This window comes from Nicotiana tomentosiformis, chromosome 10 (genome assembly GCF_000390325.3).
Source record: "Nicotiana tomentosiformis chromosome 10, ASM39032v3, whole genome shotgun sequence".
NCBI lineage: Eukaryota > Viridiplantae > Streptophyta > Magnoliopsida > Solanales > Solanaceae > Nicotiana > Nicotiana tomentosiformis.
In genome coordinates, this window is record NC_090821.1 from 68,346,341 (window position 1) to 68,418,429 (window position 72,089).

General features: G+C 37.8%; 2 protein-coding genes across 2 annotated transcripts; one reads left to right on the plus strand and one right to left on the minus strand.

Annotated features, from left to right (window-relative positions):
• Positions 1 to 12,699: 12,699 nt before the first annotated feature.
• Positions 12,700 to 14,018, minus strand: LOC104096709 (F-box protein At3g07870-like). The gene is made up of 3 exons (XM_070187079.1): positions 13,785 to 14,018; positions 13,135 to 13,734; positions 12,700 to 13,011 (listed from the first exon to the last, which is right to left on the minus strand). The coding sequence occupies exons 1-3, from the start codon at positions 14,016 to 14,018 to the stop codon at positions 12,700 to 12,702; spliced, it is 1,146 nt and encodes a 381-aa protein (XP_070043180.1).
• A 5,910-nt stretch (positions 14,019 to 19,928) lies between these two features.
• On the plus strand, positions 19,929 to 42,317 carry LOC104092420 (uncharacterized; the record flags this gene model as incomplete). The annotated part of the gene is made up of 31 exons (XM_009598016.4): positions 19,929 to 20,069; positions 21,043 to 21,214; positions 21,433 to 21,548; positions 21,734 to 21,820; positions 21,900 to 22,016; positions 22,097 to 22,160; positions 22,432 to 22,574; positions 27,351 to 27,398; positions 27,487 to 27,555; positions 34,303 to 34,378; positions 35,288 to 35,418; positions 36,384 to 36,443; positions 36,589 to 36,658; positions 36,818 to 36,882; positions 36,977 to 37,038; positions 37,121 to 37,244; positions 37,332 to 37,389; positions 37,530 to 37,642; positions 38,346 to 38,423; positions 38,506 to 38,568; positions 38,694 to 38,789; positions 38,907 to 39,016; positions 39,740 to 39,929; positions 40,378 to 40,492; positions 40,691 to 40,803; positions 40,880 to 40,957; positions 41,283 to 41,348; positions 41,427 to 41,558; positions 41,663 to 41,719; positions 41,809 to 41,889; positions 41,983 to 42,317. Coding segments are annotated over 31 exons (2,946 nt in total), but the record flags the coding sequence as incomplete, so codon positions are not given.
• Positions 42,318 to 72,089: the final 29,772 nt, after the last annotated feature.

Genomic DNA, 72,089 nt, shown 5'->3' on the forward strand with positions numbered 1-72,089 from the left:
CCAACTTAAGAAACCAAGTGTTTTGGTTTCACCCCAAACACTTCCAAATCCCAAACCAACCATCCCCGCAATTCATAAATCATTACAAGAACCTACAGGAAGTTTTATTTTAGGGAACGGGATTCTAAAAGTTAAAATGACCAGTTGGGTCATTACAGTATCAGAGCTCTAGGTTCATAGGTTCTATGAGTCACGAACGAGTCTAGTAGAGTCTTGCGGATCGGTACGGAGACGTCTGTACTTATCTTCGAAAGGCTACAGAATTATTAGGAAATTTCCATTTCATTCATTCATGTCATGCGGAATTTGGTGAATTTGGAATTTGAACCTTTGTATCTCCATTCTCTCATAGATGGTGAGGACACATGCTACTAGGTTAGCTGAGCAAGCATCCGCACATACTGCTTGGGCTGCAAGAGGCCGGGGCCGAGGTAGAGATCGAGGTAGAGGTCGAGGAATGGGCACGTGCTGTGACTAGAGCACCTATCAGAACAACAGTTGAGGAGCCACTAGTAGCTCCAGTTGGGGGACAGGTACCAGAAGCACCTGTTGTTACCCTCGGATTTCAGGAGACCTTAGCACAGTTCCTGAATATGTTTGGTACATTAACTCAGGCGGGATTAATCTCTGTTGCACCAAATATTTTGCAGATTGGGAGAGTAGCTCAGACTCCTACCACACCTCCAGAGCAGCAGGTTCACGTTGGTCAAGTTCCGGGTGTAGTACCGACACAACCTGTTATTCCAGTTCGGCCTGAGGTCAGGCCCAAGGTATTAGAAGAAGAACAAAAGAGACTTGAAAGGTTTACGAAATATGATCCACCAACTTTTAGTGGCACAGCTATAGAGGATGCCCAAGGATTTCTGAAAAATTGTCATTGTATTCTCCGCACCATGGGTATTGTGGAAGTGAGCGGAGTTTCCTTTACTCCATTTTAACTGTCAGGCGCAGCGTACCGACGGTGGCAAATCTATGAAGAAGGTAGACTAGCTGATGCCACACCACCAACTTGGGCTCTATTTTCGGAAATGTTCTTGAAAGAGTTTGTTCCCCAGACTCTCAGAGATATATGGCGCACAGAGTTTTAACGGTTGCGTCAGGGTACTATGATAGTGTCAGAATTTGCTATCAGGTTCAGTGAGTTAGCCCGTCATGCACCTATCTTCGTTCCAACCATCAGAAAATGGGTTCGTAGATTCATTGAGGGGTTCGATTATGATATTAAAATATGCATGGCTAGAGAGTTGCAAGTTGATGCTCCATTTCAACAAGTAGTGGAGATTGCAAGGAAGATTAAGGGTGTTTTAGGCGAGGAAAGAGGTCTAAGGAGGCCAAAAGGTCTCGAAGATCTGGAGGATTCAGTGGGTTTTACTCTTCAGCTAGAACCCATTATAGCGGAGGCTCGAGCAGTCGATCAGCTCAATCCGCACATCATATTACTCGGAGTGCTCTAGTTTATAGTGCACCACCTACACGAGATTCTTACAGTGGTTATTCTAGTTATCCGGCACAGACTCAGTACGAGCAGCCGCGACCTCAGAGGGGTTGTTATGAGTATGGTAATACTAGGCATATCATGAGAGATTGTCCCAGACTTGGGAGGGGTGGATTTCATTAGAACACTCTAGCTACAAGCTTTATTCCAATTGATACTCCACATGCACAATCAGCTAGAGGTGGAGGACAGGCGGGTAGTGGGCGCTTAAGAGGTGGAGGCCCGGCCCGCTGATTTAATCACTATGATTTAGCGGAGGACAAAACACCAGATGGTGTTGTTACATGTATGATCCTGTCACGACCCAAAATCCTAGCCTATCGTGATGACGCCTATCTCAGTACTAGGCAAGCCAATAACATCAATAACCCATGATTTCCTTTAAATTTGAAAAAAAACATAACATTTAATACAATACCAAAACTCTAGCAATTTTCGATACAACACTCCCAAACCCTGGTGTCACTGAGTACATGAGCATCTAATATAAGTACAAGTCTGAAAAATACGGTCTATAATAGACTGAGACCAAATACAGTAAACAAAGAGATAGAGAAGGAGAGACAAGGTCTGCGGAACACGGCAGCTACCTCAAAATCTCCTGAAAATCAACTGCGCAAAATGATCAACACCCGTTATGTTCTTCTGATTTTCCTTATATGCGATCGCTTAAGTTCGTCTACGATCGTGTAGGGTAATTTGGGAAGAGGTGACTTTGTTCTACGTGATCGCGTGAATGGGGTTGCGATCACGTAGGCTTAATTTGGGCAGCTGGAAATTTGTTCTATGCGATCGCGTGGGCACGTCCGCGATCGCATAGGTTGGGCGAGCTGTGTTATGTGAACGCGTGGCTAAGGCCGCATTCGCGAAGAGGAATTGAGGGAGGATCTAGGACACACGCTTAATGCTTCGCGATCGCGTGAGGAGGTTCGCGATCGCGTAGGTTTGTGGGTTCAGTGCTTCGTGATCGCATGGGACTTTATGCGATCGTGTAGAGTTAATTTTGGGCAGTGTTGAAATTGTTCTTCGCGATCGCGTGAGGAAGTTTGCGATCACGTAGAAGAAATCACTGGGCGGAGAGTTTAAGTTCTGAAAATGGGACTTCGTCCCATTTTTCATTTTTAACGATTTGGAGCTCGGATTGAGGTGATTTTGGGGAGATTTTCAGAGAAAACAACGGTGTAAGTGTTCTTAAGTCAATATTGGTTAAATTACCCGAATCCATCACTGTGTTTATCATTTAATTAGTGAATTATGTTGGAAAAGTTTGAAAACCCTCTTTGATAGATTTGAGGATTTGACGGCCGAATTGTTATTGGAATTTAGTGATTTTGGTATGGGTAGACTCGTGGTTGAATGGGCGTTAATATTTCGTAACTTTCGCCGGATTCCGAGACATGGGCCCCATGAACGATTTTTGAATTAATTTCGGATTTTTATTGAAAAATGTAGTATTTACTTATGGAATTGATTCCTATAAATTTTAGTGATTGTATCGAATTATTTTAGCTAGATTCGAGCCAAACACAGTTGGATAATCGTGGAAAAGGCCTTTTAGTGGATTAAATTGGAGCAAGTTGAGGTAAGTCTCTTGTATAATCTTGTGAGGGGGAAATATGTAATTAAATTAATAATTGTTGCTAATTGTGGGGGCTACGTAAGCACGAGGTGACGAGAGTCTGTGTGTAGCAACTATTAATGTTAAAGTCCGGGTAGTTTAGGACTCAAAGAATAAATTACTTGTGTAAATTGTATCCGCTATTTAATTAAATTATTTGGTATATATTGTGAATTGTTAGAGAAATTATTAAAAGGTGAAAATCTCATATGCTTAATTTTCTGTTTAAATTAATTAATTGTTAAAGAAACTGTTCATCCTCTCGAATTGATCTTATAATAAATATACTCTCCTTCCGGAGGTACATAAGAAAATGTCCTCCTTTCTTGTGGAGCGGGCCAAACGCCTCGGCAGGATAGATGCATCTATGGATCGTGTCGCACGTCTCTCGGCAGTGTACACGACACTCTGGATCGGGTCGTACGACCTCGGCAGAAATGGTGCCTAATAATGATAATTATACGATACCTTGGCATTTCAATTGCAATTTGTGAATTTAATTAATAGTTTGGAAATTGTTGCATTTGAAGGAATTTAATTATTTCTGCTAATTAAATAAATTATTGTTAACTCTGTGAATCATGTTGATTTAGATATTCTAGTTTTATTTCAATTATTATTATTGACCTATAGTGAGTGTCAAAGTCGGTCGTCTCGTCTCTACCTCTTCGAGATTAGGCTTGATACTTACTAGGTACACGTTGTTTACGTACTCATGCTACACTTACTGCACTTTTTGTGCAGGATCTGAGACAGACACTAGTAGAGGACCTATCATCGCACACCCATGTTATCCAGAGGCGTAGTGGTGAGACTCGCCTTTTCGGCGGGATGTTAGGAATTTGTATCGGGGAAGCAGTTGTCAGAAATCGCGGTGTGCAGTGGTTCAGGATCGAATCGGTGTTCCTAGTGTTGATGGCTCAAGAAGGATGATCTTTGGAAAGGTGTAAAGCTGGTAGCGATCTATTGGTTCAAGTGCTACAAAGACGGATTTTGAGTAAAGGCAACGACTGGGCAGCGGAGGATGAGGAAGGACATGTGGGAGGTGTCTTGTGGTGGTTAAATTCCTAGAAGGCCAAGTGTGAGAAATAGAAGTCGGGTAGTGGCTTAAAGGAGAGGGTTTGACCACAGTGGGAGAGCGGCAAAGTAACATATGGGTTTTGTGGTAGGATAGCTACACACCTTGGGGAAAGTTTGGAGTAATTTGGTATTCATGGTGGGCAGTGACTAGGTTTACAGGCTTAATTTGGAATATTGGCTAGTATATTGAGGAAGATTGGGTGCGACATGAGGGAGTTGCTTAATAGGAAGCAGGATACAACATGACTTTGGATTGGAATGTATTGTCGCACCTTTAGTTGATGTCAACGGGGAGTGAACGGACTTGTACAGCTGGTGAACAAGCACGAGCTCAAGATGGTTTATTGGTTTCGTGGTAATAGTACTCGGTGCAACATTGTTGGAGGATATCAGCATGGAATTTCCACAGGTTGGATATCTCCTGTGAGCGGGTTAGTAGTTGCGTGGTGTTGATGGAGCTTCTACGAAGAATTTTACTTGTTACTCAGTAAGAGGTCGAATAGATGATTGTGGTTGATGGTCCAGAGTGTTCGGGGAAATCTTAACAAAAGGATTTTTGAGAATTTGGCGGTTAACGGCGCGGGATCATGGTAAATGGGGAGGAGAAATATTTGTGGCCTCGATAGTATGTGATGGAATCTTAAAGCTAAGTGGGAGAGCCCACCGTCTACAATTGGATTGCATGTTTGCCTACTTGTGAGGTCTCTAGTTATTGGTATATTGGTGGGTTATTACGACTTAGGAAAGAAGACATCAATGGTAATTTGAGCAAAGGATGGGAGGAATGTGTGCTATACTTGGGCTTTATCGGTTCATGTTCAGTTTTGAGAAGACTCGGGATTTATGCTTCGTGTAAATGTGAGTTACAAAGAAGGTGATTCAGTAGGGTGCTCCTTCGAGAGGGTGTCCATGTGCTAGCAGAGCCTTGGAGTTTAATCATATTTGGGGACAAGTCAGAGTGGGTGACTCTCAACAACGGTCCTAGCGAATTTACGGGGCCTAAGGATTTCGAGTCTGTAGTATGATTAAGTATCGAGCTTTTACAGCAGATTATGAAAAAGGGTTTGGAGTGTTCTATGTTATTTTCGGTCTATGGTGTAGCAATTGAGGAATGGGAAAGGAAATATCAGAATGGGCTTATCAGTTGAAGATGTGAATGTTTGCACAAGGAGGGTATGAGATGGGGTATGGGTTTTAAGAAAATATGGGCTCGTAAAATGCAGTCACTCGGGGCGAGTGCAGATTGAGCTTGATATAATTGGAATGGAGCTATTATTATTTCTAAAAAGTTTAGAAGCAGACGAATCAGTTAGCAATGGTTAAATTGACATGATGATGGAAATGATCAACTCCTTCAGCGTGTAAAGATATACATGTGATTTGTGGCGGTACGTGCGAGGCTTGACGGCTGCTGTAATTGATTTTTATTGGGAGGCATTCGAGAATTTCGGCATGTTATGTGTAGGTGGATCCCAGAAGAGTTATGGTGGTTTAGACCACTACTTGAGGAGTTTATTTCCTGCGGATATGGGAATTCAGTCGCGTATTGCAATGGTTCTCCTGAATTGAGTTAAGCAAAATGTTGTTATACGATGGAGTGTTTAGTCTATTAGTGGTTCAAGAGTTATGATGGAATTCTTATACTCTCACGTATTGGCATGCTAGGTGCAGTGAACGATATGGGAATTAGGAACTTGAGGATCGAGGTTGCAGTTCGGTGTTGACAAGGATGTCACGAGCTCGGACGAGCAGGGAAGGATTGAGATGTTTAGAACAAACTAGTATTGTCTTCAGCGTCATCTGAGATCGGTGTTAAGTGTAAGAGGCATCGTGTATTGATTTGAGGATCCTTGATTCTCCTTACAACATTAGTATGGCCGGTGGTATGAATGTGCAGATTTGTTATCTGTTGCTGAAGGTCGTGGGAGCGTATTCCACGGGAAAATTGTATAAGTGTGACAAGTAGTCACTTGATTGACTAAATATTTGACAACCAAATATGAAGATTTTGGTACTATCGCTAATGTGAGAATTTATGCCTGAAGGGCGCTCTATTCAGTTGGTTGAGAATTGTGAAAGTTCGTTTCGAATTCAATGGTTGTTCTTACGTGTCATAGGAAAGGGGTCATTGTGGATCCTTGAGAGATTATTTACCCACGCGTGGTATGATCAGAATCGGTTTGAGGTCCGTTGATGGGTCCAAATGTGGATGTGTACTCTACACCAGCCTATGTGTGTTCATTCAGCATAACATTCCTTATGGAAGAATATTCGGGTGTGGGATGTTAATTTCGTCGCCAGCTATTTCAGGTGATACTTTATTGTGACATATGGGCTGTGAGACGACTTGATTATTTTTACAATGTGTTGAGGTCCCACACATCAGTGGTATTATGTGAGTAGGATGGCTCTCGAGATGCAGATCATATATCGCACCTTAGTTGTGCTTGAGTTTTATAGCGTATGACGCTATCCGTCTCCCCATGATTTGCATTATGCACTTGGCATGCTTATGGTTGATATTCAGACATTAATGAGTATAAGCATTACGATTCGATGTGTGTTTTCCTTAGATTATTAAGCGTGGATTGGGTGGCACGCCGAAATAGCGTGATGTTGAGCATAGTTCCTTATATCTACTCCTGTGTGTTTTGTTCGCATTTTCTGAGAAAGATTCATGACATTTTTTTTTCTTTTCTTTTCAGTTATTAAATTAGTTACGCGAGTTGAGTAGTTCTTTCTAGAGTTCATTTTTCCTTATGTATTACATTCGAGTTTGTAGCATGTTGCCGCATTGTTGGCATCATATGAGATCTTGGTCAGGGTTTGAGGTGGCTTATTTCCTATGTAGTTTATACTGGATGAGACGAGACTATTGGACCTGAATAGGTTCAATCAGATTTATATAAGGTATATTAAAGAGTAAATATCGCTACTCAGTTCAGAATGAGGTAATGGTCCTTGTCAAAAGGATAAACTCAATAATTTGTTGACTCGGCAGTTGGTTATAAATTTCTACATATTTCTTCCATCGTGGAAGCATTGCAAGAGTTGGAACCAGATTTATATATGTCATGAGGTACATTATGAGCATCAGATCCGGGGAATGTCGGCTATTATGATCAGAGAATGTTATTATGGTCATGTGAATGTTGCGGTGCATGGTGCGAATTCAGCAAAGGTATGCAGTTATGTTCTGGTACATCGTGTGGTGATTGATATGGTGTTTGTATGTTAGAAGCAGGCTTGACAGAAAATTCTGGATGTTGGAACTGGGCTATAAGGCTTATTTGCCTAAATAAAAAAGAATATCTTCATATTTGATCGAGCTAATGTGCTCAACCGGGTTGTGGTAGCACGGGTAGGTGCACAGGGTATTAAACAGTGATTTCGGACAAACTCCAGCGCGGTTCTTAGCACGTTCGAGTACGAACGTATGTTTAAGTGGGAGAGAATGTAACGACCCGACCAGTCATTTTGAGCCCTAGCGCGTCATTCACCGGTTCGAGGCATTGAATAGCTTCATTTCAGGTGTTATGACTTATACGTGTGGTCGAAATTAAATTTCGGGAAGTTCGGAGTTGATTTGGAAAGAAAATTCTAAATTTGGAAGCTTTAAGTTGGAAGAGTTGACCAAGCTTTGACTTTTGAGTAGACGACCTCAGATTCGGGATTTGAAGGTTCCAACAGGTTCGTATGATAATTTTGGACTTAGGCGTATGTCCGAATCGAGTTTTGGACGACTCGGGAGCGTTTCGAAGCCTATTGTAGAAGTTGGCATTTTGGAAGAATTTTATTAATTTGGGTTGAAGTATATTTCAATGTTATTGATGTCCGTTTGGGATTCCGAGTCTGGGAATAGCTCTGTATAATGATTCTGGTATTGGGAGCACGTCCGGAAGTGGATTCGGAGGTCCGTAGATCATTTTGGAGTCATTTGGCGAAAGTTGGAAATTTGGATAATTTTGAGAAGTTTGACCGGGAGTGGACTTTTTGATATCAGGGTCGGAATCCAATTCCGAAAATTTTCATAGCTCTGTTGTGTCATTTATGACGTGTGTGCAAAATTTGAGGTCAATCGGACTTGATTTGATAAGTTTCGACACCGAATGTAAAAGTTAGAAATTTTAAGTTTCATTAAGCTTGAATTGGAGTATGATTCGTAGTCTTTAGCATTGTTTGAAGTGATTTGAGGTTTCAACTAAGTTCGTATGATATTTTAGGACTTGTTGGTATATTTGGTTGAGGTCCCGAGGAGCTCGGGTGAGTTTCGGACGGCTAACAGATCATTTTTGGCCTTTGGGAGATAGCTGATAGATGCTGGTATTTTCTTTTGATTTTCCTTATACGCGATTGCGTAAGTTTGTTTGCGATCACGTAGGGTAATTTGGGTAGAGGTGACTTTGTTCTATGCGATCGCGTGAATAGGGTTGCGATCGCGTAGGCTTAATTTGGGCAACTGGAAATTTGTTCTATGCGATCACGTGGGCACGTCCGCGATCGCGTAGGTTGGGCGAGTTGTGTTATGCGAACGTGTGGCTAAGACCGTGTTCGCGAAGAGGAACGGAGGGAGGAGCTGGGCCACGCGCTTAATGCTTCGTGATCGCGTGAGGAGGTTCGCGATCGCGTAGGTTTGCGGGGTCAGTGCTTCGCGATAGCGTGGGACTTTCTGCGATCGCGTAGAGTTAATTTTGGGCAGTGTTGAAATTGTTCTTCACGATCGCGTGAGGAAGTTCGCGATCGCGTAGAAGAAATCACTGGGCAGAGAGTTTAAGTTCTGAAAATGGGACTTCGTCCCATTTTTTATTTTTAACGATTTGGAGCTCGGATTGAGGTGATTTTTGGAAGATTTTCAGAGAAAACAACGGGGTAAGTGTTCTTAACTCAATATTGGTTAAATTACCACAATCCATCACTGTTTTTATCATTTAATTAGTGAATTAAGTTGGAAAAGTTTGAAAACCCTCTTGGATAGATTTGAGGGGAAAATTGCTATTGGAATTTAGTAATTTTGGTATGGGTAGACCCGTGGTTGAATGACCGTTAATATTTCGTAACTTTCGCCGGATTCCGAGACGTGGGCCCCACGGATGATTTTTGAATTAATTTTGGATTTTTATTGAAAAATGTAGTATTTTCTTATGGAATTGATTCCTATAAATTTTAGTGATTGTATCAAATTATTTTAGCTAGATTCGAGCCAAACAGAGTTGGATAATCGTGAAAAAGGCCTTCTAGTGGATTAAATTAGAGCAAGTTGAGGTAAGTCTCTTGTCTAATCTTGTGAGGGGGAAATTACCCCATAGGTAATTAAATTAATAATTGTTGCTAATTGTAGGGGCTACGTAAGCACGAGGTGACGAGAGTCCGTGTGTAGCAACTATTAATGCTAAAGTTCGGGTAGTTTAGGACTCAAAACATGAATTACTTGTGTAAATTGTATCCGTTATTTAGTTAAATTATTTGGTATATATTGTGAATTATTAGAGAAATTATTAAAAGGTGAAAATTCCATATGCTTAATTTTCTGTTTAAATTAATTAATTGTTAAAGAAACTGTTCATCCTCTCGAATTGATCTTATAATAAATATACTCTACTTCCAGAGGTACATAAGAAAATTTCATCCTTTCTAGTGGAGTGGGGCGAACGCCTCCGCATGATAGATGCATCTATGGATCGTGCCGCATATCCCTCGGCAGTGTATAAGACACTCTGGATCGGGTCGTACGACCTCGACAGAAATCGTGCCTAATAATGATAATTATACGATACCTTGGCATTTCAATTGCAGTTTGTGAATTTAATTAATAGTTTGGAAATTGTTGCATTTGAAGGAATTTAATTATTTCTGCTGGTTAAATAAATTATTATTAACTCTGTAAATCATGTTGATTTAGATATTCTAGTTTTATTTCAATTATTATTATTGACCCATAGTGAGTGTCAAAGTCGGTCATCTCGTTTTTACCTATTCGAGATTAGGCTTGATGCTTACTGGGTACACGTTGTTTGCGTATTCATGCTACACTTACTGCACTTTTTGTGCAAGATCTGAGACAGGCACTAGTGGAGGACCTATCATCGCACACCTACATTATCTAGAGGCCTAGTGGTAAGTTGCCTTTCTGAGCCGTTCTGCAGCTACCGGTGTCTCTTCTTGTATTTGCATTCTGTCTATTTTATTTTAGACAGTATTTGGAGTTTGTATAATCTACTAGATGCTCATATACTTGTGACTTCAGGTCTTGGCACACACACTAGTAGAATGTTTGGATTTAAATTTTGTTCTTGGTTGTTTTAGTTTACTAAATTCCTGCAAGTAAGAAGAGTTCAATTACTCGGTTAATTTTAAAAGAATTGAATATGAGTTTAAATTACTAGTTGGCTTGCCTAGTTGTAGTGTTGGGCGCTATCACGACCTATATGTGAAATTGGGTCGTGATACTATGTTTGGAGTGTTAGATTAGTTAGTGTTGATGGGTTAGCTTTTAGGAGAAGGAGACTTGTCCCTCGTTGAAAAATAAAGAAAGGAAAGTGTTTATAAACACTTCTTTGTCTTATAAGGTTTAAATATTCTGAAAGATATTTCGGAGGGAAACTAGAATTTGGCCGTATTATTAATAGTTAAGATGGTGCTTATGCTTTCCTGACCCCAAGGGTCTATTGGAAACAATCTATCTATCCTCACAAGGTAGGGGTAAGGTCTGCGTACACACTACCCTCCCCAGACCACACAGTGTGGATAATAGCGGCATGATGTTGTTGTTGTTGTTGTATTAATAGTTAAGATAAGATTGGGCATTTATGGCACTTTAAGTAGTCCGAAATTAATATTTTTAGTCACCTATTATTTTTATAATTTAATAAAAACGTTTTTTTTTTTTAAGTTGCATGTTCACAAGGGTTGAGTTTGTTGATTCTAATGGACACCTAAAGGGTTTATAAATACCCTTTGCCTCTCCAAAACAAAAACACAACACAAAAAGCAACAGATTTCCGTCTTTTCTTACTGTTATCTACAACTCATAGAGCTTGTTCTAAGTGGAAATTCAAGTTAATTGTCGGTACTCGAATTTAATAGGCTTTGTAGAATCCTGGTGGCATAATCGTTGCAGCAACGAAAGTGGGATGCTTAAATTCCTTAAGGACAATGACTATACTATCAAGGACGGATTATTTCGTCCCCATATTCTGCAAAAAAAAATTCTACCATGGAGTCTTAAAAATACTGAAGGGGAACTTTGGCGTAACTAGTAAAGTTGTTGCCATGTGACGAGGAGGTCACGGGTTCAAGCAGTGGAAACAGACTCTTGCAGAAATGCAGGATAAGACCGCATATAATATTTTTTGTGGTCTGACCCTTCCCTAGACCCCGCGCATAACGGGAGATTAGTGCACCGGATATCTTTGGAGTCTTAAAGAAATCTTAACACAACCGATGTGTGGCAGGTTCTCTAAAAACCTACAGAATGCGCTGACAATTTTTTTGAGTGTATCCTCTTGCACTGGTAATCCTGTTTTACAGATCTCAAACTACTTCATTTGCTAAGCATATGTATCAGAAAAGTTCATGATCAGACTTATTATTGTACCATCATTAAGCTAACAGAATGACAGGTAAAGTAAAATGTTATATAGATCCAATAGTGCTCTCTGTGTTTAAGCAGAGTATCATATTTATCAACTTTAGATATCATCAAATATCCAAAACAGATAACAGATTGAAGCTATGAGAGATTGTACCACAGCCTAAACAAGAAAACATGAAATAGCGGAAAATCGTAGTATGCATGATCGCTGAAATCATTAGAGAACTGCGATTAAAAGAGGTTACTCTGTCAATTTGACAAAAGTGAAAATTGAAGGCAGTAAAGACAGCCGTGAAAGCTGAAGTTTGACACAAAAACAAGGAAAGAATAGAATAGGACATAGCTTCAAGCTAAACCAAGAAGATTCGTGCTCAAATAGAACGTTACTATGTAAATAGAAAACTTGCTCATTCGAAGATTACTAGGTAGTGAAAATGGCTAGCTTGACTATAGGCCTGTTGCTCAAGAAAATCACCAACTTAGGACAGAACTACCTAAAAAATCAGGACTTAACTGAAATGTCACTTCTTCCAATTGATGCGCACCCCCTTCACTTTACAAAATTCACGTCTCATTTACCCCAAACAAGGCCATCAAAGTACCCCTTTTCAATGAAAATGCACTTCTTCAAAGTAAATATGCTTGATTGGTAGGCCAACATTTTGCTCCTTCGTAGTTCATTTTATTCACACAAGTGCATAATGAAATGAATAGAAGAAATGCAGCTTCGGAACTTTGCAATGCAAGTAATTCAGGAGTGTTAAAATGGACGACATATGCTTATATAGGCAGAATTGTTCTTCCAGAATACAAAAGCATCCACAAAACAGTAAAAGTTGCCGGGTTTTAAACTAAACTATACCAGAAACTATAAGCAAAACATCATATCCCGAAGAACGTAAGACAAAACAAATACTAAACTATCTCAGTCTTCTTCGGATAAACATTTGAGACTTGAAAGCTGTCCCCCACGATAGTCTTGAGTGAGAAAAAACTTGGAATGTATCTAGTCGCTGCAGAGCCATTACCATAAACGTTGACCTTCCTAAACTTCTTCTCTTTTGGGTTGTAAGATACTAGCTGTGCGGCATATTCGCTTTGCATCAAAATTTCTCCATCTTTCCAAATTATGATTGGTATGAAATTACTCCGAGGGATACCAGGCAGAATAGAATCCATCAAAATGCGATCTTTAATCCAAGATTCAGCTATTCCATACTCTTTCATCTACCATATATCAACATGTGTCATATAACTATTATCAGACAAACACAAACAATTCCCCAATTCTACTAGCCTCAAGCAAAAGGATGGAGTCTCCAAATCAACTGGAACTGGCACGGGCTTCACCTCTTCTGTCGCAATATTGAAGGAGTAAATGCTGGCACTTTTCTTAGTACGTTCATCATCTAGCCAATGAAGAGCACCATTCACATTAGCACTAAGACGAAACGATCCACATAGAGGGTACGGAGCTTTGCCCGCATTTCTCCATTTCTCATCAACTCCAAGAGTATAAACCTCCAATTCAGATACTTTAGGACGACTCCTAACTACTGATCTCAATACTTTATACTGCCTAGAGCCTTCACTAAAGCAGAATGCATAAGCAACATGACGAACTCTTTTCTCATATTTGGGCAATCTAACCTTGAAATACTCACCCAAAAGAGGATTGCTAATGTAAATCGAATGATTTTCATCATACTTATCACCATCCAACATACAAATAAACCAATTACACGAACCAATTTTTTCTAGCGCTGGTTCATACAAACCACCAATGTTCGGTTTTGGTGGAGGGAGGTGAAACTTAGGACTCAACATAACATGCCTATTTCGGGGGAGAGAGTAATAATCATAACCCGCTTTGAGTTCAAGAATTGAAGCTTTAAGGCAATTAACCGAAAACAAAATGCAAGGAAAATAAGTGATCTTGTTTGATACATGCTAACAAATAAAGGGTCAGAAGTTATAAGATTATACCAACGTTTGCAAACGCTCTTAGCGTGGAAAATGGGTTTGATTGGCAATCTTGAGAGAATTTCCACCATAATCGCCGTTGGTAGGTCCATAATTGTGACTTCATAAGCTCTTCTTCTTTTGCAATCACAATCAGACTTGACAAATACATATTTTTTAACGATCTTTTGTTTTTCATTCTTGAAATTTCTTAGCATTGGGTTTGAAACAGTGATAGGGACATCAAAAAGCTTGGTCACATTGGCTTCCATTTTTTCTCTTGCTTTTAGTGAAGAAGTCGCTAATTTTAAGGGCTTTGGCTGTGGGTAATTTTGGCGCGAAAAATGACTGGAAATGGCGGGAGTAATAAACAAAGATTTTCCATATTAATATTTTGGGATAATAGTACTTCCCTCCTTCAATTAGTGGTAAATTCTGATTTGGGTCCTTAGTGATATATGACTAAGCACATTTAACCTTTAATTAATAAATATATATGTTATTGATCGCTTTATATAGGAACACATAGTAATATATTTGGACTATTTTTAGAAGTAGCCATCAAATATGAACAGAACAAGTTTAATATAACATATATGTAAATAAACTCACGTTTGGTCATAGATTTTGACTTCAATTTTTCAAAAAAATAAATAAATATTGTTCGTTTATGAAATATGATCATGTTCAGTGGCGGAGCCACATGCATCCAAGGATATCAACTGACACTCATTCGTTAGAAAATTACAATGTTTAACTCGGTAATTTTTTTAAAAATATGTATATATACTATATAATGACACTCCTTGAATTCTTGGTGAGTTTATTTTTTTATATTTTGACTTCTCTTAACAAAAATCTTGACTCTGCCACTAATCATGTTTTGGGAAAAAAAAATCAAAAATTTCCAAGTTTCCGAAAACTGGTTTAGGACAGTTTTTGGGTGAAATTTTTTCTCCCTCTCACACCACTTCAAAATTTATTCAAATAAAATGCATGTACAAATATAACTTTATCTCACAAGGTAGGGGTAAGGTATGCGTACACACTACCCTCCCATACCCCACGGGGTGAGATAATACTGAGTATGTTATTGTTGTTGTACAAATACAACTTTAACTTTCAAAATTATTTTTCAACACAGCTTCAAAAAAAAAATCAATCAAATATGTCCAAACGCTAGCTAAATGTTTGAACAATAAATAATTATGGTAAATTTGTGAATATCCACAAGCAAAGGGATGAAAAGTCCACATTTCAACTAATTAAATATATTTAGTCAAATATCAAACGGACTAAACTCGAACTTTATCAAGGGTTATTTTAGTAGAAATTGCGTAGTATAGTCACTTTTTAAAGTGGTATTTACTTTTTAGCCAATATTTTTAATGTTGAGCAAAAATAGCCACTATTCTATTTAAATTGATACAAAAAATCTTTTTTACTCTTTCTTCATGAGTGATGTGTAGATATTAAGGACATGGTGTCCTTAACTTCATGAGTGATGTGCAAAATATTAAGGACATTATGTCCTTAACATGTACATTGCACACATTAAGTTAAGGGTACCATGTCTTTAACATTTACAATGCACATATGAAGTTAAGGACATGATGTGTTAAAGCTTAACAACAGAAGTTGCAAATACATATTAATGATATTATGTCCTTAACATTTACAGTGCACACGTGAAGTTAAGGACACCATGTCCTTAATATTTACACTGCACGTATGAAGTTAAGGACATCGTGTCCTTAATATTTACATTGCACATATGAAGTTAAAGGACATGATGTCCTAAAGTTTAATAACAGAAGTTGCAAATACAAGTTAATGATATTATGTCCTTAACATTTACACAGCACATATGAAGTTAAGGACACCGTGTCCTTAATATTTACACATCACTCATGAAGTTAAGGACACTATGTCCTTAACATTTACATTGCACACATGAAGTTAAGGACACCATGTCCTTAACATTTACACTGCACATATGAAGTCAAAGACACTATGTCTTTAACATTTACATTGCACACATGAAGTTAAGGACACTATGTCCTTAACATTTACACTATATATATGAAGTTAAGGATATGATGACCTAAAGTTTAACAACAGAAGTTGCAAATACAAGTTAATGATATTATGTCCTTAACATTTACATTACACACATGAAATTAAGGACACCATATCCTTAACATTTATAGTGCACATATGAAGTTAATGACACGATGTCCTAAAGTTTATCAGCAGAAGGTGCAAATATATGACACTTTGTCCTTAATATTTACACATCACTCATAAAGTTAAGGATACTATGTCCGTAACATTTACAATGAACACATGAAGTTAAGGACACCACGTCCTTAACACTTACACTGTACATAGGAAGTTAGGACATGATGTCACAAAGTTTAACAACAAGAGGTGCAAATACAAGTTAAGGACATTATGTCTTTAACATTTACATTACACACATGAAGTTAAGGACACCATGCCATTAATATTTACACTATACATATGAAGATAAGGATATGATGTCCTAAAGTTTAACAACAGGAGTTGCAAATACAAGTTAATGATATTATGTCCTTAACATTTACATTGCACACGTGAAGTTAAGGACACCATGTCCTTAACATTTACACTACACATATGAAGTTAAGGACATGATGTCCTAAAGTTTAGCAGCAGAAGATGCAAATACAGGACACTTTGTCCTAAATATTTACACAACATTCATGAAGTTAAGGACACCATGTCCTTAATATTTACACAACACCTATGTCTAGCACAAGGGTATTTTTGTCCGCGCGGGTAAAAAATTATTAAGCACTGGCTAAAGAGTAAACACATTTAAAATAATGACTAAAAAGTAAAGACATATTTAATCAGTGGCTATCTGTGCACTTCCCCCGTTATTTTACGTGTCAAAATGAAAGTATCAGACAAGTTTGGGGCGTTTATGTATTTGGCCACTTTCCGTTGTTGTCTATTAAAAATTTCGATCAATTAACCTAAATAGTCGCTTACCAAATTGATTGATTAAAAATAGTGAATGAATATATAATATATATATAATTCAAGTATAAAATAATATAATTATGTATAATAAATATATAGTTTATGTATATCGACTATACTAACGAAAGCAAATAATAAATCCAGCCTACTATTTGCGTAATGATACCTAAAATTTAATAGTGAGAAGCAGCTGGGTTAGGGGAAAAAGCCGCTGGGGCTGGTGAACCCGGTCGGGCAAGAAGTGATACCAGTTGCTGAAATTAAACCGGACAAAACCCTAACGAGACATATAAACACCCCCACATTACAAAAACCCAAATTCCCTCCCATTTGCCCCAAGAAAGTGTGAAGTTGTCTCATTCTTCATTTCCAACACACACACACACAGTGACTGACACCCATATAGCAAAAAACCTTTCAAACAGCAGAGAATTAGGTGTGTTATAAATTCAATGGATCAAGATCAACAATGGCTTATCAACTGTTTAAATGCAACTCTTGACCCAAATCAACAAGTCCGTTCTTTTGCTGAAACTTCTCTTCAACAAGCCACCCTTCAACCTGGTAATTTATCTTTTTTTATTTAACCCCTTCAATTTTACTTTAACTGATTTTAATGTATAATCGATCACAATTTAGTTGGCGTCAGCTATATGATTTTTTTATATTGCTAAAGAGTTAGTGGGATTGGTCGATTTTTGTGTTTGAGTTGCTTGGAAGTTGTGCTTAAAGGTCTGTAATTTATGTAAAGTTTGGATTTTTTTTACCCCCTTCAATTTACTGTAACGGTTATTAATAGAAATTATCACAAGTTAGTTGGCATCAGCTATATGAATTCTTTATATGTTATGTTTATTTGATAAATCGATGTGTGGGGTGCATGCATGCTACTACATTAGCGGGGCATTGTTAGTTTTTGTGTTTGAGTTGCTTGGAAGATGCTTAAGGGTCTCTTATTTATGTGAAGTTTTGATCTTGGAGTAGTTTAAGAGAATGATCACAAAATTTGTTGGGGTCAGCTATATGAATTCTTTAAATTTGTTCTGTTGTGTTTTATTTCAATAAATAGATGTGTTGGGTGCAGCCATGCTAAAAACTTAGCAGGGGTGATTAATTTTTGAGTTTGTGTTGCTTGGAAGATGCTTAAATGTCTCATATGTATGGAAAGTTTTGATTGTGGAGTAGTTTCTGTGAGTTTCTATTTGGAAGTTTTTGGAGAATGTGTCAGTTGGGATGGTGTTAAAGTACAAATTCTTGACTTCAAGTTTAAAAACATACTGGAGGGCAAGGTTTTGGTCTAATGGTAAGAGTGTAATACGTGATGTGTGGATAGGGGACACATCATGGGTTTGAACTGTGTCGCAAACAAAAGCCTGGTATTTAAGCAGAGAAGACTAGAAGGGCAGACCCATTATACACCAACTTTCGAACCATGCGTTACTGGACCTCGGAGGTTTCTTGGTTATCAAAACAGAAAAAGAGTTTAGAAGCTAACTGTTCATGTCAAAGATTTGAGGTACCCTTTTGTGTTTGAGTTGCTACGGAGATGCTTATAGGGCTTTATTCTCTTAAAAAGTTTTGATTTTGCATAATGTGCTGTTTGAATAGTGTTGAAGTGTGAAATACTAAGTTCAAGTAGAAATTAACTGCTGTTCAAAATTAAACCTTGTCTTAGAGATCCTAAAAGGTGAAACTGAAGTCAGAGATGGCTACTTTTGCTATTCGATTGAGTCCGCTTATTGGGTGATTTTGAGATTGGTTAACGATATTTCAATGTCCAGACAGTTGAAATGCACTTGGAAAATCTTTCATGAATTTTCCTTTCTGTCTGAATCTGGAGCAGTACAAGAAGCATACTTTCCCACCTTACAGCAATTTAGTTTGTAACTGAAAATGATACATCAGAGGGATGACACTTTTTGCTTCATGTTAAAGATATGAACTGCGGAATGTAAGTACTTACCGGGAGCCGGCGTCTGGTGCCGGAATGAAGAGGTGCTACCAGTGTTTGAAGGAGAGAAGCTGCTGTGTAGTGTATTTTGAAAGGAGGGGTTCGTGTATGCAGTGTTGGAGATATATTTGGTCTAGGGAGATATACTCCTAATGTTAGTTTGAATGTGATTGACCAATTTAGTGTTAGAGGGCATGGTGCTACTCTCTTTATACAGATTTCTTTATTATCCCCTACTTTCTTTGGTCTAGGGAGATCTCTTTATACAGATTTGTTGGATAATGGAGGTCACAAAGATGGAACTACTTATAGATTTAGGCTCCATGGGCCCCTCGTTTTATAAAGATTTTCTTTCAAAAATTCCTCTGTTATAATTTTTAAAATTAATGCATGTCAAGGTTTGGACATTTGCAATATTACAGTATTTTGCTACTTGCAGACTGTCAAGATACATAGTGGATATGGACATTTAACATGACATATATGGCTTTTGTCGGAATTTAGAAACTTGAAGAAAGATAGGAGCAGTTATAAGTTTCAAATCCCAAGACTGAAATTCAGAGTTTTTTAAAGAAAGAGCAAAAAGAATGTGTTGATGTGCTGGTTATTGCATTGTGAGGAACTTGGTCAAATATCTTGTTTGTACATTATTAATACGTTTTAGTCAAATCTGGCCATTGTTTTATAGTAACCTAGTAACTTTTAATATTATTTTTCTCTTTACAACTTGGACGAGTGAACTTATCTTTCTTGATAGCATATTTTCCAAGTGAGAAAAAAGAGAGGAGAAATCGTCAAAGCACGAAGTATTACTTATCTACGAACATGTATAACAATCCATTAAGTCTTGACTACTGCCAAAGATTACATGTCCAGAACTAAACTTTTGCCATGTGTGTGAATTTTGCTGATCTATAAACGTGGCTGGGTTTAGATATTGAAGGATTCTTCATGAATTTATTTAATTTCTTTGACAATTTTTCTAAAGACGGGAGAAACTTTAATCTTTGTCAATTCTGTCTTCTCTTGAAGGTTTCGGAAGCGCATTGTGTAGAATTGCGGCAAGGAGAGAGCTATCTTTGGGATTACGTCAAATATCCTGTTCTTATTACAGAAATATATATTAGCTTCTTTTCTTTCCTTTCAAGTTGTACCAATGTGATAATCCATGATGGACTAGGCTTATGCATGTCGATTTCGTTGATTGTCTTTTTTGCTTCCTTTTGGCCTTGTAAGCTTAACTTGCTTTTACCTAGCTGCTGTAATTCTAAAGCAGTTTATAAAGAAACACTGGCAGGAAGACGAGGAGGGTTTTGAACATCCTGTTGTTTCAAGTGATGAAAAGGTCTCTCTTCCTGTTTCCCTTGTCCTTGGATTTCTGTTTCATCTGCTAAATGTTTTACAATTTTCTTAACAACATTATCGCCTCTTTGAAATTAAAATTTTAAGACATTTTGCGGATCTTTAATATATGGGATTAACTTAATGTTACTGTTATTAACCTTTTGCTCTTTTGGTTAGTTTGTGCTATTAAATGTAGAACCACTGATTAGTTTGTTCTGGATCATCATGATATATTCTCTAATTTTCTGTAGAGGCAGTTCGGGGTTTAGAATAAGAAGAACAGAGCAGTACAGACAGAGTCTTTTCCGTTAGTTTGCACTGACTACACCCCTTCAGATGCCGTAGATGTTTTTTCATATTTGCACTGACTGCGCCCCCTTCTGATTCTTGTAGGGACCAATAATTGAGAGGCGACTGTAGGCTTTGTAGGTATCTTTCAGGTTAAGACCTTAAAAAATCGCTTTTTCTTCCTTCTTAAAAGGCATGTATATTGTGCAATGCAGTTTTAACCTTTGAGAAAGCTTGGCTTGGGTCTCTACTATTTTTGGTAGAAAGATAAAGATTGAGTGGGGTAACCTTTGCGATCATACCGCTTTCTTTTGTAGAACTTCAGGAACTATGGTAATCAATGTAATAACAACTTATGGTTGGAGTGTGAAAAAATCAAAGTTTAGATCGATATAACAGTAGGATATTTACTCAGTGTCATCTTGTTTATAAAAGTTATCGATTCAAAAAGGAAGAAACCTCTAGCTAGATTGAGAAAGAGATATGGCTCATGCTTGAACCTAAAATGTATTGAAAATATTGATTATTCAGGATCGCAGTAAGTCAAACTTCCTTCCTGCATCACCTACTTTATGAGGATCTAGATCGTATAGTATCTTTGGGATTACATCTCAGGTGTTTAGGGAAGCTCTGTTTTTTCACTTTCTCAGTACAGATCCGTGGTGTAATTCTGTGAGTTTTATCAGGTAGCTATACGTGGCCTGCTGTTGCCGTTGCTCGATGATCCTCATAGAAAGATCTGCACGGCCATTGGTATGTCTGTGGCATCTATTGCCCATTATGATTGGCCAGAAGACTGGCCTGACCTTTTACCGTCACTAATGAAGTGTATCTCTGACCAAACAAACATGAATGCTGGTGAGTCATTTGCTTCACTTTATCATGAAGTTAAGGGATTGTAATCAACTTGTTTTGGTCATCTGAATTGTCATGCAACTTACTGGTTGGCACCCTTTTCTTTGCTGTTTGTAATAACCTTGTTTTAGTCATTTGAATTGTCATGCAACTTACTGGTTGGTACCCTTGTTTTGCTGACTGTTTAAAACTAATTTAGACGTGATGTTCAAATTGTGCAGTTCATGGAGCTTTGAGGTGCTTAGCTCTTGTATCGGCGGATTTGGATGATATGATGGTTCCAAAACTTGTTCCTGTTTTGTTTCCCTGCTTGCACGCAATTGTTTCATCACCTCAGGTTAATTAAGTTTACTGTGGCTTTCCTTTGGCTGTTCTTTGAAGTAGATATCTTAACTTGAATTTGTAGAAGTAGATATCTTTAGTCTCTGACAAATGGTAGTGGTTAGTAATTTCTTTAATTCTTTTGCTTCTCTTGTGTCACCCAGAAAGCACTGCTCTTCAGGTTCCTCTGTTTTTGTGCAGATCTATGAGAAACCTCTGCGCATGAAGGCTCTTTCAATAGTTTATGCTTGTACCTCAATGCTGGGGGCTATGAGCGGTGTGTATAAGGTATTTTCGTTCTGCGAAAAATATTTGAAGCTTATAACATTGAGTTATTATATCATCATTGGTTATCCTTTGTGTTAAGACGGAGACGACTGCAATGATGTCACCTATGCTTCAATCTTGGATCAAACAATTCTCTTCTATACTGGAACATCCAGTGCAATCTGAAGACCCTGATGATTGGAGCATCAGGATGGAGGTTGATTTTTTTTTTTTTTTGTGTGATTCTGTATTTCATACTTTGTGTCATAGATTATAACTTCCCCTCGTTACGTATAGGTTATAAAGTGCTTGAATCAGTTCCTCCAGAACTTCCCAAGCCTCATGGAAAGTCAATTTAGGGGTTAGTATCCTCATCTATTCTCCTTTCTTTAGCCGAGGGTCTATCAGAAACAGTCTCTCTGCCCTTCCAGGGTAGGGGTAAGGCTGCGTACATCCTACCCTCCCTAGACCCCACTTGTGGGATTACACTGGGTTGTTGTTGTTATCCTCATCTATTCTCCAGGACTAGGTTACTCCTTTATATTCTATGTTAAAGTGATATTGCCAAGCATAGATGGTAAAATATGCTGACATTTCTGGCTATTATTTTTTGTTATCCTACTTCATTTCAGTTTTTATGGGGCCATTGTGGCAGTCATTTGTATCATCTCTAGGAGTGTATACACGATCATCGATCGAAGGAATAGAAGATCCTTATGATGGGAGATATGATTCTGATGGTGCAGAACAAAGTCTTGAATCATTCATCATCCAGGTAAAAGAGACCGAGCTCTGTTGTAATCTAATAATCACTAGTCAAAGCTCATTTAAATGATTTCTGGCTTCAGGGGCGGATTTAAACCTAATTTACCTAGTTTCTAAAATCGATCTAATATATTTGCTGGCACCCATGCTCCAAAGAAGTTAAATGGTGCACTTGGTTGATTGTTGAGTTATTCACCTAAAGTAGCAGGGATCAATTCCCACTTACTACTTTTTTCCCTCCTTTCTTAAATGGTCCACCCATATTATAGAAATCCTAGATCCACCTGTCTGGCTTTAGTAAAAACAAAAGTTTCAGACTTTTAGATTGCAGGCGCAACTTGTATCTGTTGCAACAATTTGAATTGTTAAGGTTATGTTCTTTGACTATGGAAAATTAAATCTTCTTTTTCCTCTTTCATATGTAAGCAGAACCGTAATTTGATCTTCAAATTATTTGTTTGTGTTAGTTTATAGATATGTATAGTGTAGTCTTGTCCCACATTGGAAGAGGAGTAATATCTCCTTGTAGTGTATAGCTATAAATAGGGACCTCTTGTATTGTATTTATTGATTCAATATATCAATAACATATATTCTCCCGTGCCTTCTCACATGGTATCAGAGCATTAGTGAGAAAAGATCGCTGTGCGTCATTCCAGCGTTAACCGGGAAGAAAGAACTTAGTCATCGTGTAATTTTTCCGGTGACCTAAGGCTTGTCTAAGTGAAAGTCACTTTTTGTCGGTGTTGTGCTAAAACCAACACCATCATCAGGTAGATCACCCTCCGACTACCAACCCCTTGAAATTTTATCCGACAGAAAAGCCGCCACGCTCCTCCACGTGTCGGAAATAACTTTTCCGGCGAGGGTTCCGGCCACTTTCTGGCCATTTTTTTTTTGAAAATATTTCTTCAGGACAGCTTGCTCACAAAGGAATTCCGAGTCTATCCATCCTGGTTACAACAAATTCCGACAACTTTGGAATTTTCCGGCGAGCTACAGTGTTTCCGACGTGAACAGTGTTCCGGTGTAGTACAGTGTTCTGTTTTACTTCTGTAAACAGTGTTTTTCAAGCTATTTCTTCAGCTACTACTACAAATTGTAGCGACATGGGGACCGATGCTTTGAATAGTCGGATGGTTTCTTTAGCAGAGTATATTGAGTTCCTTCAGTATAAAGCATGTAAGCAGACATCGTCTGAGATAGCTTCTGTTGTTCAAACAGGTAATAGCGTGACTTGTTTCTCCCAATCTTCATCCTCTGAGTTTTGGGTCATTGATTCAAGTGCATCAGATCATATTTCTGGTAACAAATCTCTTTTCACTACTATTTCGTATTCTCAATCTCTTCCAAAAGTCACAATGGCCAATGGGTCTCAAACCATGGCAACTGCAATAGGTCAAGCAAGCCCACTTCCTTCCTTACCTTTAGATTCAGTCCTTTATGTTCCCAATAGTCCTTTTAATCTCATAGCTGTTAGTCGCTTAGCCAAATCACTTAAATGCGCTGTTTTATTTCTTGATGACCATGTTTTTATACAGGAACGCAGTACGGGGCGGATCATTGGTACCGGGCGTGAATCAAACGGACTTTATTACCTTATCCTTGCTAAATCACATGGACTCACATCTTGTCTTCCTTCTACAACTTGTCCTGTTACTGATTCACCAGATTTATTACATAAACGGTTGGGACATCCCAGTTTGTCAAAACTTCAGAAAATGGTATCTGGTTTATCTCACTTGTCAGCTCTAGAGTGTGAGTCATGTCAGCTTGGTAAGCATACCCGCTCCCATTTCCCTCGACGTCTTGATAATCGAGCAGAGTCACCTTTTACTTTAGTCCATTCAGATATTTGGGGTCCTAGTCGGGTCAGTTCCACCTTAGGATTCCGCTACTTTGTTAGTTTCATTGATGATTATTCCAGGTGCACTTGGATATTTTTGATAAAAAATCGATCTGAGCTGTTTTCTATTTTCCAGACCTTCCACGCTGAAATTCAAAATCAATTTGGGATTTCTATTCGCACATTTCGTAGTGATAATGCCCGAGAGTATTTGTCTTCCCCATTTCAGCAATTTATGAAATCTCATGGGATTATTCATCAAACATCTTGTCCGTACACATCTCAACAAAATGGGGTAGCTGAAAGAAAAAATAGACATCTTATTGAAACTGCTCGTACCCTACTCATACAATCTCATGCTCCGTTGCGTTTTTGGGGGATGCCGTTCTTACATCTTGCTATCTTATTAATCGTATGCCATCTTCAGCTATCCAGAACCAAGTTCCATTCTCTGTCTTGTTTCCCCACTTACCTTTGTTCTCTCTTCCACCCCGTATCTTTGGAAGCACTTGTTTTGTCCATAACCTTACTCCGGGAACAGATAAGTTAGCTCCTCGTGCTCTTAAGTGCGTATTTCTGGGTTTCTCGAGAACACAAAAGGGGTATCGATGCTACTCTCCTGACCTTCAGCGGTACCTTATGTCCGATGATGTTACCTTCCTTGAAACCCAATCATACTTCACAGGTTCAGGTCATCACTTAGATATTTCTGAGGTACTACCAGTTTCATCTTTTGGAGATTCAGTCACTCCAGCTCCACCACCTACAACTCCAGTTGTAGCTCCACCACCTATAGCTCCAGTTGTAGCTCTACCACCTATAGCTCCAGTTCCACCACCTACAATTCCGGTTGTAGCTCCACCACCTATAGCTCCAGTTCCTCCACATAATCCAGTTCAACCTTCTGCAGCTCCACCATTCTTGACTTATCATCGTCGTCCACATCCAGCATCAGGCCCAGGTGATTCACACCCCGCATCAGATTCTGCACCTACTGCGGACTTGTCTCCTCTTAGTCAACCAATTGCACTCCGCAAAGGTGTACGATCCACACTTAATCCTAATCCCCACTATGTCGGTTTAAGTTATCATCGTCTGTCGTCACCACATTATGCTTTTATATCTTCTTTGTCCACTGTTTCTATCCCTAAGTCTACAGGTGAGGCACTATCTCATCCAGGATGGCGACATGCTATGATTGACGAGATGTCTGCTTTACATGCGAGTGACACTTGGGAGCTTGTTCCTCTTCCTGCAGGTAAGTCTACTGTTGGTTGTCGTTGGGTTTATGCAGTCAAAGTCGGCCTGGATGGCCAGATTGATCGGCTTAAGGCTCGTCTTGTTGCAAAAGGATATACTCAGATTTTTGGGCTTGATTATAGTGATACTTTCTCTCCCGTGGCTAAAGTAGCATCTATTCGTCTCTTTTTGTCCATGGCTGCTGTACGCCATTGGCCTCTTTATCAGTTAGACATTAAGAATGCTTTTCTCCACGGTGATCTTGAGGAAGAAGTTTATATGGAGCAACCACCTGGTTTTGTTGCTCAGGGGGAGTTTAATGGTTGTGTGTGTAGATTGCGCAAGTCACTATATGGTTTGAAACAGTCCCCTCGAGCTTGGTTTGGTAAGTTCAGCACAATTATTCAGGAGTTCGGCATGACTCGTAGTGAGGCTGATCACTCTGTGTTTTATCGGCATTCTGCTCCTAATCTGTGTATTTATCTAGTGGTTTATGTTGATGATATTGTTATTACTGGTAATGATCAGGATGGTATTACTAATCTGAAGGAACATCTCTTTCAGCACTTCCAGACTAAGGATCTGGGCAGATTGAAGTATTTTCTAGGTATTGAGGTCGCTCAGTCTAGCTTAGGTATTGTTATTTCACAACGAAAGTATGCCTTAGACATTCTTGAGGAGACTGGAATGATGGGTTGCAGACCTGTTGACTCTCCTATGGATCCGAATGTTAAGCTTCTGCCTGGACATGGGGAGCCTCTTAGAGACCCTACAAGATATAGGAGGTTGGTTGGCAAATTGAATTACCTCACAGTGACTAGACCTGACATTTCTTTTCCTGTAAGTGTTGTAAGTCAGTTTATGGATTCTCCATGTGATAGTCACTGGGATGCAGTTGTTCGCATTCTTCGGTATATAAAGTCAGCTCCAGGCAAAGGATTACTATTCGAGGATCGAGGCCACGAGCAGATTGTTGGGTACACAGATGCTGATTGGGCAGGATCACCTTTTGATAGACGTTCTACGTCTGGATATTGTGTTCTAGTAGGAGGTAATTTGGTCTCGTGGAAGAGCAAGAAACAGAATGTAGTTGCTCGATCTAGCGCCGAAGCCGAATATCGGGCCATGGCTATGGCGACGTGTGAGTTAGTTTGGGTCAAGCAGTTGCTCAAGGAGTTAAAGTTCGGAGAAATCAGCAAGATGGAACTAGTGTGTGATAACCAAGCTGCTCTTCATATTGCGTCAAATCCGGTGTTCCATGAGAGGACTAAACACATTGAGATCGACTGTCACTTTGTCAGAGAAAAAATACTTTCAGGAGATATTGTTACAAAGTTTGTAAAGTCGAATGATCAACTAGCAGATATTTTCACTAAGTCTCTTACTGGTTCTCGTATTAGTTACATGTGTAACAAGCTCGGTACATATGATGTGTATGCACCGGCTTGAGGGGGAGTGTTAGTTTATAAATATGTATAGTGTAGTCTTGTCCCACATTGGAAGAGGAGTAATATCTCCTTGTAGTGTATAGCTATAAATAGGGACCTCTTGTATTGTATTTATTGATTCAATATATCAATAACATATATTCTCCCGTGCCTTCTCACAGTTTGATTCTTAAATTGGAGATTCTTATCTTGTGCTTTCTTTTGTTTTAGCTTTATCTAAATGAGTAAAACATTTTTTCTTGTGGTCTTGCAGTTATTTGAGTTTCTATTGACTATTTTGGGCAGCCCCAAATTTGTAAAGGTGTGTTGCATAACTTTCTTTAGTTGTCTGTGCATTCTTATTTATAATAATGGTTGATGACGGTTGACAGTTGGAGATATCATTGTAGGTAGTGGGGAGCAATGTAAAGGAGTTGGTTTACTATACTATTGCCTTTATGCAGACAACAGATCAACAGGTAATAATAGTTTCCTTTTTCAAGCTATGATTGTGCAGATCTGGTCTATAATGGCGTAAAAGAACGAGAAAACACTTATCTTTAACTTATCTCGGCATGCTAAAAAAGAAATAATCATCAGTCAAAACCTCTGATCAAAGAATGCTTGAATAACCTTAACAAATTAGATGATTAACCTTTTAACGAGTGTATCTGAATTTTAAACATGCTAAGTTTTGGAGCTACTGTTTGTTATGGAAGTAGACGCTACTTACTGTGGGTTTTGTGGCCTTTTGGCTTCTAATTTCCAAACCGGGGGAGGTGGCGGAGATGGTGTGTCACTCACCCAAGAACAATGTGGTCATGGTGCCTGTGCATCCTAGAGTATTTCCCTTGTGATCCTCTTGGTATCTTATGCTTTGACTTAAAGATGCAATTTCTTTGTTTTATTGGTTATTTAAAACTTGGGGTTTGACTTGATTTCATGCTTTGTCTACATTGATTATGGAAAACTATTTAACAGCAATTAGAGGGGAAAAAATATTCGTATGAGTTCACCCAGTAGACAGTGGACATCTAAGTGAGGGGATGCTAACAGAGCACTCATAAAAGTTATTTCTTCCTTACCAAGGTTGAATTAGGTTTTAGGACGTCACGATTACCAGTTTCTTGGTTGTCTTCTTTCTTATCCTCATCATGCTATCATTAAAAAAAATTGTGTTTGCATTTCATATGTTATTCATGTAATGAAGTTCTTGTTTTATTTTAGATGACCAACTACAAGGCTGTCTTATAGATTTTATATATATATATATATAAGTAGGTAGTCGAGCGTTTCCCGTTGTCTTCCTTAGTGCAATATTATTAGTGTTAGTATGGTATCACTTTTATCCTTAGTTTGCTAGTACCATATATCTTGTACTGCTATTACTTGCCATAAGTACTCCCTTAATTTGCTATCACTACATATCTTGCACTATTATTACTTGCTATCAGTACTTCTTTCATCTTTCTCTTTTGCTATCTTGGATTTAGTTTTCTAATTATCCTGTATTGTTGTTACTTGCTATCAATGCTTCTTCCATCTTTTCTCTAGTCGAGGGTCTACCGGAAACAATCTACCGGAAGGTAGGGGTAAGGCTGCGTACATCCTACCCTCCCCAGACCTCACTTGTGGGAATACACTGGGTTGTTGTTATTTGGTAAATATACTCTATTCAGTATTCACTGAGACAACACCAAGTGCTGGTGATATGGTTGTCTTTCCAAAGTGTGTGGAGTTAAGGAAGTCATGAGTGTGTCGAAGTGATTTATATTATTCAAGTTGCACCAAAATGTTAAAGATTGTAAACATCTAAATTTAACAGACTCTTGCACTTCTGATCTGTTCCAAATTTTGGGCGCTGCATCTTCATTCTCTGCACTCTCTAGCTAGTCACATTTTTTTTTGATAAGGTAAAAGTTTTATTCATAAGGTACCAAGATGGTACAAAAAGTTACAGAAAACACCCAAAAACAGCCATATTCTATAGGCCTCCTAGTAAATCCAGAAATTCTAAAAACTTTTGATGTTCCATTGATACACTACTTTTACGCCAATAAAACAAGTCGTGAATACATTTGTTTCTAATTCTAAAAATGTGCTCCCTATGTCCTTCAAAACAAGCCCGGTTCCTTTCCAGCCATAAAGTCCAGAAGATGCATAATGGGATGGTTCTCCATATTTGCTTCAGTCTTCTAGGTACTCTTTGACTATGCCACTCTTCCAACAAGCTCCTAACAGTCGGTGGAATTACCCAAGAGATTCCACAGATGTTTAAGAATAAATCCCAGCATTGTCTAGCAATTCTACAATGAAGCAGAATATGATTCACTGATTCTTGATCTCCTTCACACAAATAGCATCTATTGCTAAGATTAAATCCTCTTTTTTGCAAATTGTCTTGTGTCAAACATGCTTCCCAAGTTGCTATCCAACCAAAGCATGCCACCTTAGCTGGAGCTTTTGTCTTCCATATCATCTTCCATGGCCAATTATTAACCCTGTGTCTTGACTGCTTAATCAGCATATTGTAACAACTTCTGACTGAAAACTTTTTATCCTTTTCTTCTGCCCAGATCAGTGCATCCATCTTACTATGATTAATTGAGACTGAGTCAAGCTGCTGAAGTAAGAAACAATAGTCTTCTATCTCCCAATCGTTCAGGTTTCTTCTGAGCTCCACTTGCCAACCTGATCCTGTGAAAAAATCAGCAATCACACCTCCCTTATTAAGGGAGTAATTGAATAGAGAAGGATACTTAGATTTCAAGCATTCCTCCCCTATCCATAAATCTGTCCAGAATCTAATTCTTTGTCCATTCCCAACTTCCAGCTTTGTATATTTCAGAAATTCTTCCCAAAGTTTACTAATACACTTCCAGATACCTCCTTTTGCATTCAAATGTAAAGAGGAAGGTCTCCAATCAGCCTTGATTCCATAAATAGCACTTATCAGCTTCTTCCATACCTTATCCCCTTCATGAGTAAATCTCCATAACCATTTAAAAAGTAGGCTCTTATTGTGGGCTTTCAAATTCCTTATCCCCAAACCACCCCCTTCTTTATCATTTAACACCACTTGCCATTTGACTAATTGCATTTTCTTTTTAGTAGCATTGCCATCCCATAGAAAATTATTCCTCACGGTGTTTATTTTTTTCTCCACTGCTACAGGCATAGCAAAGAGGGACATCAAGTAGGTTGGCATTCCATCTAACACACTTTTTATCAATGTGACTCTACCTCCCATAGATAAATATTGCTTCTTGCAGGGAACCAACTTATTTGCACATCTATCCAAAACCCCTTGCCACATGTTCTGATCATTTTTTCTAGCACCCAGAGGTAGCCCAAGATATACTGTTGGAAATCTCTCAACCTTACAACCCAAGATAGCAGCTAACTTCTCAACTGTATCATCAGCATTAATGCTAAATATACTACTTTTGGCCAGATTAGTTCTTCATCCAGTCACTGCTTGAAAAACTTGCAGAACTCCTTTTAGGTATAGAATTTGCTCTTTCTCTGCTTCACAAAAGAGAAGGGTGTCATCAACATATAAAATATGAGAAACTGACTCTATTATCACCAAATCTGCCAAAATGCATCCCTTTAATCCATCCCAATTTCTCTGCCTTCATTAACATCCTACTAAAAACTTCCATCACCAAAGTGAACAAATATGGGGACAAAGGGTCCCCTTGTCTCAAACCCCTTTGAGATCTAAAATAACCCTGGGGATTTCCATTTATTAACACAGAAAAACTCGCGTTAGATACACAGTACTTGATCCAGTCAATCCATCTGTCTCCAAAGTTCATTTGCCTTAGAATATTTAATAGACAAGACCAATTCACATGGTCACAAGCTTTCTCAAGATCCAATTTGCAAGCAACACCTCTTTTCTTCATTCTCAACAGATAATCAACACTCTCATTAGCAATCATAGCAGCATCTATTATTTGCCTGCCCTTAATAAATGCATTCTGGCTATTTGATACTACTTTATCAATTACCAATTTAAGTCTTTCTGCCAGTGGTTTTGCAATGATCTTATATACACTTCCCAACAGACTAATAGGTCTAAAATCTTTCACCTCTATAGCTCCCTTTTTCTTGGGGATCAATGCAATGAAAGTAGAATTCATACTTCTGATAAAGGAACCTTTTTTATAAAAAGCCTCCACAGTTTGCCACACATCATTCTTAATTGTATTCCAGCACTTTTGGAAGAAATAAAGATTGAAGCCATCAGGTCCTGGTGCTTTATCTCCCCTCTGAATGATTTAATAACATTTTCCAACTCTTCTATAGAAAAAGGTTTCTGCAGCCACTCCTTGTCATCATCAGAAAGAGTCATCAAAGTATCATCTTCCCATCTTGGCCTCCATTCTTCAGTTTCGTTGAACAATTTCTCATAGAATTTCTGAATATGTGATTTGATTCTGTTATCATCATCCACCAACTTTCCATCAATTTCTATCTTGTCAATACAATTGAATCTTTTATGGGCATTGGCTTGTCTCTGAAAAAACTTAGTGTTTTTATCCCCTTGCTTAAGCCATATGCATCTGGACTTTTGTCTCCATGAGATCTCCTCAGCTTTTGCCAATTCCTCCAGCTCCATCATGATAGAATTTCTTTCTGAATCATTTTCATCATCCTGATCAAATCCCATACCATGATCAATTTCTTCCAGTCTGGCCAATGCCTTATTTTTCCTATCCTCCAATTTACCAAAAACCTCTTTATTCCATTTTTTTAAATCACCTTTCAAAAGTCTAAATTTCTTTGCAAGAACAACATCAGGATCACCTTGAAGATTGTAAGATTTCCACCAATTGTCAATTAGTTCTAAGAACCCTTTATGCTCCATCCACATATTTTCAAATTTAAAGTACCATTTTCCTTTTCTCCAGTCTTCACATTCTAATAAAATTGGGCAATGATCTGAAGTAGTTCTAGGAAGAACCCTCTGTTTTACAAATTTAAAATGTTCATCCCAATCTTCAGATAATAAGAATCTGTCAATCCTGGAAGCACTCTGACTGTTTTTCCCTCTAAACCAAGTATAAGAACCTCCATGAAGTGGGAGATCAATCAAAGAGAGATCATGAATAAATTTTGAGAACTCTCATAGCTCTTGTGTTCTTGGCTCTTCCCCTCTTCTCCTCTTCAAACCTAATTACATTAAAATCTCCCCCCACTGCCCACAGTTGTGCCATAATTCCATTAATTGCAGCCAATTCCTTCCATAAGCCTTTCCTTTCTTTCCTATCACAAGGACCATAAACTCCCGTAAAAGCATATTGGTATCCAGATTTTTCTTCTTCTAGTAAGATTGTGACCGAATGTTGACCCTTAATGTGCTCCAAACATTTCCATCTTCTTTTATCACAGAATATGACAATCCCACCACTGTTACCCTGTGCTTCCATTTCAATCCACTCAGTCCACCTTGATCCACCAATCAGTCTGATGCAATCTAGATTTATCTTTTTCATTTTTGTTTCTGTCAAGCACACAATATCAGCCTTCCATTTACCTAACACTAATTTGACCAGCTCTTTTTTTTTCTAACTTGTTAACACCCCTCACATTCCAACATATTATTTTCAAATTCATAGATCAACTGGAAATGCTCTCCTTCCCTTTCCTCTCCCCCCTTTAGATGTATCGCCTCCAAAGCCCACTCCAAACTCTAGTAATTTCAGTTCCCTTTCACATTTTTTGCTGGGAGAAACAGTACTCACTGAAGCAGATGAAGAAGATTTTTTTGGTCTTTCACTATCGATCCTCATAAGGAGCTCCATAAGCTTTTCCCCAATGTCTTCTATCTTTATCCCCAATTGCTTGCTAATTTTTGTCATGTTTCTTTTTACCCAGACCGATGCTTGCAATTGCATTAACTTCTGCTCGATATTCAACGCCTGATTCTCATACCATGGCAACATCAAAATATCCTGGGCTTTATCAACTTCTGCTTCTTCTTCAACTTCCAGTCTCTCTTCATAGTTAAGCAAAGCTTCGTCAATTTCTTGTTCGCTATTGGAAAAATTATTCATCAGATTCTCCACCATATCTCATTGATGCTTGGGGTATCTTCCTCAGGTAGAAGATTCCCCAGATTCTTATCTTCTTTCCTCTCTGAGTTGCTTACCATTTCAATTGCCCAGAATCTCTCGTTTGGGTCTTCTTTTTGCTGAATATCTTCCATGACCTTCCTATCTGGAGAAAATGTTTTTGTTTTTATCGCCTCAACTTCAACAACTAAAGGGTCGAAGGAATTGGATAATTCTAGATCTCCAGCATTAAAAAGGGATTTTGGATACATGGGTCGACCACTTTTACTCTATAACAAACTTTCTGGCCCATTTTTTTCTGATTAAAACCCTCTTTTGGGCCTGAATTTTGTTTTGAAATATAAGAGCCCTTCAGCCCATTATTGTAACCTGCCTTGTTTGCATTAGAAATATTTGAGGGCCCACATTTATTAAATAACACCTGATTCTTCCCTTTAATCGACGCGTGGCCCATCCCCAAACTCGAATTTAAGTTATTAAAAATTCTTGGCACACGTATCTCACGCGCCTCCGATCTCATAATTTCCTTTGCCTTGGAACTCGAAGGTGCTGTTTGTCTCTCATTAATGAGACTCTTCGAGTTCTGAGAAACTTTCCGATGATCTTCTCCTCTTCTCCGATCACCTTCTCGGTCACTTTTCCGGCCAACTTCCTCCACCCAAGGAATTGATTCGACCCATAAAGGTACTTTGAAGTTAAGGTTTTCTACAATCAGTTCTATTGATGCCGGAAAAGATGTATCGGAGTTTTTTACGCATATCCTCGCCCATCTCAGATGTCTTCTAATTCTTGGTATTACCCACTGCACCTTCAGAGAGATTAAGGAACAGGTTCCATGTCTGCCAAACTGCAGGAGATATATATTAGGTTCAGTATATATGGCAGCTTGTTTTTCAGTCGTGCTGATTATTAATAGCAGGATTTTGTGTCTGCTTTCAAGTCTGCAGTATTTTTATTTTTACTAATCTCCCTTCCCATGGAATCAATGCATCTACTTCTATGTTTGCTATTTTTTCCCACCTTCTATGTTTGCTATTTGATCACAACTTTTTATTTGTTTTTATATGCCTTATTTAATTATAGCTACAAAAAAAGTTTCCATATGTCGTCTGTGTTTATCTTGTCTTTCGATTTGGATCGCAGATTCACACCTGGTCTATTGATGCCAATCAATATGTTGCTGATGAGGATGATAATACTTACAGCTGTCGTGCTTCTGGTAAGTGGTTTCTAGGTGCTAACTTTCCCCCCTTTTTCACACACCCCTGAGGTCTCTCTGTTTCTCTCTCTGTGTGGGTAGGAAGTACAATTTATTTCACATTTAGGATCATTAACATAGTATTGCATCAAAGGTAACTATTATCAGACACATGAGATTTTATTTAGAAGGTTTAGTGTTTTAGTGTGTTTGTGTAGGTAATTGTGTTTTATGTTATCCAAACATAACGTTTACTTTTCATCTTTGAATGGTATTTTTTGCCATCATATTCTTGTACTCAGTTAAAGGTTAAATAATGTCATCAGTTCACAGCTTTATGCGAAGCACAGTTAACCACAAGAAGTACATGGATGTACAATGCGAACTTATTTAATTCATGAACTCTAGCAGCTGCTTCCCCATGAGAGACTGGTTTATCTCTCTTAGTGTTTCAGTGGTCTGGTACGCAAGGTTGAATATTATGACGCTAATTTACTGACTAATATATGAGTATATGACAATATTTTTAAGTGGTTGAGGGTTTGACTTTTCCTACCCTCAAGACCAAATTTGTGCTAGTGATGTAAAGCAGGCCAGTTTCACTTTCCTCGGCGAGAAGGTTTCTCATTTCAATGTCGACCGTTTGCATATAGAAAACTTAAGGATCAGATATTCAAATTTAAGTTGTTTTCTTGTATTAAAGTTAGAAAATTTAAGCTCATGCTAACAAATAAAAAAAGGATTTTTGGGGGTTGTTTTCTCAGTTTTGGGCACCTTAACTGCTGGCTGTGCTTTCTTTCTTCTTGATTTTGATCTAGTGCAATTTGATTGTTGAGTTTCAGGCCTCTTATGCCAACTCTACGCATGATGTATCTATGCAGTCGGATTGCTGTATTCTGTACTTTACTTGATATGAAACACTCATTCCAGGTGCCCTTTTGCTGGAAGAAGTCATTAGTTCTTGTGGTACACAGGGAATTCATGCTATCATTGACTCAGCGAAGGCGCGATTTAGCGAGTCTCAGCAAGAAAAAGCATCTGGTGCTTCGGGCTGGTGGAAAGTAAGTGGAAAAGACTATGTTTTGACAGCTTTGATGCTAATTAGCTAATTCAACTGTATTCTCAATGCTCTATGCTATACATGGTCTTTGGTATGGGTATTATATATGTGAATGCCTCTAGCATGAGTATGCTCTACTTCCAGCCTGAGTTTTGAAAGATCCATCATAAGTAACTTAAGGTAAATGAAGAATCTAGTTGAGGAGTAATAAAGAAGTAATCTGACAAGCAATTTAGGATCAGCAACCTTTTGTCGAACTGTGAATAGTACTCTAACTTGCTCATTGTGATCTATTTTTAATTACAACATCAGTCATATAATTTGCATTTTATGAACGAAAAGTTTGAAGTCTTATAATCTATTGGTTGATCTTGTTTAGTAAAGTCAAATGATTTCATCCATAGTACACCAAGATAGTCTCTAGAAGTATATTATAATATGGGTGTGTGGGGTTTTATTCTATCAGACCTATTCAACTGTTACAAAATGAAAAATGTCTTTACACCAGATATGTGATTCAAGAAAAATGACCTTTCTTTACTCCCCGTATCCTGCTCAATACAACACCTCCTAATACTCTCATTGTGTAATTTCTAGAAAAGACACGGCAGAGTTGTCTCCCAAATTCTTTTCCTATTCTCTGTACCCTTCAGTACACAATTGGCAACATTGTCCTCATGCATACCCAACTAATGAGAGAACAGGGTTCAGAGAGTAGCAATCCTGCATTGTAGTAAGAGATGATCTGTATCCTCGCCACTCTTGTTACACATCAATGGCACCGTCTCACCACAATCCTTCTTAATTCCCTAAGATTGTCAGCAGCAAGAATTGCGTTCCATACTGCACACGATATGGAAAATATTGGTTTTTAATGCTCCATATTCCTCCTTTGGCTAAACCAATATAAGCATTTTACGAGTAACACTCTTGCACGATGCCCCCTGATTCTCTTACTTTTGGCAGATGAGGGAGGCCACACTTTTTGCTTTGGCTTCAGTGTCTGAACAATTACTTGAAGCTGAGGTTCGTGTTACTTATAATACTTTAAATGGTGATTTCCTGACTTTCTGCTTGTTAACTTAAAAAATAAAAGAGAGTTCAGTGGCTGAAAGATTCATGTTGCTGTGTATATTGTAGTAATTACTTATTTGTTGGATTTTCCTCTCAGGTCCCTGAAATCACTAAAGTCAGTTTAGGAAATACTTTAGAACAAATTCTTTCAGAAGACATGGCAACAGGTAAATCTGGTTTTGTAGATCAAATTGGATTTTAGGTTACATGGTATGGAGATACATGTGTGAGGTTTGCTGGTTTGCTGTATTGGATATAGTATAGATGCGCACTAAGGTAGATGTTGAGATATCTCTAATAAAATAGTGCTCTCGTGGTATTTGCAGGTGTAAATGAATATCCCTTCTTATATGCCCGTATGTTCTCTTCCATTGCTAAGTTCTCCTCCATGGTAATTATCTTTGTAATTCCCATCAACACAGTTAAGACTTTATCTTTTCTTTTGCTATGCAACTATATGGCTCACAATTAACTTGTTTGTTCAGGTCAGCCAGGGTCTAATTGAACACTTCCTATATGCAGCCATCAAGGCACTTAGCATGGATATGTGAGAACCTAATTTGGTACTTAATTCTTCTATCAATGAAAAATAAAGAACTTGGTTATTAATGATGATTAACTACATATAGGCCTCCACCTGTAAAAGTAGGGGCATGTAGAGCACTTTCTCAACTTTTACCTGATACACATGAAGAGGTTCTCCGTCCTCATTTCTTGGATTTATTTTCATCACTCACAGATCTTCTTAAGCATGTAAGTAACTATGAAAGTAAACTTCCTCCTTATTGTCTATTTTTTCCTCACTGTTGTTGAAGCTAAGGTTGAGTGTCTGCTCCACAGGCTTCTGATGAAACCATGCATCTAGTGCTTGAAACACTGCAGGAGACTGTAAAAGCAGGTTAGAAGAATATAAGACAGTATGAGTTCAACTTAGCACGCAGTATTGCTTTGGAGTTTAAAACTTTTTAGTGGAGTATCCTCCTAAAATTTTCGAAGCTCTCTTTGTTTGAAGTTTCTAACATATTTTTGCTTTTGTAGGCCCTGAGTTCGCAGTATCTACTGAGCCAGTTCTCTCTCCTATTATCCTCAATATGTGGGCTTCGAATGTTGTGGACCCTTTCGTCAGCATTGATGCTCTTGAGGTTCTGGAGGTAGTAATTGAAAGGCTTTTCTTTGATTACAAAAATCTAATGTAACAGTGTTATATGTTCTTCACCAGAAAATTGAAATTGGCATGTTACTGTATGCGTGATACAGTCTATAGATGGGAGCTCACTGTCAGCTAGGTTAATTTTAGATGACAGGCTCAACTGTTAAAGTCACCCAGTGTCTTAGTGTGCTAGTTAAATCTTTGGTATTGCTCTAGCAAAGTCTCCTCTCAATTTTAGCCAAAAATTGGATTGGTAGTCGATTGATGTTCGATCAAAACGGAACATCGACAAGTAGTACCGTTCCTGTTTCTGCTTCTGCTTCCCTATGATTTTGATTGGCAGGTGTAAGAAAATCAAACTATCATGCAATGTCGTGCCAAAACCAGGAGAACTTGGACTATTAACTGCATTTGTAAAAGTTATTTCTGTCTTTGAACCTATCTCCTTTCCTTGGGCTCAGGTTAATGAGCAACATATGTTTGTGGTTTGAAGTAACTGGACATCCATAATGAGCCTTTATATGTGTGTGTGTGAGATTATGTTATATATAATGTTTTCCTTTCAGATGAATTCTCACTTTTCATACAGTTATCTTATTGAATTTAAAGATTTCTGTTCTGTGACGTAGTTTGCTCAAGTACTTTTAGTTATATTATCTTCTCTTATAATGTAAATTGACCTCCAATTTCCCTTTTGCTTGCAGGCAATAAAAAATGCTCCCGGTTGTATGCACCCACTGGTTTCTCGAGTTTTACCTTATATTGGGCCCATTCTAAATAAAGTATGCATGTGTTTTTAGGAATTAGATTATTACAGAAAGTTTGTCTTAGTTATAGTGTCTGATTGTTGTCGGCATCTTTCAGCCGCATCAGCAGCCAGAGGGTTTAGTTGCTGGTTCACTAGATCTCGTGACGATGTTGTTGAAGGTGATGTTCCACGTAAAATAAGGATCTCTGTGAATACCATCCTTATGTAACTTCTATATTTCCTTTTTGACTGGAAGATTTTCTGTTATAAAGGTTCTTATATATCAATTATGTTTTTATTTCAGAATGCCCCAACTCACATTGTAAAGGCGGTGTATGAAGTCTCTTTTGATCCTGTTGTTCGTATAGTCCTTCAAAGTGATGATCATAGTGAAATGCAGGTTACATTTTTGGACTTTGTTTTCTACTTGGCAATCGCTCCTAACATTCACTTCTGTTAGGATCACTTACTTTGCTCAGAAGTTAGAAGTAACCTATTGGTGTTTGTTTGAGTCCAGAATGCAACACAGTGCTTAGCTGCTCTTATATCCGGGGGGAAAGAAGAATTGCTTGCTTGGGGAGGTGATACTGCGTTCGCGATGAGAAGTTTGCTTGATGTGGCGTCAAGGTGGGGTTCTCATTCTTCCTTTTTTCATGAGCCTTATTAAACCGTTGAATTTCAAGTTGTCTGGTTATCATGCTTCATTTTGTAATATGGGGCTGGTAGAGCTCATCGGCCACTTGCCATCATCTTTTTTTGCTCAATGAATATCTTCGATTTTCCTCTTTAACATGATGTATAGAGGTCATATCAAGATACATGCATAACATAAGTTGATTAATCTGTTTAGGACTATGCGACTTTGCTGTTATAAGTGGAATGCCCAAAGGATAAGAATAAAAAAAAGATTAGAAGGTGAAAGTTGAAATCTTTTAGATTGCTGTAATACTTTTACCGTAGACGTTTAAATGTATGGGAGCTTTATGCTTCTCATGTGCTCTTTCTTTCTTCTGTGGTAGGGGTGTGGCTCTGGGAGGGGTACAACCCGATGGTAAGAAGTTAACCACATCTATACTGCTCGAGTATTAGTTTCTTCAGGTATTGGGAACCTGAGGCATCTATAATTGCTACATAAGTTAGAAGATCAGCTAGAAGGGATCATATTGAGCTTGTCCTGCTTTAACTTCCACTCTGTTTATTCATGATTAACTTGAAGAAATTGCTTGTGGTTTGAATATGTTGCTTTAGGCTTGTTTCTCAAGTTAAAAAATTGAAAAATGAGGGCTGCAGAATCATAGACATATCTACAATGTGGCTTGAATGATTGATTGTTTATGATCTTGCATGCAGGCTTCTGGATCCTGATTTAGAAAGTTCTGGAGCACTTTTTGTTGGGAGCTATATCCTTCAACTTATTCTGCATCTCCCTTCACAAATGGCCCAACATATCAGAGACCTGGTTGCTGCACTTGTGAGGCGCATGCAATCTTGTAAAATTTCTGGGTTAAGAAGCTCTTTGTTGGTTATTTTTGCCAGATTGGTATGATTTTCTCGTCCTTATTTTAGGATCTGTCTTTACATTTTTGGCTGGTAACTGCTGATTTATGTAGTCTCGTTTCGGTCGCACAATGAATTAAATTTGCATATATAGACATGCCACTTTCTGGTGGTACATGTTAAAGGAAGTAAGGAGTAGAACTATATTTGGGATGCTTTAGGATCTGAACCAAAACAAAATTGTTTTTCTCTTTTCGTTTTTTCTAGAAACTGAAATTTAAGTAATCGTTTGCCAGCATATCTTCTGACAACAATCACATATTACGATGTCTCTGCTGTTGCTTTGCTTTTAAATTAGTGATTTGATAAACAAGATGTAAAATATCTTTCCTTTACAGAACTATCTGTAAGTTTTTCGGTAATGAATTGGAGATCTTGGTGTTTTAATTGCCTTTTCTCATAGTACTTGATGCTTCCCTATGGCTATGTAGGCCCACATGTGTGCTCCTCGCGTTGAGCAATTTATTGAGTTGTTGGTCTCAATTCCAGCGGAAGGTCATCCTAACTCCTTCGCTTACTTAATGTTTGAGTGGACAAAGCAGCAAGGCAAGTATACGGGCTTGTTAGTCCTTCAGTGGCATTATGCAGAAACGTTTAACTGCATTGTTTTGAGCATATTATTGAGTTTTTGTTCTACTTGCTTCATCTCTCTTGTAGTTAGCTTAGGGAGTTGTGCATCATGAGCTACATCTTGACAGCTGCTTGTATATTTAGTCTGTACTAAAAAAACATGCTAATATTCAGGGGAAATTCAGGGGGCTTACCAAATTAAAGTCACCACCACTGCCTTGGCTTTACTATTATCTACAAAGCATGTTGAATTGGGGAAACTGAATGTTCAAGGCCATTTAATTCAGGTTGGTTATACTTGTTGATTCTTCCGCAAGCAGAGTCCAACAATGACTTAAAATTCATTTTGTGGGTATTTCGAAGTCTACTGCAGGGATAACTACACGCTCAAAAGCTAAGATAGCTCCAGATCAATGGACGTTGGTGCCTCTTCCTGGAAAGGTATTTTTACTGTTCCCAATATGATGGTTTCAAAAATTGATGTCAGCCTGTGTATTTGTTTTTTGTATTTTATGGCACACTGGCCATGAAATATATGCCAACAAACTCATTCATGGGTTGGCGATTCTTGCTCGCCAGTGAGTGATAAATTGATCTCTTTACCAGTCTTTGTGTTTTCATCTGTGTTTCAGCATTTGTTTGAGACTTTTTTGATGCATTTTTTTAAATCAAAGTGTGTTTTTATCGGCTGATATGTAATTTAACATTCTTGAATAGTAGCATTATCTATTTTTTCTAACAGAACTTATGTTTATGGACTTGATAGATTCTTGCTTCATTAGCAGACACCTTAATTGAAATTCAAGAGCAAGTTTTAGTTGGCGGCGATGAGGTAATTATAGTCCTTAAAGCACTGTATAAAGACAAGTCTATAGGTTTTCTAAATCTTGCACAAAATCCGTGATGCCAGGATAGTGACTGGGAGGAAGTTCAAGAAGGAGATGTTGAGACAGATGAAGCTGTACTTTTATCAAGTAGTGTCATACCTCGTGGTAGACCATCCTATGATTACCTTGACGCGATGGCCAAGGCTTTCGACGAGGTTTTTGTTAAATGCTGCTATTCTTTCTTTATCTCCATCTGTCCATCCATCAATTTCCTTAAAAAATTGGTCATCATATTTTAACCCTTAACTTGTTTTACTAGGACGGGGATGATGGAGACGATGATGACCTTCTTAGTGGCGCTGACCCCCTTAATGAGGTATTTGTTTAGAAAAAAATACATCATATCTGAATGCTATCATTCCTTCAGAGAGTATCAACTGACCATCAATTCAATTGCGTCTGCAGATTAATCTGGTGAATTATATAGTAGATTTTCTCAAGAAGTTTGCTCATAGTGATGGAGCAATTTTTAGTCATCTTTTACAGGTCCATTCCAACTCTTAAGTGACTCAATCGAATATATAAGTAAAATATTACACTTTGAACCTTTATTATGGTTTTAACATCTGTTATTACCAGAGTTTGACGAAACCTCAAAAAGATGCAATTCAAATGGTGCTGAAGCAATGAGGATTCTTTTGTTGTACAAAAGGTGAGGACAATGTTCATTTGTGAAAAATTCTGGTTTGGCCTACAAAGTTTTTATTCTTTTCCCCAAAATTGGCTCTGGGTGAGAGTGGCTGTGAGTTTGTAAAGCGCGAAATTTCATAAGTTTTTTATTTATTTATTGTTTTCCTTATATTAAAACGTGTAATGTAATGTAGCAGTTTGTAGCTTCATATCTGTGTGTCAATCGTAAAACTGCATTATGTGATTCATTCTTTTATTCCAGATAACATTTCCTTTGCTTCAAATTTCCGCATTATTTTCATCTTATTTGATAGAAAAAGTTCTGGTTGTATACAGCTAGTTCTGTAGCAATTGATTAATATGATATTTGTGAAAGCAGCAGCCTTTTGTGTTTTACTTCTCTTTTGATAAAATCATTGATAGGGAGAACTGATGTAGCATTCCAATTAAGTGAAAGTATAATGGGTGCTAATCAGACTAATATTTTTGTGGACATGATTGTAGAGAAATTTGTTCACACGTTTTCTCCAATTTTCTTGAGAAGCATTTAGTGAGTTGTTCGAGTGTCTGCTCATCGCTTGGGCCTGTGCGTGAGATTTCTTCGGGGAAAAATGACATTGTATAGTCGCTCTCAAAATAATAGTCGAAAAATGTATATTTTTTTTGTGTGTATATATACACTGTATGTTAAAAATATACTTAAATTTTATACACTTTCGGCTACAGAATGTAAATAGTTTTTGGCGCGGGTTAAGAGTGAAGAAAAGCCCATTTCTTTTCATTGTAGTCACCTCAGCGAGATACATTTTGTAAATTTAAAATGAAAAAGGTAAGAGTATTTCTTTTCTAAAATTTAGTTCTCACAATTCAAAATTATATCAAAACACGAAATGATAGGCGGTTCACTAAATTTGAAATATACATGCATGGTTTCCTTTAAAAGAAAATATCCTCCATGGTATAAAAGAGTGGATTTTATTCATATCATTGATAATGTAGAGATTTATACTATTAATGTAATTTAAACTGTTGTAATAGCTAATTTATCGTATTTTTTAGTTTACTCCACGATTTTTAGGAGATAGTTACTTGTAGTTATTTTTTAGGTTATGTAACATTGGATATAACTCTTAAAAGAGTAATTGTAATGAGAAGTACGGGAAATTGCAAGTAAAATATGAGAGGAGGTAGGCGTTGATTCTACCTTATGAGTATTCGAACTATAACAGTTCCAATTAATAAAAAGTGAAAAATATTTTGAAGCTAATTTAGAATTGATTCTACCTTATGAGTATTCGAACTATAACAGTTCCAATTAATAAAAAGTGAAAAATATTTTGAAGCTAATTTAGAAAGAAAAGTAAGACGTATTTGAGATTACCATTATGACTTCCTAGTTGACTATAATGACTACTAGGGGTGTACATGAATTGAGTTGGTTCAGGTATTTTAATTATCAAACTAAACCAATGGTGTCAGATTTTTAAATTTATAAACCAAACTAAACCAAACCAAACCAATAAAGTCAGGGTTTTCAATCTCGTTTTTTATCTGGGTTTTCAGGTTTTCGGATTTTTTTCCGGTAAAGTCTTCATAGCACAAAATATGTAACTTGTGCTCCAAATATTTATTTTAGTCCTAGTAGGATACAACTATATAATATATTTTTGAAGAGAATAAAATAATAATAATATGAGATGAGTCATAGCATTGTACTAAAATATTCAATAACAAAGATAATAAAATCGCACAAAAAAATATTACTAATTAATTCACCATAACAAAAATTTACATAATCTAAAAATACTATATAGGTCATGCTAAAATACGTACAATTCACCATAATAAAAATTTACATAATCTAAAAATACTATATAGGTCATGCTAAAATACATACAACTAATAAGTACTATTAATTACACAATTAAGCATTAAAGAAAAAGATAAACTAGGTTATACATTTTTATTATAAACCAATACAAAACTAAAAAATAGATATCCAACACATTTGTCATTCCTAGTGTTGAATTGAATTTCCTTTATTAACATTAGTATTGATTTGAACTTTAATTGACTTACTACCTTTATGGACTATAAAATTATTGGACCATTCAAGAATGTTAAGTCCAAACTTTAAATAATACGTTTACATATAAAACTGTGAACAAGTTTAAGAAATATTTAAAAATTATATTATAATAAATATTTATACGTATAAAATATTTTTAAAAATTGTATAAATGTAATGTCGGGTTGGTTTGGTTTCGGTTTGAATTTTTTTAGTTAAAACCAAACCAAACCAATTATGGTCAGTTTTGTTTTTCCAACACCAAACCACAATCGGATTTTTTCTCCCGGTTTGACTCAGATTATCGGGTTGGTGCGATTTATCGATTTTATCTGTACACCCCTAATGACTACTATTCTCAATCCTTTTTCCTAAGTGTAAACTTTGTTTTATTTTATTACCTATAAAGTGGAAAAAGAAATTAATTTTTTTTGACTCACTTAAAGCAATGCCATAAATTTGAAACAACTCCATTGAATTGAAAGCCAAAAATTTATTAAAATAATAAAATATTCCACACTTGACTATTACAAACTTGCTTCTAAAGTGGTGGCTGAGAGACGGCTATGGAATTAGCACGTATGCGACTCAGTTCTTCCTTTCTAAAAAAATATTTTTACAATGTCCTTGGAAAATTCTACGAATTTATTATCTATTCTGGTTTTTTCCCTTCAAACTTCCATATCTCACTTTGAAAAGAAATACTGATCACATATTATGCTTGTTTTAGACATAATTATTATTGTTTCTACTGAAATTGCAAAGTCCTGATTGGCTGATTAAACATGTCAAAATTATGTGTATTGTTGATTCAAAGGTTAGATGAAAAATAGGTAAGATCCCTTCATCATTAACTAAAAGTTTCCGAGTCATGAGAATAACAAAAATTCTGGGAGTGCTTTCCCCTTTAATGAGCCTTACATGACACCAATCCGGATTAGTTGAGTGATCACAACGAGGTGAAACCACTCTCTTAGCGGCGGATTTAGAATAAAAATTTGACAGGTTTGACGTAAGATAATTCATAGCATTAGACTCATTGCACTTCTACAATTATGTGTTTATATTAAATATTTATTGAAATTTTAGTAGGTTCTTATATATGAATATATGTTCTACATCGGCATCTCCTCCATAATAATCATGCCGAATGAAGCGTTCTTGATTTTGAGTTGGTATATGGATGGGCCAACTCTTTGGGTCGTAATAGTGCATACGAAAGATTGATAGAGCTAGCGATGCGTTGAAAACACTGAATTCTGATAAACCCATTGCGAATATACTGAGTCCACCCCGGACTTTCCTTGTCTCTTGCCATGATAAGGTGGTAATATAGGTATCGACGCTAGAAAAATAAGTTTAGGGGCGTAATACAAACAACATAATATAGTTATTATCATCCAAAAAAGGTAAAAGTATGTATCAAATAGTTTTCAATAAATTTCTAGGATTTCACAGAATTGAGTGGTCAAACTTTGGTAAGAAGAAACCAAATTTGAATTGAAAATATAAAGATTAGAGAGTGAATATACCAGTAATTAGTTACCACTAAATGATTCAAAAGGAATATTATTTGATACATGGCATATCTACAAATAAACTGATTTTTTCTTCATCATCATCATTAATTAAGTTTATCATTGCCATATAATTTACAAGAGATGCATCAAAATGGAAATGATACATATATCTCCTAAGAACTATAATGTTCATCTTCCTTCTACCATAATCATGCAAACATTTTATTTATCGTAGCCACCATTGATAATGATCTCTCGACCTCGTCCCTGAGATGAAATCGAATGAAATAACCTCTTGATGCAAATTAGCAATGAGAGGAGGTGGCTTGAGATGGTTTCTACATAACGGACACGTCATACGTCCCTTACCAACAAACCCTATGAAAAAGATGATCACATCTTAACCTTCTTCTCCTTCTTCAATCTTTGGACAAACAAATTGCACATTCTACTGAACCCGAAGACTATGGTTCAGGTTCATAATGCATAACTTCAAGCTCATGATGTCACGATCCGGCGTGAGAAATATATTCAACATATCACATCAAATGGCACGGCAATACCTTCGTGCACTTGTCTCATTCTCACCCAATATATATATGTAGATCAATTCAATTGGCACGGTAATACCCTTCGTGCATTTATATCTTTCTCACCGTACATACATATAACAGTACCAACTAGGTAAGAGAAATGCCAATAACAATAAAAGAAGTAAAGTGGAGGCATACAGGAAGCAACAACGACTACAAGTCACATAAAAAACACAGGTGCACAATAACATCTCAAGATAAAGGCATGAATGTATACACAACAAAACGATATCACAATATAATATATGTCTCTCGTCCTCGCCTGCACAGAAATACCCTTCGTGCCAGGAATATATGATAATATAAAATTAATTGCACGACATCACCCTTCGTGCTTTTACTCTCATCCTCACCTGATAATATAAATAAAATGGAACGGCATCACCCTTCGTGCTTTACACTCTTAAATGGCACGACATCACCCTTCGTGCTTTACACTCTCAAATGGCACGACATCACCCTTCGTGCTTTACACTCTTCCTTACCAAGCACATGTATATCATTAACAAGAAAGGTAGGAAGCATAAATAACATCAAGGAGAGTGTTTAAACCACAACACAATACAATAATTCATATCACAATTTGCCACTAACCACAAACAAATTTCAAATATATAGCAAAATTAATAAATTTCTCAACAAATAGCCCAAGGCTCCATACAACGCATATAAAATCTCAAAACAATCAATAGAGGTGAAAAATACTCAGTATAGGGCAACACCTTCATTAATCCAAATTCTTGATAATTATATTAACTCCTCAATTTAAACTTATTTAATAAATATTTGCAGATAAGGATTCCATCATGAATTTAATTCCAAGAAAAATATCAAATCAACAAACACACAAAATTCACATAAAATCCAAGTGACAATAACACCAAATTATTATATAAAATACAAACTTGACAAATAAGGGATGAGGCGTGATAATACAAAGATTTACTAATTCCAACAATTATCCAATTTAATACATAAAAATGCGTAATAACTTTAAACCAATATAATTTGCACATATAAGCCCGAGTACGTACTCGTCACCTCGCGTACACGGCTTCAAATCACACATTTTCCACATAAGACTCAATGCCTAAGGGGTAATTCCCCCACTCGAGGTTAGGCAAGATACTTACCTTTTTGAAGTTATGCCGATATTTTAAAATTGCCTTCTTGCTTGAATTTACCTTCGGACAGCTCAAATCTATCCAAATTAATTGTACAACTTCATTAAAATTTATCGAAAATAATTCCGAATAATAAAACGCCGACTTAAAAATTTATTCCAAAAAGTCAACAAAAGTTTACGCGGGGCCTTCCTCTCGGAACCCGACATAATTTTCATAAAATTCAAACACCCATTCCGATACGAGTTCAACCATACCAATTTTATCAAATTCCGATAACAACTCGACCTCCAAATCTTAAATTTTTCTTTTTGGAAGATTTAGCCAAAATCTTGATTTCTTCCATTAAAATCCGAATTAAACGATTAATATAATCATAGATTCATGAAATATAAACACTTTAGGATATAGAACACTTACCCCAATCCATACGGTGAAAATCGCCTAAAACATCGCCTCAAAAATCGCTTCAATTCGAGCTCCATAGCTCCAAATATGTTAAAAATGGCTGAAACCTCGAAATATAGCTACTGCCCAGGTATTTACTCTTCATGATCGCGGAAAATGCTTCATGATCGCGAAGCACAACTTTTCTCAGCCCAAAATTTGCTTTTCGCGATCGCGAAGAACAAGTGCCCAGCTCTTCCAGACAACCTCTAGTATAATGGTCATAACGTTTTGTACAAAACTCCAAATTGCAAATGGTTTAACTTTATGAAAACTAGATATCAAGGGCTATAACTTTATTTTGTTAATTATCTCCTAATTACTTATATATTGCTAGATATAAGCTTTCAAAATCAGCCATGTGTAACAGAGATTTTCAAACTCTTCCCAGACAGCCGTATATCCAACATAACATTTTATACACAACTCCAAATGACAAATGGTTTACTTTTTTGAAAACTAGACACAAAAGACTACAATTATCATATTTAGATCATCTTCAAATTCCTTATAAATTGCGAGATATAAGCTTCCAAAGTTGGGTCAGTGCAATAGAGATTTCCTCTACGCGATCGCGAAAAGGCTTCCGCGATCGCGATTCACAGTGTCCAAACAGCAAAATTACTCTTCGCGATCGCGGCCGTTTGTCCGTGATCGTGATGCATACCTCTGTGGCCAAAAACCAACAACTAAAAATGGCATAGAAATGATCCGAAACCACCCCGAAACTCACCCGAGCCACTCGCGACCCCGTCCGAACATACCAGCAAGTCTCAAAACATATTACAGACTTAGTTGAAACCTCAAATCACATCAAACAATGCTAAAACCACGAATCATACTCCAATTCAAACTTAATGAAACTAAGAAATTTCAACTTCTACATTCGACGCCGAAACCTATCAAATCAAGTCCGATTGACCTCAAATTTTTCACACAAGTCATAAATGACATAATGAACCTATGAAAATTTTCAGATCTGGATTCCGACCCCGATATCAAAAAGTTAACTTCCCGGTCAAACTTCCAACTTAAACTTCATATTTTTGCCATTTCAAGCCTAATTTAACTATTGGCTTTCAAATAATTTTTCGGACACACTCCTAAGTCTAAAATCACCATACGAAGCTATTGGAATAATCAAAACTCTATTCCGGGGTCGTTTACTCAAAAATCCAACTCTGGTAAACTCTTTTCATTTAAGCTTCAAAAATGAGAATTGTTCTTTCATTTTAATTCCGAATCTTTCGAAAATCAAACTCGACCACACCCGCGGGTCATAATACATATTACGAAGATTCTCGAGACCTTAAGTCACTGAACGGGGCGTAAATTCTTAAAACGACAAGTCGGGTCGTTACAAAGATTGAAGGAGGAGAATTTCCCAAGCCCATTTTAACTGATTAGCGATAAAAACCACGTAGTTTAGTGATATAGTTATCGATGATCTGGGAAACATTTTTAGGGTTTTCTTCAAAATATAGATGGAGATAAAAAGAAGAATGAAGAAGGTGATAGCTGATGAAGCTGGACGCATCTTCTTCCCAAAGGCGAATTCAGGTTTAGATTTAATGGGTTCAATATTTAAGTAATTTATTGTGCATTCCAAATTCTAACTTTAGAATTTAATATATTTAACGTTTTAATTGTTTTCGTATGTATATATATGCTCTACATTTAAAATATTAAGTCCAATTAACCCGTAAAAACCTACGCTACATTCGTCCTGTAAATTTTGACCATAAAACTCTTTTTGTCTCCAATAGCTAATATGGTTTTAGACATGCCAAACATTTGCGTAACTATAAAAATTTCTCATAAACGGTAAATTAAAGTAAAATTGTCTCTAAATATGAACATCATTTTTATGAACTAATAAGAAAATTGTGTCAAATAAAATAGAATAGGAGTATGAAGTTTTTTGTAATTAATGCTTTCTATCAGTGTTTTAAAAGGCGTGGGCGTAAGGAGAGGCGTTTTACATATGCCTCAGCGAGGCGTAAGCCCCGAGGCACGAGGCATAAGTCCCATATGTATTTAATTTTTAATATTTTATAAAAAAAATATAATTACAGTAAAAACTATATATGTATGTGTGTGTGTGTTTGCGCTCCATCCCCACAAAAACTAGTCAAAGTAATTTATTATACGCTACTTAGAAGCACAACTAACTTGACTCGAAAAGAATAACGTTTTCTACATGGAGGACAAAAATGATGACTAAGCTGTTGTCACGACCCGGAATTTCCCACCAACGGGACCGTGATGGCGCCTAACATTTTACTTGCTAGGCAAACCAACGTTAGAGAATCATTAAACCCATTTCCTTATTCCCATTCAGTAATTAACAATAATCAACTAAGATGAAATATAATAAGTATGGAATATTATAAAATGGTATTAATTACTACCATTCGGATCTGGAGTCACAATTCACGAGCATTCTAGAATTTACTACAAGTAATAGTCTGAAAGAAATACAATTGTCTGCATGAAAGAAACAGTAGAACAGAAAAGATAGACGGGAACTTCAAGGTCTGTGAACGTCGACAGATCTACCTTGAGTCTCCGGACAACGGACAAATAGAAAAATCTCGATCAACCCAAGCCGGTATCAAAATCTGCACAGAAAGTGCAGGGTGTAGTATCAGTACAACCGACCCCATGTACTGGTAAGTGTCGAGCCTAACCTCGACGAAGTAGTGACAAGGCTAAGGCAAGGCACCTATAAATCAACATGTACAATTTAACAGTGTATATACAAATAACAGAAATGAAGAACTAAACATGAAATGTCGGGAAGGGAACATACTGAGGGGAATACAAGATAAAGAACTACAATAGAATGATCACCGGAGTAGTCAATATACCATGAATCAACAGGAATAGTGAATACAGTAAAGAAAAATGCACGGCATCACCCTTCGTGCTTTTACTCTCAATCTCACCATAAAATTAATAGAAACGACACGACATCACCCTTCGTGCATTAACAATCACAATATGGAACGGCATCACCCTTCGTGCATTAACACTCACAATATGGCACAACATCACCCTTCATGCATTAACACTCACAATATGGCACGACATCACCCTTCGTGCATTAGCACTCACAATATGGCACGACATCACCCTTCATGCATTAACAATCACAATATGGCACGACATCACCCTTCATGCATTAACACTCACAATATGGCACGGCATCACCCTTCGTGCATTATCACTCACAATATGGCACGACATTACCCTTCGTGCATTAACACTTACAATATGACACGACATCACCCTTCGTGCATTAACACTCACAATATGACACGACATCACCCTTCATGCATTAACACTCACAATATGGCACGACATCACTCTTCATGCATTAACACTCTCCCTTACCATAATACAATGCATAAATAACAACAGGGAATTAGCATAAATAGCAACAGGGAGATATAATAACAAGTACAAATCTTACTTCAACATTTGGTTCCATAATATCAATCTCAACTTCGAAATAAAAACTTAATTATCACCAGAAAATCCGTAAACATGATAAGAACGATAAATTGAACAACACTAGTATAACACGTAGCAATTTGGCACAGGAATGAGACAATATAAGAAAGACAGTGAAACATGGAAAAAGGTAAATATGCGGCGCATAAGTACTCGTCACCTCACATATACGCCGCTCACATGAAATTTCACTTAGCAAGTTATCTAAGGTTCCTAATTCCCCCAAGTTAGGGTTAAACACAACACTTACCTCGCTTCGAAGGTCACTTAATTCTCAATCACAGCTTTTCCTTTGGAATTCACCTCCAAACCACTTGTATCTATTCAAAAATGACTCAATAATATCAAATATTGCTAAAGGAATCAATTATATTGCATAAATTAAATTTCCCAAATTTTCCTCCAAAAAGTCGAAAAACTTGATCCCGGGCCCGTTTGGTCAAAACCCGAGGTTCAGACCAAAATCCCCTCAAGGTGTGTAGCTATCCTATCACAGAACCCACGTGCTAATCTGCCACTCTCCCACATGTCCTTCCTCATCCTTAGCTACCCAGTTGTTGTTTTAAATCAAAATCTACCTCTGTAGCACTTGAACTGATAGATCGCTACCAACTTTAAACCCTTCCGGAAATCATCTTTCTCGAGCCATCAATACCGGAAATGCCGATTCGATCCTGAACCACTGCACACCGCGACCTCTGACAATCGCTTTCTCGGCACCATTTATAATACTCTGCCCTAAGGCGAATTGAAGGAAACCATAACACCGACGAACTTACCACATTATAATCAATCAAGGACGATGGCGTCACATCATAGGCAAAGATTCCACCATGCTAAAAAATATTGAGTCCCGCTACTCCATCAACCCAAACCTGAGCATTCATAGTCCGATTGCCTTTCCTTTGCAGGAAATAAAATACTGTGCGATAACAACTTATGAGCATCATAGCAACCTGTGCATAGCCCCAAAGCTCTTAGAAGTACATCTACTGAGATGAAATGATAGAATATCCTTCCACAAGGCGACGATAATAGCCCAATCAACTACGCAGGGAGAAACATCCCGCACCACATCTGTAGTACTATTAAAATTCTTCAATTCCCGATTTATAGAAAGCGCTTCACGTCGCATAAGATTGAATGGGAAGGAAACGAAGGCATAAGCCTCAAAAGAATCAAATCGCACGATGAGAAATCAAGAAAGGGAAGTGCTCCTAACAGCCCTATAGCCTCTCAACGAAAGTACAGACATCTCTGTACCGATCCGCAAGACTCTACTAGACTTTCTCATGACTCGTGAGACCTAAGTCAACCTATTGCTCTGATACCATGTTGTCACGACCCAAAATCTGTTAAAGGTCGTGATGGCGCCGGACACCACTGTCAGGCAAGCCAACACTAAATGGTTAATTAAATTCTCATTTTAATATTTTCGAAATCCTAGTTTACTTTAATTTATCTAGTAAAAGATGAATTTACAAAATAAATAATAATGTTTTCGAATTTCAATACTGAACATTCCCTAATCATCCCAGAACCTGGTATCACAAGTGCATGAGCATTTTCTAGGATTTTAAAATAAAATACAATAACTGTCCGGAATACAAATCTGGACAGGAAAGAAAATACAATACTCTGAAGGAGACTCTGTTGGCTGCAGAGCGTCGTATAGAATGCAGCTCACCTAAGTCCCCGCCATAATCGCGCCTCTGTTACCACAAAGCCGCTAAGCATATGTGTACCTTCACAAAAATGTACAGCAAGTGTAGTATGAGTACGTAATTCAACGCGTACCCAGTAAGTATCCCGCCTAACCCTAAAGAAGTAGTGACGAGGGGTCGACTTCGATACTTACTATGGGCTATAAATGGGATATCAATAATATAATTCAGTATGGATTATATGAACGGTTGCAAGCTCAATATTTTGAAGTAAGTAAACAGTTCTTTTATAACTAAGAAATCTCCAAATTTATTTCCCATTATTTAACAATGTAACTCAGGTCGAGGAGGCAATATCATTATTTATAAATTTCAAGGCAAGCAATACAAGCATGCACAAATCATGTCGAGGTCGTACGACTCGATCCAACAAATACTTAAACTGTGCACTGCCAGAGGGTCGAATGGCGTGAACCACAGATGCATCTATAAATTTTCCCGCTCGCGAATCATACTTGCAACACGGTCAAATATAAATTTAAGGAAATACCATGCTCGCGAATCATACCTGCGACACTGCCAAATAAACGTTTAACATTAAAATCATATCTTTTTCTTAATTCCTTTCAAAATAAGGGAAATTCAGCTTGTAGCTTTTTATGGAAAGTACCTCGCTCGCGAAACATACATGCAACGCGGTTACACATAGATTTCTTCAGCTATTATATTATTCCTCAATTCTTTTCGAAATTTCAAAGTTCAAATGAAACCTTTCAAATATTAAGTTCTTAAATTTCAACTCCCTTCAAAACATTTAATAAACAGACTCAATCTCGCTCCCCCTCAAGGCAAACAATAAACATAAATCAATAACAATATCAACAAGGCATGATATGAGCATAAAACTACCCAGACGTAGGCATGTCTAGTAGCTACGTACTGACTCTTGTCACTTCGTGCGTACGTAGACCCCACAAATAGATGCACACAATTATTTAGTTCACCTATGGGGTTAATTCTCCCTTACAAGGTTAGAAAGGAGACTTAACTCGCTCAGAAATTCCATAACCGGCTCCAAAGCCTTTCCAACAACACAAACCGATTCCCTACGCTCCAAAACTAGTCAATAATTATGCAAACCTATTAATATATACTCAAATACACATTATAATCCTATTTACAACAAATTCCCAACTCCACTTGAAAAGTCGATATAAATCACCCTCGGGCCCACGTGCCCAGATTCCGAAAATTTTCAAAGAAAATCATTCCCTATAACCTTATGAACTCAAATATATAATTTATTCCCAATTTCATGCCCAACTTCATGGTCAAAATCCAAAATATCAAATTCTAGGTTTTCTACCAAAACCCCCATAATTTATACTATTTTTCATGTTCAAATCCATATGAACTCATGTATTTAACTCAAAATTGTGAAGAAAGCACTTACCCCATTATGATTGATGAAGATGGCACTCCAATGTTCTCCAAAATTGGCTCCCATGGGCAAAAACTGAAATGAGATCGAGCCAAACCCTCACTTTAAAGGAGACACTTCCCAACCCCAACTTCCGCACATGCGGACTCTTCGTCGCATCTACGGTCTCGCAAGTGCGGCCAAAATTCCAAGCTTAATGAACTTTAGAATTTCAAACTTCTACATTCGATGCCGAACCTATCAAATCATGTCCGATGGACCTCAAATTTTGCACACAAGTCTCATTTGACATTACAGACTTACTACAACTTCCAGAATCGGAATTCGACCCTGATATAAAAAAGTCCACTTCCGATCAAACTTCTCAAAAATCTTCGAATTTCTAACTTTTGCCAAATGACCCTAAAATGACCTACAGACCTCCAAATCCACTTCCGGTTGCGCTCCCAATACCAGAATCACCACACGGAGCTATTCATAGACTCGGAATTCCAAACGGATATCGATAACATTGAAATTCACTTCACCCCAAATTTATGAAATTCGTCCAAAATGCTAACTTCCACAATAGGTGCCGAAACGCTCCCGGGGTATCCAAAACCTGATCCAAATATACGCCCAAGTCTAAAATCATCATACGAACCTGCTGGAAACTTCAAATCCCGATTCATATGCCGTTTACTCAAAAATCCAAATCTTAGCCAATTCTTCCAACTTAAAGCTTTCGAAATGAGAATTTTCTTTTCATATCAACTCTGAATTTCCGAAATTTCAATTCCGATCACGCGTACAAGTCATAATACCTGAAGTGAAGCTGCTCATGACCTCAAACCGCCAAACGATTTGCTAGAGCTCAAAACGACCTGTCGGGTCGTTACATTAAAACTTTATGCTTAACTGACAACTCTAGGCATATCATAACCTAAACATTCTTCCGAGTATGAATACTTTCCCTGATTCTCGCACATGGGCTCAAACCTCACATATATACGTACTCATAGCGCGTAGCTGTCTCAAATAATTAATACAACTCGTGCCTCCACTTGGTTTAAATAAAATACTTACCTCAAATAGGTCACAACCTTGAAACAATATGCTTATGAGAACTCCTAGTCGCCAAATTCATAGGACACATGAATCATCATAACTGATCCTAAATCTAGAATTTGAATGACTAACACATCTTTCATGCACAATCATCCCACAAGGAATTCTTTCAAAAAATTTTCGTGCCACATAGCAATAACTAAAACATCAACAGTTTATCAATCAGGTGAGTACCGCAATATCGATGAACATCCATAAGTCAAAGTAGAATGCGCCTTCCACCCTTCTCAGGGATTACCGAGCATTTACAAAATTCATCTAAATATCTAAAACTGACCATTATGTCCAAACTTTGTGACCTTCCCTTAAATACCAAACTTCCATCTTGTACACGAAAATCTTAATCCCACACAACACACCACATCTATCATGCCATCATGTGACAAGCATAAGAATCTCATTATGAAAGCTGAGTCACCAACAAATTATCTACCCGTTTAGTTAGAAATATTTCTCTTGCTTCCTTCCAGGAGAAAATCACAATACACAACATGTTCTTCACACTGGTAGAAAATATTCGGTTATAACCATCGTAGAAACCATCAAGAACACTTTGAAATCCAAGCCATGCAGGTCACCAAACCTAAGAATATTGCCACCAAAATATTTGTTGAGCCTCACCACATCATAGGTAACCAAAGAACCAATTATACCATTACCATACTGGTCCAGCCTACTACCCAGTCGTTCTATTTTCTCCGAGTTTCTTCTAAATTGTCCTCAAGTTGACACTTCTCCTTATCAGAATTCTATAATCCTTACCCAAAGCTCACTACAAGACATCCTACATAAAACCACATTCCCCTAATGCCTAATGTATTCTTCTTAAGAACCCCCATAAATACCACAACCGAGATATGTAACAGTTGTATTCTTCTTAAGAACAATTGTATTCTTCTTAAGAACCCCCATAAATACCACAACCGAGACACCCCCTCTAAAAGACCTGATGTGAATTTAAAATTATTCCTCTTTCCTTTCTTATACTCAAATATAGAATCCATAGTCATACAAAAGTACCGCAAGTCCTGGCACTATCAAATGCAAATCTTAGATTCTATCCACACACTAGTCCAGAAAAATTCTCAATTTCTATATATGAATCTCGAACCCATTAGAACCTTCTCGAGAGTCACCCATTTTGCTCAAATCTAAATTGCACCGTCCAAACATGATTCTCAACTCAATTTCTATAACACATAAAACTACATGGATAATGCCAAGATTATCTGACAACACAATTCCACGGATCCAATTACGTCACAATTTCTATGGTGCATGACCACACGCCCGTCACCTAGCATGAGCGTTACCTCCAAACAATTCACATAAAACATATAATCAGGGTTCATACCCTCAGCTCCAAGATTAGAGATGTTACTTACCTCGAATAAGTCAAATCCAATATCGAGCTAGCTGTACAATACTCCGAAAATTCTATTCCGCACGTATCAACCTCTATACGCCTTCCTATCTCTTCAATTCAAGACAAACGGCTCGTATCTATTCAAACAACGTGCAAATTAATCACAATTTACTCTAATGCTTACAATTTAACAAAAATTCCCAACTCCGCTCGAAAAGTTCTAGAGTGGGGCCCACATATTAGAATCCAACAAAACTTATAAAACCCGAAAACTGATTCAGTTACAAGTCCAACCGTACAAAAATTATCGAATTTCGACATCCGATTGACCTTCAAATCTTCATTTTACATATTTTGGAAGATTTTATGAAAATCTGATTTTTCTTCCATAAATTCACGGATTCATGATGTAAATGAATATGGAATAATGAGATATAATCAATATAGGATAAATAACACTTAACCCAATGTTTACCCGTAAAAATTGCCCAACAATCGCCTAAACCGAGCTCCCCAACACTATTTTTGTAAAAAATGGCAGAAAACTCCCGTTTATAGGGCCTCAGCTATTTCGGGCGCCACATGTGGCATGGGCCGCTACCTATGGCGCTGTTTCCAGTACCTTTAAACATCCCAACACCAGGGCTAGTGCCCCACGCTACCCTGGGCACGAACGACGATGGAGAATCGTTCCCGACACGGAAATGGGTAAAACTCTCTCATACGATGTCTGAATTCGACGATTCTTTTTGCTATGGCTCCGACATTTCAATACGGATCTAATTCATCAGTCAAAACTGAATTTGGAGCTGATTTTCTTAATGTGATACCACCTATTCTTGAAGAAACGATGTCGAAATATTCTAGGTTTGATGCCGAAACATAGCAAATCAAGTCTTATTGATCTTAATTTTTGCATACAAGTCATAAATGACATAACTGACCTATTCCAAATTTCCAGAATTAGATTTAGACCCCGATATCAAAAGGTCAACTCCCCGGTCAAACTGTCACACTTAAATTTCTCTTTTAGCCATTTCAAGCGTAATTTAACTACGACTTCCAAGTAAGTTTTTGGACATACTTCTCCAAAATCACCATACAAAGCTATTGGAACCATCAAAACTCTATTTTAGAGTTGTTTGCACAAAAGTCAAAGTCCGGTCAATACTTTTTAATTAAGCCTCAAACATGAAATTTATTCTTCCGAACTAATCCCGAAATACCTGAAAATCAAAACCGACGATTCACACACGTCATAATACATCATATAAAGCTATTCAAGACTTCAAATAGTACAAAGGAGAGTAATTACTTAAAATGATAAGTCAGGTCATTTCAGGCATAAAGTTGCCTTATTTATTTATATTTGGGATGGACTTTCCAAGGCATGGAGTTGCCTTATTTATTTATACTTTCCCTGTGCATGGATCTTGCCCGAATCATTTATTTTATTTGGGATGGAATTCCCTGGGCTGGATTGGCGCTGTACAGTACTGAGTGATTGAATGTCATATATATATATACATGGGCTGGATTGGCCATATACAGTACTGAGTGATTGAGTATTCTGAGAGTGTGAGTACATGAGTTCATCACTGTGCTACATTGCATTAGACATGCATACTTGATATGTAAGCATAGAGAAGTATTTTTCCTCATGCCATCTGATAATGAAATTTCTTATCTGTTGTTAAAGTTTTTGAAAAAAATCACATATTTCAGATTTACTCATATTTTCGGTGATTTCGGTAAAGGATTTGAGTTTTACTGTTATTATTGAATAAGAAAATGTTTATTTTCCGGAATTGTATACGAGCTGAGCATTTTATCATTGAGTTATTATTGGTGTTACTTTTATTATATTGTTATGAACTGTTGTTGGTTATTGGTGTTGTACGATGACCTTTGTTTCAGCTCGTCACTACACCTCTACACCTGACATGCAGATTTTTGATGCTGATGTTGCTGCGTACGGCGGGAGCTGGATCTGAAGATGTACCTGCGTTTTAGTCATCGTTGCCTCTTGTTCATGGTAGCTCCAGAATTATTAATCTGTTTATATATATTTCAAACAGATGATGTATTTTTATTTCACACCAGCTTTGTAAATTCTAATCTTAAAAGCTCACGATTTGTACTACCAGCCCTTGGGGAGTATATTAGAGTCAGTTAAATATAAATTGAATCGGATTATTATTATTTGACTTACCTAGAGGGTGAGCTTAGGTGCCATCACGGCTAATTGGATTTTGGGTCGTAACACAGAGATTGGAGAATCTAACTACAAACTTATAATATTCTTACTATGATTTGAGAGAATCAAATTGATGAAGTTTTGTTTGTTGAAAATTTAAATTGCTTAAGTTGAAACAAAATAACTTTCGGAAGATTAATATTTAAAAAGAGTTGGGAATCATTAAATTCACTCGATAACATGATAATAATAAAATCGTAGCTTCTACATGTATTTCTCTTAGGAATAATTACTTATTGCTAATACAATTATATTTTTCTCACTAAAAAATAATCAATTAATAACACTCTGCGAGGTTATGTAAATCAATTGATATATGACTCGTGACAATTAAACTGAAATAATTTTCCTGCCTGAATTGTGCTAAAAGATAGCAAAAATCTCTTGCGATTACTTTTTACGAAAAATTAATAGTCTTGCCTACTACAACTCCTCCGTGTGAATTAGAATGGAAGTAAGCAAGATTACAAACTTGAAATAATAGATTAATAAGAATTACTCTCACTCTATTATTTTACCCAATAGTTATCATATGTTAATTTTGCTTCGTAAGAATTACAAAACTGACATACAACTAACTTTGGAGAAGAAATAGATAGAAGTGATAATAATTAATTAAAACTAATATTCCAGCACAATATAAAAATATAAGTAGAAAGTTTTAGGTCAAGCATGTAGTAAAACTGAGATTAATATTATATCTATATCGAGCTTCATCAAATATCCCAACAAAAGAGATTACTCCATTATGGAGTATTTAAATTTCACAAAGAAAGAAATTCTTAAAATACTATCAATACTCTTAGAAAATTCAAAAACTACAAGAGGAAAGTGAAATAGATAAAGAAAGAAGCAAAGACCAAAGCTAGAGAAAAAGTTGCTAATTGGCATGTTTGATCTCTCTCCTTCAACACAAATATGGCATACTATTTATAGAAATAAAATCCCAAAAGGTGCCATGTTGTCTCATGCTTTTTTTTCCATATCGCCTCGTGCTCTTTGGCCTTGATGCCTTGTGCTCTTTTTTATTTCCTTTATTTGCGTTATCATGATATTTTTATTTCCTGCAAAATACCATTAGAAAATACAGAGAATTGACATATATATATATATATATATATAATTTAAAATAATTTCTTTTTAAGTATATAATATATGAATATTTTATAGTCATCAAACTCCCGCACACTTGAATCCTTGCTTGTCCTCGATGGAGTAATTTTATTAATAATTGTTGTTTCTTGTAGAGTAGAAAAGTAAAAAGAAATAAAATTTCACATAAAATTCAAAACCTATAAGTTTTTCAAGTCGCCTATCTATACCTTATTGTCACGACCCAAAATCTTAACCTGTCGTGATGGCGCCTACCGTGGTACTAGGAAAGCCGACATTTATGAAATAACTCCAACACTTAACAGAAAATGGATTTAAAGTAGTTTAAATGATAACAACTTCTCATAAACAAGATAGAAAATCCAAAATACAACGCCGAAATTCCCAATATAGAGGTGTCACTGAGTACATGAGCATCTATATATCACAAGTCCGGAAAATACTGTCTATGATAATCTTGAAACTAAATACAATAAGTAAAAAGAAAGGGAAGGATAAACAAGGTCTGCGAAACGCCGGTAACTACCTTAAAATCTCCAGAAAATCAACTATGCGCGGAAATCAACACCCACTGCATCCGGGAACACCTGAATCTGCACACGAAGTGCAAAGTGTAGTATGAGTACAACCAACTCAACAAGTAACAATACAAAATAAAGAACTGAAAGTAGTGACGAGCTTCACAATTATAGTTCACTTACAGTGATTACAACATAAGAAAGGCATGCTCTCAAGTTCGATAAATTAAGTCAAATATTTATTCCATGACAAGTTAAAGTGAAACAGAGTGTAATACCTTTCAGAAATTTCAAGGCAATGATACATAGTAGCTAAGTGCAACAATAATAAAATCAAATGCATCCTTTCAGGGCCACAGTCACTCAGCCTTCCCATTCACTTAGCACTCGGTACTCGCACTTAGTAGGTACCTGCACTCACTGGGGGGGGGAGGGGTGTGCAGACTCCGGAGGGGCTCCTTCAGCACAAGCGCTATAATCTGCACAAACAACTCACGTGCTATAATATAATATCTGGATCTGCACGGATAACTCACTTGCTGCACAGACAACTCACGTGTTATAGTATAATATCTGGATCACCATGGACAACTCATATGCTATAGTATAAAACCTCACAATCAAGCCCTCGGTCTCACTTAGTCATTAACCTCTCCAGTAACTCAGGCTCCCAGAAATCATAATAATATGATGCATCAAAAATGAACAATAGAGACTGAGATGTAATATACAATAAAATGTGACTGAGTACAAAACAGCCTCAAAGGAATCAAGAAGGGAAGCACTCCTAACAACCCTATAGCCTCTCGAAGATAAGTAGAGACATCACTGTACCGATCCGCAAGACTCTACTAGACTTGCTCATGACTCGTGAGACCTAAGTGAACCTAGTGCTCCGATACCATGTTGTCACGACCCAAAATCCCATTATAGGTCGTGATGGCACCTAACACCGCTGTCAGGCAAGCCAACAATAATTAATTAACTTCATTACTCATTTTAGTATTTGAAATCACGATTTCCTTCAATTAATTATAAAAGATGGACTTTACAGAGTAAATAAAACATATTTTCACAATTTAAATACCAAACGACCCATAATCACCCCAAAACTCGGTGTCACAAGTGCATGAGCATCAACTAGGAAGTAAAATAAAATTCAACATATGTCCGGAATTCATTTTGGTAAGGAAAAATAGAAATACTCTAAAGGAGACTCTGCTGGCTGCGAGTCGTAATATGGAATGCAGCTCACCTAAATCCTCGCATTTAACCACGCCTCTCCTCCCACGAGGCCACTAGATATATATGTACCTGCACAAAATGTACAGCAAGTGTAGTATGAGTACGTAAATCAATGCGTACCTAGTAAATATCCCGTCTAACCTCGAAGAAGTAGTGACGAGGGATCGACTCCGACACTTACTATGGGCTAACAATATAATGCCAATCTTATATTTAAACATGGAATACATAACATAGCTGAAAATTCAATAACCAAAAATAATCAACAATTCTTTTTACTAATAGAACTTCCCAAATTCATTTCCATCATTTAACAATTTATATCTCAAGCCAATAAAGCAGTGTCAGTTATTATTAGTTCCAAAGAGTTATCATGCACAAGCCATGCCGAGGTCGTACGACCCGATCGAATATATAAGTATAAAATGTTCATTGCCGAGGGTCTAACGGCACAAACCAACATATAAATATAAATTGTGCACTGCCGAGGGTCGAAAGGCACGAACCATAGATGCATCTATTAACCTACCAAGGCAAACAGCCCGCTCCCATGAGAGTAGTGGAAATTTACCCCGCTCGTGGAATAATATTCTTAAATTCTTTTTCAAAAATACGAAATTCAATGAAAATTTTCAAGTCTCAAAATCCTCAATTTCAACTCTTTTCAAGGCATTTAATAAGCATTCGCGATCTCAATTCTTTTCAAGGCAATTAATAAACATAATCAAATAACGGTATCAACAAGGCATGGTGTAAACCTAAAACTACCCGGACATAGGCATAACTAGTAGCTACATACGAACTCTCGTCACCTCGTGCGTACGTAGCCCCCCCACGAATGGAAGCACATATTAATTCAATTCACCTATGGGGTTAATTCCCTCTTACAATGTTAGAAAAGAGACTTACCTCGCTCCGAAGTTCCATAGCCGGCTCCCAAGCCTTTCTAACAACTCAAACCGATGCCCATCACTCCAAAACTAGTCAATAAATGTGCAAATCCATAAATATATACTCTAATAGTCACAACAAATCAATGTACACAAATTCTCAACTCCACTCGAAAAGTCGATAAAATCATCCTTGGGCCCACATGCCCGGATTCCGAAAATTTTCGAAGATGAACTTTACACATAACACCACGAATTCAAATATATAATTTATTTCCAATCCCATGTCCAATTTCGTGGTCAAAATCCAAAAATATAAATTTCTAGGTTTTCCTTCAAAATCCCAAATTTCCACAAAGTTTCATGCCTAATCCTATGTATAAACCTTGTATGAATCTCACAACTAGTAGAAATCACTTACCTCATGCTTGGTGATGAAAATGGTGCTCCAAAATCGCTCCTAGGTCGGCTCCCATGGAGGAAAATGAAATGAAAAGGGCCAAACTCCCATTTTTTTAAAACCTCACTGCCCAGGCGACCTTCTTCGCGAACGTGGAAAGCCCCTGGCGTTCGCGAAGCAATACCAGCTCCATCTCCAAAATTACCCTTCGTGAACGTGAGACCCAACTAGAGAACACATTGCTTAACCGGGCGACCCATTGCGTTGCACCTTTCGCGAAAGCAAAGTTTTAAACTCCCATGGGCCAGTTCCCCTTCGCGAACACGATGACCCAATTGCGAACGCGAAACACAAAGCAGCAGCCAATCAAAACCTTCTTCGCGAACGCGTGAACTCCTTTGAGTTCGCGAAGAACAAAACTAGAACCAGATAGCAACAGCAGCAACTCAACCCAACTTGGTCCAAAACCATCCCGAAACATACCCGGGCCTCCCGGGACCCCTTCCAATCAAACCAACTAGTCCTCTAACATAACACGGACCTGCTCGAGGTCTCAAATCACATCAAACATCATCGAAATCATGATTCGCACCCCAATTCAATCTTAATGAACTTTAGAACTTTGAACTTCCACTTTCGATGCCGAAACCTATCAAATCACGTTCGATTGACCTCACATTTCGCACATAAGTCACATTCAACATTACAGACCTAATCCAACTTCCGGAATCTGAATCCGACCCCGGTAGCAAAAAGCCCACTCCCTGTCAAACTTCCCGTAAACCTTTAAATTCCAACCTTCAAATGACCTACGGACCTCCAAATCCACATTCGGACGATCTCCTAAGACCGGAATCACCATACGAAGCTATTCCTAGACTTGGAATTCCAAACGTACATCAATAACATTGAAATGCACTTCAACCCAAATTTATGAAATTCTTAAACCCAAATTCCTAGACTCGGAATCCCAAACGTACATCAATAACATTGAAATGCACTTCAACCCAAATTTATGAAATTCTTCCAAAACGCCAACCTTCCACAATAGGCGCTGAAACGCTTCCGGCTCATCCAAAACTCGATTCGGACATACGCCCAAGACCAAAATCATCATACAAACTTGTTAGAACTTTCCAATCCCGATTTCGAGGTCTTTTACTCAAAAATCAAAACTTAGTCAATTCTTCCAACTTAAAGCTTCCGAAATGAGAGTTTTCTTTCCAAATCAACTCCGAACTTCTTGAAATTCAATTCTGACCACGCGCAAAAGTCATAATACCTAAAGTGAAACTACTCAAGGCCTCAAACCGTGGAACGACGCGTTAGAGTTCAAAATGATTGGTCAGGTTGTTACATTCTCTCCCACTTAAACATACGTTCGTCCTCGAACGTGCTAAGAACTGCTCTAGAGTTGTCCGAAATTATTGTTTAACACCTCGTGTACCTACCCGTGCTTCCACAACCCAGTTGAGCACATTAGCTCGAGCAAACTTGAAAATACTCCCTTTTGTCTAGTCAAATAAGCCTTAGAGCCAATTTCCAACATCTGAAATTCTCTACCAAGTCTGTTTCCAACATACGAACACCGTATCCATCACTACACGATGTACCAATACATCATTTCATACTCTTACCGAATTTACACCATGCACCGCATTATTCACATGACCATAATGACATCCCCTGACAACAATAGCCGAAATCCCACGAATCGGATGCCCACAACAAATCTGATGAAACATATTAGTCCCATTTCAGCTCTCGCAATACTTCCGCGACAGAAGAGATGTGTAGAAACTCATAACCACCTGCCGAATCACAACTCATGGAGTCTCTCCTCCCGACAAGAACCATTACCTCATTCTTGACTGAATATCGATATTTACTCTTTAATGTGCCTCATATAAATCTGATTGCACTGATCCCAGGTCCAATAATCTCGTCTCATCTAGTTCAAGATGCTCAGGCAATAAGCCACCTCAGATACTGCCAAAAGTCTCATATGATGCCACAATGTGCCAACACGCTTCAAACTCGAATGTGATACATAAAGAAACGAACTCTAGAAATATCTACTCAACCCATGTAACTAATTTAAACAACCTATAAGATGTTATGAACCTTCCTCAGGAAATGTAAAGCAAAACACATAATAATAGATATGGGAAACTATACTTAACATTATACTGTTGCGGCGTGCAACCCGATCCACACATGATACCGTTGCGGCGTGCAACCCAATCCAAACAACATACCCATGGCGACGTGCTACCCGATCCAACCATATACCCGTGGCGGCGTTCCACCCGATCCACACATGAGAATAAATAGGGAAGTACCCATCAAGCCAAAATGCTTACACCTACGAAATTCTCGACTGTCAACCACAAGCACGCCAAGTGCACAATATTATCCCTGGGGAGACAGATAGCACCATACGCTACAAAACCCACGCACGACTAAGGTGCAATAAATGACCTGTATCTCGAGAGCCATCATGATCATATAACACCATAAACTATACGTGATCTCATTACGAGTGTGAATAATCAAACCGTTTCACAACCCACATGGCACAATAGAGACTACACGAAAGGGTCGACAACAGAAATAACATCCAAGGCCCGAAGACCCCTCCAAAAATAATGCTATGCTGAAATGAACACATCCAACATGATATAGAGCCCACATTCACATTTAAATCTATCCACGGACCTCAAGACGATTCTGATCGTACCGCACTGGCCTAATAACCTTTCAAGGATTCAAAATAACCCTTTTTCCCATGACACACAGGAGCAGCCGTCAAATCTGGAACAAACTTCCACAGTCCACAACAAAATGAACCGAGCGCACTTCAGGCATAAATTCTCACATTAGCGATACTACCACAATTTCCATACTTGGTTTTAAATCTTTAATCACTCAAGTGACTACATGTCACACTTATACAATCTTCCCGTGGTATACACTCCCACAACCTTCTGCACCGGGTAACAAGTCTGCACATCCATACCACCAGCCACACTAATGCTGTAAAGCAAATCAGGAATCCGCAATGAGTACGTAAAGCCTCTTACATATAACACCAATCTCAGGTGACGCTAAAGACAACTCTAGCTTACTCTAACCATCTGAATCATTTCCTAATCATCCGATCTCATGACATTCTTGTCGACACCAAACTGTAACCTTGATCCTCAAGTTTCAAATTCCCATGCCGCTTAGTGCACCTAACATGCCAATACGTGAGAGTACAAGAAGTCCATCATGACTCTTGATCCCCTAATAGACTAAATACTCCATCACATAACAACCTTTACTTAACTCATTTCAGGAGAACTATTGCAACACGCGACTAAATTCCCATAACTGCTAAAAATACAATCCTTATGTAGTTGTCTAAACCATCATAACTCTTCTGGGATCCATCTACACATAACAAGCCATAATACTCGAATGCCTCCAAATAAAATCAATTACGACGGTCGTCAAGCCTCGCACGTACTGGCACAAATCACATGTATAACTTAACACGCCGAAGGAACTGATCATTGCCACCATCATGGCAATTCAACCATTTCTAATCGATCCGACTTTTTCTAATTTACTCTGGACTTACCTTAGGAATAGTAATAGCTCCATTCAAAATATCATGAACCCAAATCCGCACTCATCCTGAGTGACCTTATTTCACGAGACCACATTGTCTCCAAAACCCACGAACCATCTCATACCCTCCTTGTGCGCATATTCACATCTTCAACTAGTACACACATTCTGAAAATCCCTCTATGAATCCGAAATTATTTTCTCCCATTCCTGCAATGCCACACAGCAAACTGAAGATAGCGTAGAACACTCCAAGCCACTTTCATAATCCGCTGCTAACGCTCGATACTTAACTATACTACGAACTCAAAATCCTTGGTCATCACACTTTAACTTTTGAATCCACTTGGACCATTGTTGAGAGTCACCCACTCTGGCTTGGTCCCAACTATAATCAAACTCCAAGGCCCTACTAGCACATGAACACCCTCTCAAAGAAGCACCCAGCTGGATCACTTTCCTTGTACATCACCTCCACACGAAGCACAAACCCTGAGTCTTCCCAAAGCCTGAACATGAATCGATAAGGCCAATTACAACACACATTCCTTAAATTCTTTGCTCAAATTACCACTGATGTTCTCTTTCCTAAGTCGTAATAACCCACAAATATACCGATAACTAGAAACCTCACAAGTAGATAACCATGCAATCCAATCGTAGGTGGTGGGGATCTCCCACTTAACTTGGAGCTACCATTGTATAACCCTGGAACCCACCAAGACTCCTTATCCCCCATTGACATGATTTTTCACAATCAACCTGCCAAATTCCTCGAAATCCTTCTATTAACACTTCATGAACACTTTGAATCACTAGCCACATTTACATATCCGACCTCTTACCGGATGGCCAGTAGAATCCTTCGTAGAAGATGTGTCAACACCACATGACCTCTAACCTGCCTACAAGAGACAACCCACCTGTGGAAATTAGATGCCGGCATCATCCAACAATGCTGTACCGAGTACAATTACTACGAAATCAATACACCACCCTGAGCCTGTGCTTATTGACCAGTTGTACAAGTCTGTTCACTCCCCATTAACATCAACTAAAGGTATGACGATACATTCTAATCCAAAGTCATGTTGCATCCCTCTTCATATTAAGAAACTCCCTCCTGTCACATTTAGCAACCAATATTTCAAATTAAGCCCGTAGACCTAGTCATTTTCCACCATGAATCCCAAATCACTCTAACTTCTCCCAAGGCGTGTGGCTATCCTACCACAGAACCCGTATGCTACTCTGCCACTCTCCCACTTTGGTCAAACCCTCTCATTTAAGCAACTACTCAACTTCTGTTTCTCACACTTGGCCTTCTAGAATTTTAACCACCACAAGACACCTCCCATATTTCCTTCCTCATCCTTCGCTGCCCAGTTGTTGCCTTAAATCAAAATCTATCACTGTAGCACTTGAACCAATCGATCGCTACCAACTTTAAACCTTTCCGAAGATCGTCTTTCTCGAGCCATCGACACTAGAAACACCGATTCAATTCCAAAATCGCTACACCCCGTTATTTCTGACAACCGCTTCTCCGACACCATTTCACAATACCCTACCCCGAAGGAGAATTGAAGAAGACCACAACACTGGCGAACTTAACGCATCCAATCAAAAACGACGACACCACATCACAGATGAAAATTCACCACGCTCGAAATACTAAGTCTCGTTACTCCATCAACCAAAACCTGAACATTTGGAGTCTGATTGCCTCTCGTCCGCCGGAACTAAATGCTGAACCTCTAAGCCGTGAAATGAGAAGTCCTTCTGTCAAGTCATTTACTGCCGCGATCCATAGATAATCACCCTACTATTACACCAACACTATGTGATAGTAACGCACGAATCATCATAACAATCAGTGAAAAATCTCAAACGATAGGCAATACTGATACTGAGATGAAATAACAGAATGGCCTTCCTCAAGGCGACGATAATAGCCCAATCAAATACGCTGGGAGAAACATCCCGCACCACATCTGCAGTACCATTACCATTTCATCGATCCCCAATTTATAACAAGCATTTCACGTCGCATAAGATTGAATAGGAAGGAAATGAAGGCATAATCCTCAAAGGAATCAAATCGCACGATGAGGAATCAAGAAGGGAAGTTCTCCTAACAACCTTGTAGCCTCTCGAAGATAAGTAGAGACGTATCCGTACTGATCCTCAAGACTCTACTAGACTTTCTCATGACTCGTGAGACCTAAGTGAACCTAGTGCTCTGATACCATATTGTCACGACTCAAAATCCCATTAAAGGTCGTAATGGCTCCTAACACTTCTATCATGCAAGCCAACAATAATTAATTAACTTAATTAGTCATTTAGTATTTGAAATAACGATTTCCTTCAATTTAATAGTTAAATATGGACTTTATAGAGTAAATAAAAAATATTTTCATAATTTCAATACCAAACGAGCCATAATCACCCCAAAACTCGGTATCAGAAGTGCATGAGCATCAACTAGGAAGTAAAATAAAATACAACATCTATCCGGAATACAAATTGGAAAGGAAAAAAATATAAATACTCTGAAGGAGACTCTGCTGGATGCGAGTCGTAATATGGAATGCAACTCACCTAAGTCCCCGCATTTAATCACGCCTATGCTCCCACGAGGCCACTAGATATATATGTACCTGCACAAAATGTACAGCAAGTGTAGTATGAGTACGTAAATCGACGCGTACCCAGTAAGTATCCCGTCTTACCTCGAAGAAGTAGTGACGAGGGGTTGACTCCGACACTTACTATGGGCTAACAATATAATGCCAATCTTATATTTAAACATGGAATACATAACATAGCTGAAACTTCAATAACCATAAATAATCAACAATTCTTTTTACTAATAGAACTTTCCAAATTCATTTCCATCATTTAACAATTTATATCTCAAGCCAATAAAGCAGCATCAATTTTTATATGTTGGTTCGTGTCGTTCGACCATCACCTCGTGCGTACGTAACCCCCCCCGAATAGAAGCACATATTAATTCAATTCACCTATGGGGTTAATTCCCTATTACAAGGTTAGAAAAGAGACTTATCTCGCTCCGAAGTTCCATAGCCGGCTCCCAAGCCTTTCTAACAGCTCAAACCGATGCCCATCGCTACAAAACTATTCAATAAATGTGCAAATCCATAAATATATACTCTAATACTCACAACAAATCAATTTAGACAAATTCCCAACTCCGCTAGAAAAGTCGATAAAATCACCCTCATGACCACATGCCCGAATTTCGAATATTTTCGAAGATGAACTTTACCCATAACACCACGAACTCAAATATATAATTTATTCCCAATTCCATGTCCAATTTCGTGGTCAAAATCCAAAAATTATAAATTTCTAGGTTTTCCTTCAAAATCCCAAATTTTCACAAATTTTCATGCCTAAATCTATGTATAAACATTGTATGAAACTCACAACTAGTAGAAATCACTTACCTCATGCTTGGTAATGAAAGTGGTGCTCCAAAATCGCTCCTAGGTAGGCTCCCATGGAGGAACATGAAATGAAAATGGCCAAACTCCCATTTTTTTAAAACTCACTGCCCAGGCGACCTTCTTCGCGAACATGGAAAGCCCCTGGCGTTCGCGAAGCAATACCAGCTCCAGCTCCAAAATTACCCTTCGTGAACGTGAGATCTAACTAGAGAATGCATTGCTTAACCGAGCGACCCATTGCATTGTACCTTTCGCGAAAGCGAAGGTTTAAACTCCCATGGGCCAGTTCCCCTTCGCGAACACGATGACCCAATTGCGAACGCGAAACACAAAGCAGCAGCCAATCAAAACCTTCTTCGCGAACCCGTGACCTCCTTTGAGTTCGCGAAGAACAAAACTAGAACCAGATAGCAACAGCAGCAACTCAGCCCAACTTGGTCCAAAACCATCCCGAAACATACCCGGGCCTCCCGGGACCCATTCCAATCAAACCAACTAGTCCTATAAAACAAAACAAGGACCTGCTCGAGACCTCAAATCACATCAAACATCATCGAAATCATGAATCGCACCCCGATTCAATCTTAATGAACTTTAGAACTTTGAACTTCCACATTCGATGCCGAAACCTATCAAATCACGTCCGATTGATCTCAAATTTTACACACAAGTCACATTCGACCTTACGAATCTACTATAACTTCCAAAATCGAAATCTGACCAAAATAGAAAAAATTCCAACTTTCGCCAAATGACACCAAAATTACCTACGAACCTCCAAATCAACATTCAGACATGCTCATAAGACAAGAATCACCATACAGATCTATTCCCAGACTCGGAATCCCAAACGGACATCAATAACATTGAAATGCACTTCAACCCAAATTTATGAAATTCTTCCAAAATGCCAACCTTCCACAATAGGCGTCGAAACGCTTTCGGGACATCCAAAACCCGATCCAGACATACGCCCAAGTTCAAAATCATCATTCGAACCTGTTGGAAACTTTCAATCCCGATTCCGAGGTCGTTTACTCAAAAATCAAACCTTAGTCAATGCTTCCAACTTAAAGCTTCCGTAATGAGAGTTTTCTTTCCAAATCTACTCCGAACTTCTCGAAATTCAATTCCGACCACGTTCATAAGTCATAATACATAAAGTGAAACTACTCAAGGCCTCAAACCGCCGAACGACGTGCTAGAGCTCAAAACGACTGGTCGGGTCATTACTGTTCCATGAAACGATAGACATGACACACAATACAGGGTTTTGTACCCTCAAAACCAAATTTAGAACTGTTACTTACCTCAGTCCGAGCAAATCTCTACTCCAACACACCTTTGCCTCGCGAAACGGCCTCCGAATGCCTCGAATCTATGCATAAACAATACGGGCAAAAGGAATCAACTCCATAAGAAAATGCTAAGCTATTTATCAAAATAAAAAATCGGCTCAAAAGTCATCCCCTGGGCCCACTTCTCAAAATTTGATAAAAGTAAAAAAAACTGATAGCCCTCTCAACCACGAGTCTAACCATACCAAATCTATCAAAATCCTACACCAAATCGTCCCCCAAATCCCCAAATCAAACTCTCTAAATTTCTAGCCTCGAACTCCCAATTTACACCTTAAATACATACCAACTAGGTGAGAACATCAATGAGGAATCAATATTATTGATAAAAAATAATC

Bases quoted from the DNA above. Each gene is read 5' to 3' on its own strand.
- LOC104096709 (XM_070187079.1), bottom strand. From the start codon at position 14,018: ATGGAAGCCAATGTGACCAAGCTTTTTGATGTCCCTATCACTGTTTCA. The intron at 13,735-13,784 runs GTTTGCAAACGT...TTTATTTGTTAG, and splicing joins CCATTTTCCACGCTAAGAGC to CATGTATCAAACAAGATCAC. The intron at 13,012-13,134 runs GTGAAGCCCGTG...GATATATGGTAG, and splicing joins TCAATATTGCGACAGAAGAG to ATGAAAGAGTATGGAATAGC.